General features: G+C 35.7%; 3 protein-coding genes across 3 annotated transcripts; all 3 read right to left on the minus strand.

The window, feature by feature from the left end:
* Window positions 1–13,165: 13,165 nt before the first annotated feature.
* Window positions 13,166–16,231, minus strand: LOC144438097 (uncharacterized). The gene is made up of 4 exons (XM_078127126.1): window positions 16,028–16,231; window positions 15,068–15,216; window positions 14,116–14,320; window positions 13,166–13,417 (listed from the first exon to the last, which is right to left on the minus strand). Exons 1-4 carry the CDS (start codon window positions 16,229–16,231, stop codon window positions 13,166–13,168), a joined length of 810 nt encoding a protein of 269 aa, XP_077983252.1.
* On the minus strand, window positions 16,167–28,413 carry LOC144438098 (uncharacterized). Its single transcript, XM_078127127.1, has 12 exons — window positions 28,337–28,413; window positions 26,099–26,282; window positions 24,396–24,536; window positions 23,611–23,671; window positions 22,832–22,997; window positions 22,189–22,392; window positions 21,113–21,380; window positions 20,328–20,521; window positions 19,244–19,412; window positions 18,310–18,458; window positions 17,495–17,705; window positions 16,167–16,507 (listed from the first exon to the last, which is right to left on the minus strand). Exons 2-12 carry the CDS (start codon window positions 26,217–26,219, stop codon window positions 16,305–16,307), a joined length of 1,887 nt encoding a protein of 628 aa, XP_077983253.1. The 5' UTR covers window positions 26,220–26,282; window positions 28,337–28,413; the 3' UTR covers window positions 16,167–16,304.
* A 15,113-nt stretch (window positions 28,414–43,526) lies between these two features.
* On the minus strand, window positions 43,527–60,203 carry LOC144437443 (RING finger and SPRY domain-containing protein 1-like). The gene is made up of 9 exons (XM_078126385.1): window positions 59,544–60,203; window positions 55,216–55,331; window positions 54,739–54,882; window positions 54,389–54,500; window positions 53,972–54,074; window positions 53,248–53,400; window positions 52,256–52,360; window positions 51,068–51,198; window positions 43,527–46,566 (listed from the first exon to the last, which is right to left on the minus strand). The coding sequence occupies exons 1-8, from the start codon at window positions 59,611–59,613 to the stop codon at window positions 51,126–51,128; spliced, it is 876 nt and encodes a 291-aa protein (XP_077982511.1). The 5' UTR covers window positions 59,614–60,203; the 3' UTR covers window positions 43,527–46,566; window positions 51,068–51,125.
* Window positions 60,204–72,089: the final 11,886 nt, after the last annotated feature.

Here is a 72,089-nt window from a genome sequence, read left to right on the forward strand (position 1 = left end):
GAAGGAAATTTCGAAAGCAATCAAGTCATCGCGTATGTGTACAAATCATCGCCTACTACATGTACTAAGGTCAAGGCATGCACGAGATCGGTCCCAGCCGGCCTCGGCGCGGCTGGAGTAGAAACATTGGTGAGCTGTCCTGTCCTGTCCTGTCATAAAATGAAGCAAGTGTAAGAGCTTACACTGGCTGACTTACCATTAATCTAAATAGAAATTTGTCTGGGATCCTGTCCTAGAGTATCAGTCATCAATCCGAGAGGGAAATCCTCAAACCCGAAAATCTACTGACGTAACTTCCAGTAATATAAATACATTGTAAATATAAACCTGTCGCCATGTCTCACTTCACCGAGTCGCGAATTCGGCCGGGAACGATCGAAGCACGCTGTATTCAATAAACCACTTCAAGTTTATACCTTGAGTCAAACAGGTTGTTTATTCATCACTGTGCACTTTTAATGAGCCGATCAATGTACAGATTATCCCTATAAACGACTAGCAGATAAAATAAATCCAGTCGCTGCACGACGTTCACATCATGGTTGAGGCCAAGATCAGCTGTCTTGAAAGCGGCGTTATTGTTTTGCAAATTAGTCACAGAGGCGCATATGAAACTAGAATCTTGTTTCCGATATTTTCAATATACTAGTATAATATAATAGCGATAAACCACCCCCTGGGGAAGGTATACAACTCGGTTTTGACCAGTGAACTCAATATATGCACTCGCTATCGCTCGTGCATATATTTCGTTCCTACATTGCTACAAAAGTAAGTATGAATTTCATTTCATTCAATAAAAAAAGTTATGCTGTATTAATACTGTTTTTTTTTCATTCACTTCAGGATGGCGCCACGGAAGCTGGTCCGAAGACCGGAAAAACAGATGAATGGAAAGCTGATGTGAAGACCCAAGACAGATGACTGGATAAGAAGACCGAACACGTGATTGATGCCAGATGCTACAAAAGTAAGTATGAATTTCATTTCATTCAATAAAAAAAGTTACGCTGTATTAATACTGTTTTACTTTTTAATTCACTTCAGGATGGCGCCACGGAAGCTGGTCCGAAGACCGGAAAAACAGATGAATGGATAGCTTATGTGAAGACCCAAGACAGATGACTGGATAAGAAGACCGAACACTTGATTGATGCCAGATGCTACAAAAGTAAGTATGAATTTCATTTCATTCAATAAATAAAGTTATGCTGTATTAATACTGTTTTACTTTTTAATTCACTTCAGGATGGCGCCACGGAAGCTGGTCCGAAGACCGGAAAAACAGATGAATGGATAGCTGATGTGAAGACCCAAGACAGATGACTGGATAAGAAGACCGAACACTTGATTGATGCCAGATACTACAAAAGTAAGTATGAATTTCATTTCATTCAATAAATCAAGTTATGCTGTATTAATACTGTTTTACTTTTTAATTCACTTCAGGATGGCGCCACGGAAGCTGGTCCGAAGACCGGAAAAACAGATGAATGGAAAGCTGATGTGAAGACCCAAGACAGATGACTGGATAAGAAGACCGAACACTTGATTGATGCCAGATGCTACAAAAGTAAGTATGAATTTCATTTTATTCAATTAGTAAAGTTATGCTGTATTAATACTGTTTTATTTTTTAATTCACTTCAGGATGGCGCCACGGAAGCTGGTCCGAAGACCGGAAAAACAGATGAATGGAAAGCTGATGTGAAGACCCAAGACAGATGACTGGATAAGAAGACCGAACACTTGATTGATGCCAGATGCTACAAAAGTAAGTATGAATTTCATTTTATTCAATAAAAAAAGTTATGCTGTATTAATACTGTTTTATTTTTTAATTCACTTCAGGATGGCGCCACGGAAGCTGGTCCGAAGACCGGAAAAACAGATGAATGGAAAGCTGATGTGAAGACCCAAGACAGATGACTGGATAAGAAGACTGAACACTTGATTGATGCCAGATGCTACAAAAGTAAGTATGAATTTCATTTCATTCAATAAAAAAAGTTATGCTGTATTAGTACTGTTTTATTTTTTAATTCACTTCAGGATGGCGCCACGGAAGCTGGTCCGAAGACCGGAAAAACAGATGAATGGATAGCTTATGTGAAGACCCAAGACAGATGACTGGATAAGAAGACCGAACACTTGATTGATGCCAGATGCTACAAAAGTAAGTATGAATTTCATTTCATTCAATAAATAAAGTTATGCTGTATTAATACTGTTTTATGTTTTAATTCACTTTAGGATGGCGCCACGGAAGCTGGTCCGAAGACCGGAAAAACAGATGAATGGAAAGCTGATGTGAAGACCCAAGACAGATGACTGGATAAGAAGACCGAACACTTGATTGATGCCAGATGCTACAAAAGTAAGTATGAATTTCATTTCATTCAATTAGTAAAGTTATGCTGTATTAATACTGTTTTATTTTTTAATTCACTTCAGGATGGCGCCACGGAAGCTGGTCCGAAGACCGGAAAAACAGATGAATGGATAGCTGATGTGAAGGCCCAAGACAGATGACTGGATAAGAAGACCGAACACTTGATTGATGCCAGATGCTACAAAAGTAAGTATGAATTTCATTTCATTCAATAAATAAAGTTATGCTGTATTAATACTGTTTTATTTTTTAATTCACTTCAGGATGGCGCCACGGAAGCTGGTCCGAAGACCGGAAAAACAGATGAATGGAAAGCTGATGTGAAGACCCAAGACAGATGACTGGATAAGAAGACCGAACACTTGATTGATGCCAGATGCTACAAAAGTAAGTATGAATTTCATTCAATAAATAAATAAAGTTATGCTGTATTAATACTGTTTTATTTTTTAATTCACTTCAGGATGGCGCCACGGAAGCTGGTCCGAAGACCGGAAAAACAGATGAATGGAAAGCTGATGTGAAGACCCAAGACAGATGACTGGATAAGAAGACCGAACACTTGATTGATGCCAGACGCTACAAAAGTAAGTATGAATTTCATTTCATTCAATTAGTAAAGTTATGCTGTATTAATACTGTTTTATTTTTTAATTCACTTCAGGATGGCGCCACGGAAGCTGGCCCGAAGACCGGAAAAACAGATGAATGGAAAGCTGATGTGAAGACCCAAGACAGATGACTGGATAAGAAGACCGAACACTTGATTGATGCCAGATGCTACAAAAGTAAGTATGAATTTCATTTCATTCAATAAATAAAGTTATGCTGTATTAATACTGTTTTATTTTTTAATTCACTTTAGGATGGCGCCACGGAAGCTGGTCCGAAGACCGGAAAAACAGATGAATGGAAAGCTGATGTGAAGACCCAAGACAGATGACTGGATAAGAAGACCGAACACTTGATTGATGCCAGACGCTACAAAAGTAAGTATGAATTTCATTTCATTCAATTAGTAAAGGTATGCTGTATTAATACTGTTTTATTTTTTAATTCACTTCAGGATGGTGCCACGGAAGCTGGTCCGAAGACCGGAAAAACAGATGAATGGATAGCTGATGTGAAGACCCAAGACAGATGACTGGATAAGAAGACCGAACACTTGATTGATGCCAGATGTTACAAAAGTAAGTATGAACTTCATTTCATTCAATAAATAAAGTTATGCTATATTTTAATACTGTTTTATTTTTTAATTCACTTCAGGATGGCACCACGGAAGCTGGTCCGAAGACCGGAAAAACAGATGAATGGATAGCTGATGTGAAGACCCAAGACAGATGACTGGATAAGAAGACCGAACACTTGATTGATGCCAGATGCTACAAAAGTAAGTATGAATTTCATTTCATTCAATAAATAAAGTTATGCTGTATTAATACTGTTTTATTTTTTAATTCACTTCAGGATGGCGCCACGGAAGCTGGTCCGAAGACCGGAAAAACAGATGAATGGATAGCTTATGTGAAGACCCAAGACAGATGACTGGATAAGAAGACCGAACACTTGATTGATGCCAGATGCTACAAAAGTAAGTATGAATTTCATTTCATTCAATAAATAAAGTTGTTCTGTATTAAAAATGCTATAATCCTTTTTGCCGCCACCGCCGTCAACTACCTCGCGTCGCGTCGCGTCGCAAATTTCACCATCTCCGTCAGCATCCGCGCCGTCAACTACCTCACATCGCGTCGCGTCTCAAATTTCGCTGTCTCCATTTTCACCGCGCGCGTGTCTCCGCCAGCGTCCGCGCCCAAACATACAAACTATATGTTTGTATGTTTGAGGTTATAGGGGCCCATGCCCTTATAACTTAACACTATTTGCTGTCAAGCATAGTGTGTGTGGAGTTGCCACACCCCCTACCCCACCCCACCCCTCCCCTGGTATATGGCATCTCAAAGAGGCTACATTGAGTTGCTTGGCAGCAATGACACCCCTAGCTTTGACTAGATAATATAGAAATTATACTGTTAGAATAATGTTAGTATACATTATTCTAACATCGAATTTCTAGGGGACCTTATGCCAGAGATATGCCATATCATAACCTGTTTACAGCGCTCACAGCAAATTCCATTTTATCTTCAAGGATGGGAATTTAGCTAAAATGTAATGTAAGTTCCATAAACAGTCTATACATAAATTAACCAACTGAAAGTACTGTTGTCTGGCTGTTGTGGATGTCAATCAAGGCAATGGCTATTATATCTACAGCATATTAAGTGTACATCAGCTACACCTGACGGCTAAGAGTGGTAAGTGCCATCTATAAGTTACTCACTTTATGTTATTCATCTACATTTGATATGCAATGATGATGAATGTAAAATAACTTTTAATTTATACATGCTAACATAAGTGACACATAAGGCAAGTAACGCATGTGTGAATATAAATGATGCACACATAAGACAAATGATGAAAATATGAAAATGAATTACACACGCATAAAGTAAATGGTTCATCATAAAAATAAATGACACATTTAAGGTAACTGATGCATGTGTGGAAATAAATTACACATATAAGACAAATGACATGCCATGTAAAAAGTGATATACAAAGCAAGTGATATACGTATGAAAGAAAATATAACGCTTAAACACACAACTACGACTGCTTGCTGGAGAGTTTGATGTGCCCTCTACGACAGTTTTCCAAGTAATACTGCATTATATAGTAGGAGGGTCGGACGTACAAACATTGAGTACTTTAGATGTCTGACTAAATGTTACAATACGAATACTGTGTAGGCATTTTGTCAACCGTTACCAAATTTGAAAGAAAATGTCATGGTAGGTAGGATGGAAGTGGTTGAGGGTTCATCGAGGGTTACAGACTTAGGCAGTATTTTGACAGAATCAGGTGAAATGAGTTAGGTTTCAATTGAGTCTAGTACTACCCCAGTGTCAGTAGCCGGCCCTCACTGGCTAGACTACTGCCACATTAGCTAGCCATTCCTCGCTGAAACATCTCGTGCCACTACTAAAATACCTCGAGCCACGATATATCTCATTTTCCAACTAATAAATCACACAAAACTCTTCAAGCGCATAACCACTCAAAAGAGTTTTGAGCGGTGGTGTCGTTACACATGTTGACCAGTATTATTGAGCATATGCATGACACCTGTTCACCCTGCATGCCTGTCCAAATGGCTGATGATGGAGACTTTTTGAGTGGTTGTGTGTTGCATGAGAAATGAATAATTGGTGTGCATTTGTTATTTTAAGGGAGAATGGAAGAGGTTGAGGAACTCTGCGTAATTTATTTGTTGGGAAATGCGTCACAAGAAATAGCGCGGGTGGTGGCACTAGCTGTTCCACATGATTGCCTTTGAAGACTCGTACAGAAAATCAACTCTCTAATGCTCCCACTACCAATTACACAACCATCAGATGTGCTGACTTTTAATAAAATGCCATGAACATAATTCAACCCTATGTGTAAAGAATAGTTTCTGATACATGATAGTGCTACTGTCTTGTGAAAACACCATATTGCTAATTACATGATTACTATCTTCTACAGTTTGGAAAGCATATCTTCCTGTTATAGTGGCTTTAAAAGTCAAAAAGGTCAGAGCTTCTTGGGAGAGAACCTTACCCCCCTCATCCCATGATATGCGTACATATCCCAATCTCAAGCTTTTTTCCCTAGTTTATAATGCCAAGATGCCATTAAGGTTTTCATTTGCTCATTACATGATGTGCTGTGTGATAAAGTATTACGATAGACTCTCTCACAGTCCTCGTAGCTTCACATAAATATCTAAAACTTGGGTTGTTTTGTATGTACGATATCTACTGTATATAATAGTACTTGAATATGTCTGTACTGTGTGCCCTCGTCATATAGGGCTGACCTTTTGTTAATGTGTTCACACGAACCCCTAGCCCCTCTCAGTTTGAGTATAAAAGCCCACATGGGTGTAGAGGATGCATCTATTACACTATTTAATTTAATAGAACGTAAGAATGCGTACATATGGATTCTTTTCATAGACTTCTTTTGGTACATTCAATACTATAAAGCCATACAATCTATTAAAGTATTTGATTGAGTTAAATGTTAATAATAACTTAGTTCTTTGGATCGGTGACTCTCGTAAGGATAGACCTCAGCGAGTTTGCGTTAATGGTTAAATGTCTGATGAAATTGTACTGAACGTTGGAGTCAGACAGCTTGTTAGAAATGAATGTTACAAATACAAAAGAATTAGTTGTAGCTGGATGATGTCCAATATGTTGGTACTCCATGACAATTCTCCTCGCGCCTAAAATCAGTTGTATCAGAGCTAACTAGCCTTAAGATTGGTGAGATTGATATCATTCCATCTTCTTCAGTTCGGAATCTAGTTGTGATTCTAAATAGCGATGGCGCCATGTCTAATCAAATTGGTCAGATATGTAGAAATGGTTATCATGTTGCACATAATTGGAAAGATTTGTTGACTTTTGGACAAAGCAACCACTGAAAAATTAATCTACGCATTTGTAACATCCTGCCTCGATTACTGTAATACTCTCTTGTACGGAATAACTAAAGTTCAAATTAACCGTCTACAGACTCTTCAAAATGTAGCTGCACGTCTTGTCAACTGCCCATGCAAGTTTGATTACATCACTCCAGTACTTGTCAACTTGCACTGACTTCCAGTTTAAGTAAGGATCAAATTCAAAATTCTGGTAACCACTTTTAAAATAATAGATCATGCTCAATTTCTGTATCTGATCGAACTAATTCGATTGTATGTTCCTACTACAGATCTTAGATTAACCTTAGATTGATTTTCAGATTAATAATGATGACAGCACATAATGTACATTCTAACCACTCAGTTACTTTTCACGTTGTCGCTGTCTTTCTTGTTCAGGAAAAAACAGTTTCAAAGTCAAAGTAAATGGCCGAAGTGTGTGGACATTGTGCTTGGGGTATCCCGAAAAGCGTCGAGTATCTTCAAACAGAACTCTTGGAAAACGTTGTGGTCCGCTGTCAGAAGCAAATTTCGACCCCACCCCCCTCAAGACGAAGCAGACGGAAACAAAAATGATAGTAGGGCTATTGATTGCGATATTGTTGGTGGTATGATACCTTCAGGTGATCGTGTAAAAGAATCTCATGACTGTAAAAACAAAGTTTGTTGTCAAAGAACTTCACACATATTTCTTTAACACTTTTATGTGAAATTATTCGTTTTCATCAAATGTTGCATAATACTAACCCGAGTTCCATGATGGTTACAATATTCCAATGAACTAAATGTTCAGAAAGTCATCTTTGTCTTAGAATGTCGACATCATAATTTTTTCTCCTTCAGTTTACAGATATACCCTTGTCCCTTACGACAGTTGGGAAATGGTTGATGTAATTTACAGTGGTAGTTTATATCTGTACATAAAGTTAAATATGACGTGAAAATTACGTCGATGAAACGCATCAAACTTGGTCATGAATTGAAACTTGGTGATATTCATAATGAATTGACCTGTGGATTCTTAAATCGGGTCGACAAAAAGGTCACTGAACCAAAAACAAGCTGACCCCCCTATCACTTAATTCTAAAACATGATGATCCCCCATATATAATATTTTATCATGACTCGGTGTGGTTTGCTTGACTGTCTTGCAAATACTTTATAAGATCCCAGGATAGCATTATCATAATTATAATTATTGACTACACAGGGTAAATATATTCCAAAAGGAGTTTAGTAGCACCTTTGCAGTGAAAGGTAGGGGGAAAGCTTGAGAGGGGAATATGTACATCTCTTATGGGGGAAGGGTCCTAGGGGGTCTTCCCCTTGAAGCCCAGGAGGTTTTTAGAATAGGGTGAAAGTATTTAGGGAAAGTTTAATACCATTATGACTGTAAAAAGGTTGTTGGTGCATCTGATTGTTGATTGAATGCATGAATGACCTCTGGGGTGGGGTTTTCCCCCTGGCATATCTGGAGTTTTTTGCTTCTATTTAGGCAATATTTAGATTATTCATAGCCTGTGAGGTAATATTTCCAAGCTTCGAAAAGCTAATGTAAATGTAAGTTTCACATAAAAATGGGCCCATGACATTGTTATAGGGCACCAATATTGCATGCATAGTAAAGTCATCGGTATGTTAGAGAACTTTAGGTGGTCATACCTCGTGTATAATAGAAACTGGAATCTGATGAGATGTGGTGATTTGTGGTGTCAATAACATGTAGTTTCCAAAATAGAAAGTGTATTAATCTCTTCTGACAAGTTCAGAACAATTTAGATTATTAAACTTCTTTTATAAACTGTCTATGAAAATTACCATTACGAAACCTTCAAGTTCACTTTTGCCCCAAGTTACAATACAAGTGAAGCATTGATTGTGGAACAGCCAAGCATTTACATGACATGTTCTGTAACTAGTGTGGTAGCTAGGTAATACATGTATATGTATAGGTATATATTGTTTGAACTAATAAGTAATACTATTAAAGAATTCATGTAAGAAACAGGGACAAGTTGAACAAATATTTACATGTACCACATTTCAGATAAGGCTATATGCCATTGTAGAAAAGGATTTTTTTCTTCCATCACATTCCAAAACACAATGACCCCCCCCCCCCATCCACAATTTCCAAAACAGCATGACCCCCTACTGCTAATTTCAAAAACAGGGTGACCCCCTACAAATCCACCCCACCCCCCAGGCCAAAGAAACTGACTGGTCCCCTTATAGCAACACAACCGCCGTTTATACTTCCTCAACTCCATTGCAGCGTATGCATGCAAACACATATGAATCAAACGATTCGAATTGCGAACTCTATCCTACAGGTCCCCATTTATACAACTGGGTTGACTCAGGCACAATCTAGAACTTACCCAAGGAGTTTAGCCATTCAGAAACAAACAGCAGCGATGAGGCTCAAACCTGTAACTTGTAGATTCAAAACCACTCGGCGACCCACATGACATTTTCCTGTCTTCAACTGGAAATGTGTCACGAATATCGTATCTACATGTGCGCCTAAATTTGATTAAATTTTGTACAATAACGGTTCATCATTATTCTCTCTTTAGGGATATCACTTGTGACGAAAGTGACAAGTTTACTCATTTGTACGGAGTAGCCACCAACATATTTACAGTATCCATATTTATGACATACATTTCTGGTGAGAAAACATTAGGTGATATAATCTATGACGAAAACTTACAATTGAGTTGGTGACCTGTGACCTTATGACATCATCAACATTTCATGAATATTGAATTTCATTTTCAAGATATGTGAAATGACAAATATGTATTTCGTTTCTTTTTTTGGACAAACAGGTTGACTACACTGTCAGAGTTCGGTTGGCCATACCAATTTTGAAGTCCCTTCCCAGAGAAGCCAGGTCTTTTCAAACAGTAAGTTGAGTTATACAGAGCAGTCTGCACATTGTGTTCGCGTCTTCTTCACATAATTGTGTTCAACCTCTTTCAAATTCACATCTCATCAAAGAGGGTGTTGTCACCAACAGTATCTTGTCTCTTGGCCTGAGCACAAAACAAAATTAAATGTTCACCTGACTATCCTATTTTTTGAACTCATGTTTATCGGAAACGAACTTGTGTGTTGTTTTTGCCCAATTCAGCAAACAATTAATTCGGGTTTTGTTTGTAAATTATTGGTAAAATTGAGACATTTGGTTTATAAAATATCCGAAAGCGACCTTTCTATTTAAAAATGACGCCTAAATCATGATTAGCAATTGCGTATCTGTAAGTTGAGAACTACTGTATATATCAAATATTAACAGAAAAAAAGTGGGAAATACAGAAGAAAGACACGGTACCGTTTGAAGATTTGGTTGAACAACATTTGTGTATTCACGATTTACAGGTTGATGGTGTCAAATTGACGCTATGTGATTTTGGATTTTCTGGTTGCATTGGATAAACCGATAATATTGGTAATGGAACAATGCAATACGTGGCGCCTGAAGCAGTCCTGATAATGTGTGAAACTTTACAGCCATCGCTTGACATATGGTCGATAGCAGCAACTATTATAGAAATGTTTATAGTAGACCTGCCATGGCCACAAATTAAAGATGGCGATGATATTGAAGTCATATTTGACCATTTTACTCAAGAAATATTCTAATGTACACCTCACTGGATTCAACCAAATTGATGGTTATACCTTGGTCGAGATACTAGAGTCATGTTTATATACCCCTAACATGAGAGCAGGTCTGGGAGAATTAATTCAGAAGTTTGAAAAGTTAATTGTCGAGTATGAGGATGAACAAGATTAACAGAATTATTTGTGTTTAAATTTTGAGACTTTATTGTAGTTAAAGTAATAAAGATTAATTTGTAACGTTTTTATTGTAATTTTGATGGACTGTGTATCAATTCTTGTCATGTCAAGAAACTGGTTTAATACCATTGATGATGTTTCATAAAATCACCATCTGTGTGTGTGTGTGTCTGTGTGTGTGTGTGGATGGATGGATGGATGACTGCAAGATGGATGCATGGATAAACGCATGCATGCATTGATTACGGACTAGCAGTTTTCCATAAGGACCAGCAGCATTATGCTACCTGTCGGTCTTTATGACCAGTAGTCGTTTTCCTTTAATTTCACACACTGACTGGAAATGGAGCTTGATATGTAGACTTAGATAGAAGGATAGCTGACTTAGGGATTCTCTTTTAACCTGAGATAGAATTTGACTACCTAGGCACATCATCTTGGGTTGATGCCACAACTTCTGCTTCATATATGATTCACGCATTAATCTTGGTGCCAGTGAGAATAAGTCAACGTTCTTGTTCTATTTTGACTCTCGAGTAAGATATAAAATGCTATGACAGGTACTTAGAATTGAGTAGTAGAGGGGAAGTCAAATTGTGATTATAAATAGTAGTAGTAATAATAATAATACTTTTTTATTCACCAATATAATAAAAATTACTTAAAATTAAACTAGATACATATACAGAATACATGGCAGAGTGGATCAAGAAATAGCAAAGCTAGTCAAACTTGTATCCCCTTAGTGACTAACAAGCATACTCTTACTTTTAGGTGTATATATACAACATTACAGATTGCTATAAGAACTATCACAAATAAGAAACATTTAAAAAAAGACAAAGCACAACAAACAACAATGGAACAGTAAAATTGATACACATACAATTTCCACTATCAATTTACGAAAAGTTGTACATGACATTACAGTTATACATATTCTGAGAATACATGTAACAGCTTTTTAACTGTCTTTTTTAAAAATTTATGCATGAACCAATAGACTGAATCTCAACAGGCAGATTATTCCAGGCTTTGACGCCAGAGTATGAAATGGAAGATTGACCAAATGTTGTATGATTATATTCTAGAAAAAGTTTACGACTATGTCTTTGTCTTGTATCATAGGGATGATCTATAAGAGTAAAGTAATCTGTAATAGAGTGTGCAGACTTGTGATACATCAGATTATGTATAAAAGAGCTAACTTTAAATCTGTAAAGTTTGAAAATATTAAGGATTAGTGGAATAGGTATTTTCAACATTTGCTATGGTGGCGCTCTACTTCCTGTCTGTGTGTATCTTGGGGGTATACATGGTATAGGTTACTTGTTGCTTTCCTCAATGTCTGAACAATATGAAAAATATCCCTGATTTACACTTCTATAGTCGATTTTCCGGTTCCAAGATGCATTGCACGAGAGGACGTCGCTTATGTTGTTAGATTTAGTCTTTATTACATTTGAAATAACATTTTCATCAGGAAATGATGGTAAGACATGTTGACCTCTTTAATTATGGGTGATTTTACAGAACAAAGACTGAATGCCATCGATGACAGAGTTGGATTTTACTGGAAAACCCAGGGTATGGTCAGGTGACAATCATCCCCCTCATTAGCGCGTGCAAACCCCACCTGTGCATACAGAATACATGGCATTGTATAGAGAGACGCGCAATGAATCTTGGAACTGGTAACAGGTCCATTGGATGATAACCCCAATTTGAGTGAGGGCGCTGTATTTTCAATTTCCTGTTTGCAGTCTGGAATGGCCTATTGAGATTGCATGTACCACTGATGTTAGTGAGTAGTGTGCAAAAAATCAAAGAAGTTAAAAGTACTTCTGAGAATGTCGAACCACAGCATACAAAAAATAAAACAAAAAAAGAAAACCGACATTTGTTATACAAATGAGTTTATTGAATATTTCAGTGACAAGAAACAGACAAATTTTGAAATATACACAGTATTATATCATTCAACCTTTTCATAAATTTATTACATTGTCTTTAATATATGTCTAAAAAACAGCTAAACCACCAAAAACACACAATATTTTCTTCCATAGTGTCAGTTTCATGGTATGATATATTTCGGATGAATGAGTCAGCTGATAGGATATATAGCATGTGTTGTCTATTAATAACACATAGAGTAGTAGCACATTAAAATACAAACATTTGTTCTGGTTTAAAGCCACTGAAATTATGAAACAAACAAAATAAAAAGTCCTGTTCAATTTTTTCTTCTTATATATACATACAGTCTTCAAAAAATATCCTGCACAATGGTCTTTGCATATCAATTTATGGACGATTTGATAATTTGTAAATGTGTGATTATATGGATGGACTTTTCGACAACCTGGTAATACACATTTTTTGTGATAATTCAGAAAGTACTTTTTTCTTTTCTGGTTTATGGTTTTCTCCACTCAAACTTAGCTAACGGATAAATAGCATCACAGAAAGCGATGTAATTAACGTCGTCTTTGTCGCCGATTTTAACATGGAACTGTTCATATAGAAGTTGGAATTCTCTTTCGCTGACTAAACTGTTGAGCTCCAGTTCACTGAGGACACGTCTGAATTGGGATCTAGAGACTGTACCGTTATGTACGCGGTCATAATCTTCAAACAGTGGGAACAACTGCATACTCCTTGTACGAACCTACCAAATATACAAAACAAAGGATTGATTTTAGATGCATGTAGGCTGAGCAAGATAATTAATAAAATATGCTCTGCACTTTGATATATTTTCTATTATATCATACAGGAGCCAAGATGTGGGATATATACTCTGGTCGTTCTACATCACGAGAATGCATGTCTATGTCACTAGTTCTGCTGTGTTCAAAATATGAGTCAAAAAGTTCAAAATTGCTTTCCTAATTGATTGTGTCAGATGCAGGTATCATGTGTCGACAGAACAAAAAAAGAATAAATGACAATACAAGTAGGTGGTAAATAACAAAATTTTGACCAGTTCCCTACATCAGATTTTAATGAGATTGATTTGCACCCAGACTGCAGCTGTACTAGGCAAATGAGATAACCACTCCCCAACTGATAATACGCCTTTCCAAAAATTTGCCATGGTGTGCTCTACTTCCTGTGTGTGTACCTTGGGGGTATACATGGTATAGGTTACTCGGTTAATCATAGAGCACTGCTGCTTTCCTTGATGTCTGAACAATATGAAAAAATCCCTGATTTACATTTCTACAGAATACCAAGGGATAAAGTTCTTAATAACCAGTACTATGAGGTGATGATACGCTCAATATGAGCGAGGGCGCTGTATTATCTATTTCCTGTTTGCAATCTGGAATGGCCTATTAACCATTAATTAAATTGATTACATACCCTATTAGCTAATCTTTCCAGTGTCTGCTGCAAGCACATTTTTTCTTCCGGAGGGAGAACATTCTGTTCCACTTCTACGGGTACACGGTATTGTTGTGGTGTTAACAACAGTGCCTTCTCTAAATTCTTCACGGTAAAGATGCCTTCTATCTCATCATTGAATTTCAAGTATTCCACATAGTTGGGATCTACTGGAGACTGGAAACTGAAGGAGTAGAGATGAATAGCGATTAATTGTCAGTATTGTAACTTATTGCATTAAGAATTTACCATGCTTGGGGTAATGGGTGGCTGAGTGGTTAAACCACTTGCCTCTTATCACTGCGGCCGGGGTTCGATCCCATTCAGGGTTTGATTAAATTTACCACACTGTAAGAAGAGTGTCGTTCAGTTTGACTCTACCGAACAACGCAGGCTTTCCTCAGGTACTCTGGTTTACTCCTACATTAACACTGAACCCATGAGGGATGGCCCTCACTGGACTTCTTGGGAGACAAGTGTTTATATACTTAGATGTTTATGATATCGATGGTCTATCTATTCACTACTTGAAGGTCCTTAATGATTTCAATGATGAACGTTTCAATGATGTTCGTGTTACGTACGACTGTGCATTCGTCACTATTTTAGATGTCTTAGTTTGTTGTCTTGACCAATCAGATCTCTTGATTTGCACCATCAATATACTGGTATAATATAATGCCATTTACTAGTATTTCATTTTGCCAGCCATCGACAAAATCAGAGAATGTTGAAGGTATAGTTGAAATGAAGTTGAAACGTGAATTTTTATAAAGGAGGGCACTCTGATGAGCAATATTCACATGAAGTTTGTTGTTCATAACCTCACTGGATCAACTGTAGCAATGTTAGTCTATGTATAAGGTACCCAGTGACAGAGCACCCTCACTCATCTATAGTGTAGTTGGAGTTAAACATTGAGCATACTTACGCTTGTTCAAGAATGGCGACCTCTGACCCCTTTAAACCAAGATTGGCAGGATCCAAAGCACGACGGAATGTCTCCTTCTTCATGCGTCCTGTACGAAGTTTGTCGTAATCACGTAGGAATTCCAAAATACGAATCCTCTCTTTCATCACCTGAGAAAATAAGAACAGATGTTAGAATTTTCAGAAATCATGTCAAATGATAGACTTGAATTATTTTAAATATCCAAGTTCAATCATAATGTACATAACAACTGCCGACATCAGACCGTGGACAAACGGAAACTGTTACAAACAGGGAAAGTAAACAAATGAATTGGATTAATAATACTTGGCACAGCATGTTGGAACAGCAGAGACTTGTATTACATTTCATGGTTTAATAAGAACAGTTTTATGGCCTCTTTATGTGTATGTGATTTGTTTGTGAACATAAACTATTGCCAGTTATGTGACATGGCCATAAAATTGTATTTATTGGTTAGAATTTTGAGATTGATTAACAAAGACATGATGTTAATGACTGTGTGGGTGGCTGTGAATGAATTTTAAATTTCATCTCATGCATCTCAGGACTTCTAGAGTAACAACTTTGACATACTGTGAGTGGAGGTGTAAATGGTAACGATACTGTATAGGAACTAGACTGTGAGTGGAGGTGTAAATGGTAACGATACTGTATAGGAACTAGACTGTGAGTGGAGGTGTAAATGGAAACAATACTGTATAGGAACTAGACTATATCATACTGGAAAAAAATGGTGTACATCATGTAAATTGAGCTTGTGGAAGTTTTCAAGAAAAAAAATGACAGGTTCATCTACTCTTAAATAGTAGTCCCTGTTGTATTAATACTAATACCAAAATATTAAGATATAAGTTATAACACAGACTGATATTTTTATAGTTCATGTATTAATTTGCAGGAACTTCATTTTGTCAGTTTGTTGCTGATTTCACTCACCTTGGACTTGATTTTGGTGAGAACACTGTCGACGTCTGTGCATGCATTCTTCTCTAGATTAACCACTCTACTGTTGACAGCGTGTAGTTCAACCAATCTTTCCTGATACTTCATGTCTTGTTTGACACCTGGTTGTAACTCTTCTAAGAACCTCAAATAATTAAACCCAAAATTATCTGCAAATTTCATTTCCAAAGCAATCATTTCATCTTCTGTTGCGGTGAGGCTGAGATACGTCAAACACTGACGAAATTGTGAGTTGGTCACGTGGCCGCGATTATGACGATCGAAGTCCTGGAAACAAGGCTTTGCGAGAACTCGTCGTTGCATGGCTCTCCATTACGTTGTCTACGATTGAAACCACCATTCCATCGACGTTGTTCCAGTTTGTTGTACCAGGTTTATCCATTAAGAAGGTGTCTTGTGTAGGAACTTCGTTTGTTGGGGTCTTCTCTAAGTTTGGCTCAACTTGAGTAAACACTGGTAATAGATAAAAAGATCCACAAACCATAAATCCTACTTAAGCAACACAGGAAACAGTATTTTTCTGTTTTAACCAAGTGTTGACATACATTTAGCTTTATCCAAGGAATTCAAAATAAGTTTGACAACTTCTCATTTTGATATAAACGCTGATTTCTAAATATCAAATTTGAATCAAAACACTAATGAAAAATGAAGTTACTAAGTATTAGTTCGGTATTCACAGAACATCAAATTTTTATTTTCATGTACATTAATTTGATAAAAGACAACTAATTTTGAATAAATTATGACATTTATAAGACACAAATATTTCTCTGTAATTAATGCGATCTAGCAAGTTGGTCAAATACAGTTTTAATAATAACAATAGAGTGAATTTATAATGTGCCTGTTTTTTGAAGAGCTCCAGTTGCAGACACAGAACTACTAACAGAATGAGAGGATACAGAGAGACAATTTGAAAATATGGTAAGGATGCAGAGAGAAGTGTGTAAGTGAGTGAGAGTTAAGATTGAAATGGGTAGGTTTTAAGGGCAGAGTGGAAGGAAGACTTAGAGTTAGAGTGACAAAGAGTGAAGACTTCAAAACTGAAGCAGTGTAAGAAAGGGAACGCTCACCGAGCTTCTTTAGTGACAAAAATTGCAATCTATTTTTCATCTTGATGTAAAAGCCCACATTAGATTAGGATTTTTAAGTTTTTCACTTTAGTACAGTCACTATAGAAATCTTATATCATATTATTATTACTTTTCAATATCTTAAAGGCCTATGTTTCAATCCTAGGCCATCACATCAGTGTTAATTATCTTAATGAGGATTAATTGAGATCATTCTTTTGTTCTAGACCAACTTTTTGGGGCAAAAAAAATAATTTTCAAACCTAAATTCAAATCCTACTTTGCAGTGGGCCTTTACACATCTAAACGAAAAATATATTGCAATTTTTTTTTAACATTACATGGACACTGTTGCTATAGTTACCTGTGTCGACATCTACTTTGAAGTTTGGCCAGAGTACTCTACCGGGGTGTTTAGGATCATTATAGTAAGCACACAGAGCAAGAAACTCTGCCTCGGACAAGTTACTCTGTCCCATAGTACTCAAACCCATGGCTGTTAGACCAATACGGAAACGGGTCTGTGAGATTGAACCATTGCGTAGCGGATCAAAGTCTTGGAAGTATTCATTCACCTGAAAGATAAAGAAGAATTAGTAAATAAAAAATACCACATAAATAACGTCATACTAAAGTACATATATCTATCACACATTTTGATTTTAGTATCCGGTAGGTTTTTTTCCAGTGTACAAGTGTGTATATATTTTTTATGTAAACATGTACACATTATTTTCTTGTGTACAAGTTTATACATTGTTTTCTAGTGTACAAGTATGTATATTTTTTCAAGTATACAAATGTAAACATTTTCTAATGTAAAAGTTTCACTTTGTACAGAGGCTGGTACTTGTTTTCAACCACACAGTATGTCCTCTAATGATAGCTAAAATTTGTTGTTGTGAGTCAAAATGAGAAAAACCGAGATTTCTTGTGAGTCACCACATAGTATAAAGAGATAGGGGAATGCCAAATTTTGGTGCGTCACTAGATATTGTGTGCATCAGTGGCGTGTCAAATTGGCTGAGAGGACACACTAATCACACATACGTGTATGTTTGTACCTTGAATTTTTTTCCCTTCTTTTGCAGTGAACCATCACTTAGCCCACCAGTGTACTGGTGTACCTACCGTTCCTTTTTACATCTTAGATAAAAAAAATAAAGTACATGTTCCTACCCAGATCCTATTAACTAATGAATGATGTCGTATTCTGCCTAAAACTTCTTCAAAGTTGACTTTACTGATATCAACAGGTTTCTTGGTCACAACAGAAGCATCTCCTGCATCTTTCATTTCATCACTTCCAATAGTAAAGCCAACAAACTCTGCAATAAAATAGACAATGTATAACAATCATTAACAAAAAATATGAGTGTGGCAGACAAATCTCAAATTTAAAGTTTAAAGGACTATGTTTCAATCCCAGGTCATTGCATTAGTGTTATCTTAATAAAGTTTGCATGAGTTTTTGGGTAAGGAACACAATTTGAAAATGAATTATAGAAAGAAAACAAATTAACTTATCATAGTGAAGAAATCATTTTTTTTTACCCTTTCTTCTTCAACAACAACAACAACAACAACAACAACAACAACAACAACAACAACGACGACGACGACGACGACGACGACGACGACAACAACAACAAGGTAATATTAGATATGTACCACAAATTACTTGCACTGGTGCACACACATACTAGTGGTATTTTCACTGCAGTGCAATATCAAAAACATTATTCCATACCTAGCTGTATGCAAATGATATACAAGTGAGGACGCAATCGTTCACTACACACAAAATCATGTGATTGCACTGTATGATTTTTATGGAAATTTGCCATATCAGATAAACATATATAATAACAGAACCCCATGCCACATGAGTTCCAGTGTGGGTACTCAGGGTATCTGCACTCATGCTTTCTGCTGCACTTTCACAAGTGTGGTGAGTGAAAGTGCAGGTGCAGAAAACACTGCAAGCACTCATACAAACACACTGAGTACGCCACACTACACTCGCTATGCTCGTGAGAGTACGGGCGCAGAAAGTTAACTGAAGTAAATTTCTGGATTGAATGATTGTAACTTGACAAATCAGATATATTACCTCTGTCCACAGCTTGGACAAATGCTGGATAGTTGACATCTCCACGGCGTTCTGGGTCTTCAAATTTACGACAAAGTAACTTGAAGTCTTCTGATTGCACATTGAGACTCAAGAAATGTAAGATACGACCAAACTGGGAAAATGTGATGTTTCTTGTATTTGCTTTGCTCTGTTGAAAAGACAGAAATTAACTTGTAATGAACCTCATGGTTCTTTGAACTGGGACTGAGTGTCACAGAGTTTTGAAACCTACAAGGCCTTAAAAAACAACTTGTTTGGTTCCGGTTCCCCGACCCCACCTAGTTTTTTACGCTGACCCTAAACTGTTTTTAATGTATTCGAGAAAAATAAAATAAAATCGCGAAAATTGTGAAGTCTCGCAAGAAATAGTGGATGTGGAAAATGACATCAACTTAAAAAGACAATATAAAACTGTTCTTCCAATCTGTAATGGCTGTACATCTGATGAGATGAAGCCAATAACACAGAGAGAGACCATATGGAAAACTACAGAAAACATAACTACCTGAACTAGTCACACATGAAAAAAAAAAAATCCAAAAAAACCTCCCAAAACATCTACCTACCCCACCTATTCTAAAATTGAGTGTAATCGGAACCGCACAATTTTTATTTTTAGGCCTAACACCCAAGCAAAATGATTTCACTTATATACCTGATATTCATGCTATAAATGATAGTGGTACACACTGAATTTGCTTTTCTGGGATGTAACAGATTGTATTGTCTATAGATAGACAAGTATTGAAAAGATTTTATAATAGGCCTTTCCAAAATTTGCCATGGTGGCGCTCTACTTCCTGTCTGTGTACCTTGGGGTATACATTGTATAGGTTACTCAGTTAATCATAGAACACTCCTGCTTTCCCCTATGTCGGAACAATACGAAAAAAATCCCTGATTTACACTTCTACAGAATACCAAGAAACAAAGCTCTTAAGAAACGATACTATGAGGTGATGATACCTCCAATTTGAGTGAGGGCGGTGTATTCTCAATTTCCTGTTTAAAAACTAAGCCTCCTTCAAAAGAAAAAAAAAAAAGAGTTAAAAATTGTACATACTCTGTCATAGTCTTTGAAATAGGCATACATCACGATACGTCGTTCTTGTACGGTTACTGACAAATCCATCAATACCTCAGCTACTCTGGCTTCTTCTACATCACTCAATGGATTGAGATATCTGGACAAAGCACCTAGTGGTGGTCTTTTCACTTCCATTGTTGGTTTCTTCTCCAAGTCTGGGTCATTAAATGCTGCAGATACAAACAAGTGAAATGATGACGGTATCCCATGTTATTTATCAATTATATATATAGATACATGTAGCAAGTTGATTGGTAAGAATGCACCATAAAATTAAAATATATACACCAACATTTTATGCTATGCTCCTTTATTTTCTTTAATACAATTGTCCGATTAAAATTGAATTTCAAATCTATTTTCGTCAACAACTTGCAGAATTGTAATCCCCCCCCCCCCGGATATGGGTGGGCAGGGGGCGGATGAACATTTTTTTTTTTTTTTTTAAATATTTTTTTTATTTTCCAAAAGATTTTTTATTTAGTCATCTGACAAGAAAGCAATCAATATGATCCAGTTAACTGCCTCGTCTTCACTTGTCATTGAATGGGTTTACTGTGTTTATACACTCCTACTTATCCCTTCATGAAAAGAGTGAAGAGAATTTTCATCAAAGCTTGTCCCCTTGTGCTTGGCAGATGTTACTGAGTTAGCTTATGTCTATATTCTTACATTGAAATTTTACCTCCCTCCCACATACAATCTTTTTTGTGACGTCACCTAACCATTTCACTTCATTGATCTCTTTCAACAAGACTTACCATTTTCCATTAGGTCACAGAATTCCTTGTATCGTACTCTGCCGTCTTTGATTTTGTAGTAATCCACCACTTTCTGTATATCACTGCGTGATAACTGTGCCTCCTTGCCCACAGCCAATGACAGACCACAGATGAACTGGTTCTCGGTGATAATGTAGCTACGTAGTCTGTCGTGATCACGGAAAAACTCAGTGGTACGGATACCATTTTTGTACACAGCTGTACGGATCTTGTCAAAGACATCATCAACGGACCGTGGTGCTACAGTCTGAATTAGAAAAAACAACACATTAAGACTTTTATAATCTTGATTTGATCACTGAGCAATATCAAACCTTCTGATTTTTTGATTTTTTTTTTTTTTTTTTTTTGGGGGGGGGGGGGTAATTATACCAACCCCTAATCTACACAATTCATTGAACCAATATAGAACCAAACAACAGAAATCATAGTTGATAGAAGTAGTTTGCAAATGTGATATTTTCCTATAACTAGATATTATGCCCCAATATTTTTCTTTGTTCAGCCAAGGAAAATACAAGTGACCTCAGGGCACTTGTTACTTCTCGGCAAGTGACTCATAGTGACAACCCTTAGGTCATGAGTATTTTCCAGCTGAATGAAGAAACAATATTGGGAATAATATAATTATACCATCGCCAGTGATATAAAAGTAAAATTGGGGAAAGTAATGGCACTTTTGAAAGTTTTTACTCATATTTCGAACACAGCAGAACCAGTGACATAGACAATGTGTTGTCGTGACATAGGCATGCGTTGTTGTGAGGTAGAACGACCAGAGTATATATTCCATATTTTTTTATTGAACCTGGCTTGCGCATGGTACAATACTACATTTTATCTGTCTCAACTACCCATTTCGAGTACCACAGGAAGGTCTTGTGTATTGGTAATAGCCAAACGATGTAATTTGAAAACAATCTATTGGATGACTAATTTTCTTCTTCATAACAGACATTTCCAATGCCTCATCAGCATCACTGATGAGACAATAATGATAAATTAATCCTCTGGGGAAAATACATCAAATCAGAAATTCCTACACGTTGACTTACCTTGGCTGGTATGTTATACTCAGCTTTAGCTGGGCTACCTGGATATTCTAAATCCTCAACCAAGGTGTCTTTGATAGCCTCTACATCATGGTGGAAATTCAAGTAGTTACAGAGACTAGCTTTACTTGGATCCAGGTATTTCTGAGCCAGTGTTTGCATCTCATTCTCTGTCACATCTGGTGGACCAGGAAAACTACGATAGAACTGTAACACAAATGAAAATAAAGTTCAACGTCTGACCGAAAAAATAAAGATCTACAGATAGGACGATATTCCAACAGAAAATCCTCGCATCAATAACTATACTACGCTGTTTTGATTTGTGATATGTAACTATATCAGGTATCTATGTTACACTGTGATGTAGCGTTTAAAGTCTAATTTCAAACACAGTATGTATGTCACGTGACTGTCACATGATGTCCATGTGATTTCTTCCTTACATGACTTTCTGTGACCAACCCATTGTGGTGACTCTGTCAAAATCTTCATAACACATTTGTCATGTGACTGTCACATGATGTCCATGTGATTTCTTTCTGACATGCCTTTCTGTGACCAATCCATTCTGGTGTCTGTCAACATCTACATAACACATTTGTCATGTGACTGTCACATGGTGTCCATGTGATTTCTTTCTTACCTGGCTTTCTGTGACCAATCCATTGTGGTGTCTGTCAAAGTCTTCGTAACAAGTTCTGACATTGATTCCATGGTATTTATAAAATGGTGCAATTCTCCTCAGAATATCAGTACATCTACTACGAAAGGATGGACTGAGAGGACGTTGAGAGCGATGTATCCCCAGACTAAAGGATATAAAGAAAATAACGTTTTGGAAATGTGTCACATAACAACTATATAAAATCTCGACTGAGAGCAATAAATATCAATAGCGACTTCACAATAAATGTCAGTATGTGTCAGATGATAAACACATCTAATTGCATTTTGGAAAACAACAGCCACTAGTATTGAGGGTGATAATATTGATAACGACCTTATAATAAATGTGTCTAAACGATAAACATAATTCTGAAATTGTCACTGAGGGTAATAAACATTAATAATGACTCCACAATATCCCATGGTGATTACATCAACAATATAAACTTCACCATATCCCTTCATAATTATAACAATAGCAATTTCACTATATTCCAGGGTAATAATACCAATAATGACTTTGTCATATCCCACTATGATTATATGAGTAATAACCTCATTATATCATTAATAACTTTGTGACATCACAGGTTTATAATGCTACTTATGAAATATTATCATACCAGGAGAATAATCGATATAATGACCCAAGAATTTCAAAAGGTTAACAATACAATAATGACTTTGTGATATCTGGGCAATATATTTCATTATCTCATCTGTAATAAGTATTCAATAGCAAAGTGATATACTTACTATTCTGTGACTTCTACTTTTCTTGCTTGTGGTTCAGTCTTCAAATCATTTGGTTCAAAAACTGTGAAAAATACAATTTTAGATAAAAAAGTTACCACTCACTTTTAAAATAATGTCACATACCCCCAATTGTTCTAAATTACTGTCAATCAATCAATCATTCAATCAATCAATCAATCAGTCAATCTATCAATTAATCAATCACGCAATCAATCAATCAATCAATCAATCAATCAGTCAGTCAGTCAGTCAATCAATCACTCAGTCAGTCAGTCAATCAATCAATCAATCAATCAATCAATCACTCAATCAATCACTCACTCACTCACTCAATCAGTCAATCAGTCAATCAATCAATCAATCAATCAATCAATCGAGTGCCTGTATCCAATACAAAGTAAAGTTCAGAGGCACTGTACAGTTAAATATTGAAAACCTTCGCGTTTTAAGGTTTTTCCTGAAGGCATTGACTGTGGGTGTCTGTCAGAGCTCCGGTGTCAATTTGTTTTAAAGACGAGGTGTGGCATGTGAGAAAGCATGGCCACCAAAGGAATTAATTTTAATATTGTCACTGAAAACATTTCATTTTTAGTGACTCTCATAATGTCAGTAATGCAGGTTTAATGAAAAAAAAAAATACATCGACAGGACAACATCTTTTGAACAGAAACATGTGACTACTCCAAAATTTGTGGTCAATATGTGTTATTGATTTTGATTTTACTAGTTCATAACCCTGTTACCCAATTAAACAGATATTCTGTGTACTATCCCAGAATACTCACCACAATCGATGACATCAGAGAATTTACGATAATTAATCATTCCATCGTTTTTATCTTCGTATTTATCTGTCAGTGCCTGCTCATCTTCGGGGAATAGTTGTATTCCAAAGCTTTGATCCAGAACACGCTTAAATTGTGATGCTGTGGGGAAAAAAATGCATACTTTTAATTACAAACATCTGTTCCCAATAACAGTATCAAATCTACAGAGTAATCTACCGTTATGGTTCAATCAATACCAGCTACTAACAATAATGATACAATAAATATGATAATATCTCTTAAATAAATAGTTCAATATGTACATCATTTCTTATAAAAACATTTCAATTTTAATGGTTCATACAAATATTTGTGTATGTTATGATACATTTAGATGAATAACAATAAATGTGACTCGCATTATTTCTGTATTATTCATTGCTTAGGCTTAAAAATGAAAATTATGTGGTTCCAATTATGCTCAATTTTAGAATAGGTGGGATAGATAGATTTTTTATGTTATTTTTTATATACCGGGGGTATATATTTTTTCATGTGTGAGTGTCTAGTTTAGGTAGTTATGTTTTCCACTGTTTTCCATATGGTCTCTGTGTTATTGGTTTCTTCTCATCAGATGTACAGCCAGTACAGACTGGAAGAACAGTTTTATATTGTCTTTTTAAGATGGTGCCAGTTTTTGCATCATCCACTATTTCTTGTGAGAGATATCACAATTGTCCTGATTTTTTCCCTTGAATATGTAAAATAATGTTTAGGGTCGACAGTGAAAACCTATAGGTGGGGTTCGGGTAACCAGAACCAAACAATTTTTTTGCCTTACAACAAGTCTATAGGTTTTTTGCTTTGAACTCCCTATCAGTAGAATGAATAACAGACTACGTTACTTTAAGGAGAGTTTAGCCTAGGAAATAGTCATCAGGGATTTTTGGCTCTTGTCTATGTAGGGAAGGCAAGAGCCAAAAATCCCCACATGACAGTCTAGAAAATTTATGATTATGTGTAGTTAGTGATCTGAATACATAACGTCATGCTGACCATGTTGGATTTATCTACATTTTTATTTGCCATCATGTGAGAAATATGTAATACGTAGAATAGCAATATAGATATGTTTTTTAATAATAATTTTCTGAATAAATGGGTCAATCTGTTGACAAAGACTGAAGTACGCAGTCAAAAATATCAGATAACAATTTTCAAGTTTGTGTTTGGATCAAAAGTTTAAAAATTACCAACACTGAATTACCAACACAGATGAACTTTCATTTAAAGATGTTTTTTATTGTTCAACTCAGGCAAATAATTATGATATCAACTCTTCATTTAGTTAATGACATTAACAGTAACAGCATGCACACTACTACAATTACACTAGACATGAGGTATAATTTCTTGAAGTTCAAACAAAATCCATGGTCAGCAATCAACTGAACTGTTTCTTTCATGCAGTTACTGTTCATATCATTAAGTTAACTAAATAAAGAGTCTACACTGTGTATGTGATATTTGTCTGTTATCTTTCTTGTGTCTATCTCAACATGAAACCTTGTGATCAGACTCACTGATCTTAATAGTTCATTTAACAGCTTGGGCAAGCTTTTCTGCAAAGAGCTGTAATATGTGGTATGTAGAGAGTGAAAGTCCCCACACTTCTGAAACTGTGTACTGCAATGTATGTTATGTAGATTATTTCAACTTACTTGAAATGTAACCAGATCTGAGTCTGTCATAGTCTTTGAAGAACTCGGTCACACGAGCTCGTCTGGAGAGAATCTTAGTTCGGATCTGATCCTCCAACACATTGATAGATCTTTCAGACATCTTGAATGATGTCCAGTTGTGCCCTTGTGGTCAGATTCACGTCAACGGTTTTCCCTTTTTATTCTAGTAAACATAAACAGAATAAATACATTGATAGTTCTTTCAGGCATCATGAACGATGTTCCATTGTTTTCCCTTTTATTCAAGTAAACATAAACATAAACGAATAAGTATTTGGAAATAGCTCATTAGGTGATGAATTATAAATATGCACAAATTTTTACAATAAAATTGAATAATATTATGAAATAAACTGTTGATCTTTCTGTATTACATTCAGGTCAGAACAAACAAAATATTAAATGGCTATCATAAAGCTGAACATCGTTGAGATTTGAGACTGTTTTTATGTTTTCCACTAGTAGTTTTTATCACTTTTGTAGTGTTTCAGTGCCTATGGACTTTTAGGATATATGGCGCTTTACAAGTGATATTATTATTATTGTTATTATTATTATTATAGATTAGTAATTATGCAACAATTTTAGTAAAAAAAATATCTGTGAAAAATGTGTGTTTCGATCAATCTCGCCTCGATGGTGTACGTCCTTGACCTTGTTGCGATCGGCTTTGTTTATCTTCAAGTTGTGGGTAAGGCCATGGAAGTATAACCCACGATAACACCTATATGTTTGTTTTGACATGCCTTCATTGCTTCATCATTGGCAATATATTACAATGGTCACCGTGCGTACGCGTGATTACATATGAGCAGTTCACTTACAAGGTAATGTTTACAGTGATTTTTTTACCTGTCTTGTTTCCAGAGTTTGATTACGTCTTGCCGACGCCTAACATGCTGTGGTAGTTGCAGTAAATTAGTTTTGAAAATGTTGCTTTCAGTCTAGTCATTGCTTAGTTATTTTGTAATCCAGCATATTTGTTTATGGTCAAGTTTTCCCGAATAATAGTTGTAACATTTGTTTATGAAAAGCCGGCGGAACGTAGTGCATGCCGGGACAGTGACTTTATTATATGCAAGTAAAAGTTCGTCGTGAATTTATTACAGGTTCCGGGGCCGTGCGTGAAGCAAGTAACTTTGCACTCTAGACTAGAGCCTGTTCAGAAAATGTATCGGCTGATATAAATTTACCGGTTTAACTTCACACACACACTTAGGCCATTCTCATTTTCGCGCCTTTTGCAAGTTTCCAGTCACGTAAAACACTTTGTAAATACTTGTTAGTATGTGTCAAAAGTATTAATTGTTGCATTTTTGGTGTGCAACAGTACATTCCATACATGAGGTTTATTTTCAGTGCTTCTTTTCTTTGTCATACAATAAACAGCTATAGACTAGTTAGTACTGTTTATTTCTTTTTATTTTATAAAATGCTATTTTCAGTCAATCTTGAAGAGTCAATTTTAAACAAATGTTTATGGCCCCCCCCCCCCCAAAAAAAAATAATTAAATAATTAAATAATTAAATAATAAGTATATAGTAATAATAATTTTTATAATAATCAAGTTTATTTCAATACTAACCACCCTACCTGGGGTAGTTTTGTATGCTGAGTTCAAAATAGGGGGTCATTTTATGAACATCTGTTGCCATGGTAACCAAAACCACCATAATATGTCAACCATTTTTTCCAAAATTTGACATAAAACATTGAAAAAAAAGATAATACAGTGAAAAAATGCCCTTGTATTAGACATGTATGAGTTAGTGCTACCTGGTGTAACATAAATTGTATAAAATTGGATAGCTGTTTCCATGGAAACGTATGGTAGACGTGAAAATTATGTTTTCATTATATACACATACATCTCACAAATAACATTATAAATCTGATAAATATCTTTTTATTTGCACATTGACCCTACTACCAAGGGTACTTTGTCATGCTGAGTTCAAAAAAAGCGGTCATTTAATAACATCGGTTGCCATGGTAACCAAAATAACCATTTAACGTGAATTTTTGAAAAATTAGACATAAAACACTTTAAACATTTCAAATTTAGGAAAAAAACATCATTGCTGTTGGAATGTATGGGTTGGTGATATCTGTTGTAACAAGGTTTCATGATTTTTGAAATTATCTGTATCAAACCTATGCAATTCTAAAGTAAAACTCTAAAAATCACCAGAATAAATTGTAAATTTACTAAATACCTAAATACCAGCAGTCCTTGAGAATTCGAACTACACAACTTGGTTCAGTCTTTCATCACAAAATCTCCAAATGTGTACACATACATTTGAGTACAAGTTGACATACGCGACTCCATACTGTATATCGTTTGTTTATGGATAGAAATTCAAAATCCGACAGTTTTAAAGATCGTCTGCTGCTCCAGCTGACACTGTAGTTTAGTATTGTGACAACTCGATGTGTGTACATGCGTATGTACGTATTTCTGGGTCCCAAATTCAGACGATAACAGACACCGATATCATTCATGTCATCAGGGACAAGTGACATCACGGTAGCATTCATTGTTACAGGAATACTTATAAATTATCCAGAAATTCTCGATCATAAAGGCTTGCGAAGTGTCGAGTGTGAGAAATGGCGTCCGTTACTAATACTACTGTGTGCGCGCGAGGTGAATGACGTCACTAGAATTGAATACAATGTAGCAATGTGCGTTACATTGTCGTATGTGTGCATGCGGTACCGCGGTACACACATCACATACAATATTACAAGTGAGATAGACAACGATAGAAACAAACTCACCAGCTTACAAATGTATTGTTTACATTACTTTGCCGACGATGAGGAATAATCATCATTAATTTACATTAAACTTAGTTGCTAAAATTATGGATGAGTTAAAACAGCAAGGGACATTGCAAATATTTTTTCCGACATTTCATAGGCGAATGTTAATATGCAGTGTTTTTTCGGAGTGTCTGTTGAGGTGTGGGACATTTATGACATCAATTTGAGGAGTATTTATATGAATAATAAGTACTGGTTACCTTTGATAAACGGTTGCCTAATAAAGTACACTGAATCCACTGAACTTTAATGATGTCTATATCGCGAGCAAACGTGAAACTGAGATGATGTGGGGGGAACGGTTATTTACGTATACTTTCTAGGGAATTGCATAACATACATGTATATCCATGGCCGATACATGTATTTGACCTAAAACCTGTTGTTCTGTATGTCTTTGTAACTTCGTTATTGTTGTTGTTGTTGTTGTTGTTGTTGTTGTAATGATTCAGTTTGCTTCATCGTACATTACAGTATAGCAAGTATAGTATAGTATATGACAAGTTGAGAACTACACGACACGTCTGTTTACATGTAATACAGGCTTCAACATGTGCCTTATGCAGGAGTCAATGTCACCCCCCCCCCCACCTCGGGGCATAGTGGGGGATTTGGAAATTAGTCTTATAAAATTTGTCAAATTCCCCACTCCCTGGGCATGGGGCAAGACATTCTGGAAAATCACCACCTAAAAGGAGTAATACTCCCAACATTTCCCCCACCCTAATGGGTGGGGCATTCACAAATTCTGACTGACACACAACCACTCTTTTACGTCCGTGAAAATGACTAGGGGGTGAATATGAGGCAATTGCCCCACCCCCTCGGGCATTGTTTCATGGCAAACACGGTCTAATCCCCCACATTTGTCTCGTATCGCCCGAGGTGGGGTCCCTCGGGCATTACATTGACTCGTGCATTAGTAGGAGTACGTTGTGTTAGACTGGTTAGTACCTTGCCTTTACCACGTTTCCAACCCGAATTAGCAATTACGATTTTATGTGCATTTCACCTGTTTCTATTTCAATCGTGCACAATGAACCAAGAAACACAACACTCTAAAAAATATACACACTATACTTGCCAATGGTCATCACAATAAACTTTACCGATTCAACGAACGTTTTGAAGGCCAGCAGTCACGGTAAATGTAACTGGTTCCCTGACCAATTTAGTAGTTCCCCGCTTGTGGCTCATGATCAAAGTGAAATCGAAAATTGTGTTTGAACTGATATAAAGAAGGCAAGTCAGCTTCATGATGATAGCAGACTACCGAGAGTTGATTGCTTTTATTTTGATACATAATTATAACATGTATCATTGTCGAAATCAACATAAAAAGACACAACGCTGTACTGATGTTGCAATTCAGTGTTGCCATATTGTTGTGTCTACCTGGATCATGGCAAACACAGGTTCATATAACATATACGGTCACAACACAGTACAGTCAATACGTCAAAACAAAATGATAAATAGATAAAACAAAAATAAGACATTCCTAGCCATAGTTCTCTTCAGCATATTCAAATTTTATTTTACAAGACAAAAATAGTCATAGACGATACACCATGCCACATGTACAGTGAGTCTTCAGTACACGCACGGGACGGGAAGTTTTTTGAAAGACAACGAAAATGCTTCGTGTCACTCTGTGGATGGTAATGAACGCAATCAAGAGAAAATCAAATAACGTGAGTACATAGTTTTCAAGGTGGCTGGTTATCAGACAAAACTAAAAAGCCCAAAGTGTAAAATAAGATATCTAGAAAATATTTGACGATTACGCGGCAAAACAAGACTAGCAATGTTATCACGAGCGAAAGTGTTCCAGGTGAATTTAACCCTTGACCTATTTTCATAAGGACGTCGAAGGAAACGAGGTCAGTGTGACATCTCAAGCATGATCAACAACGTTTGCATGAGTAAGTACAACTAAATGTTGTCTAAACTTTAGTGGAAGAGAAATTATGTTGATCAGACACAGACTATTTTCAAATTCTTACAACATCTTGACGATAAGAAGCAAATGTGACACTGACAGACAGGCTAGTCCGTCCGTACACCATACAGGAGGCACAAACATACCACATGTGCATCTGGTTGACTGGGATTGATTGAGATCACGTAATATTTAGCACTAACTTTATGCTGTTGCTTCCAAATATTATTGAACTGCAATCTTTTTAAACAAGTCATGGAAATTGCCAGAAATCTGATTATTTTATGACTGAATATGTTACGATCATAAATTCCCTTACTTTCAGTTAAATTTTCTGATGGGAAGCATTTAGTGTGAAATCTGATGAGCGACATTGATGGGTACAGTGACGTAATTCGTAAACAAATCTAACGTTGGTAACTTTTATTTTTGTAAATGGTCCTTAAATATCAAGTACACCTGTCTTCATAGCAAACAGAAATTTGAGGCCAAATTTTGCCACGAATGGATACATCATTTGACTCCACAATATAATAAGCACGGCAATAGCTCAAAAACCTGGCTCAAATTTTATAACACTCGCACAGCTCAGAGCGCCTGCAGGGGGTCGGAAAAAATCGATTATCTTTTCAGTAAACTTTGCAACACTGTATTATCATAATTTTGTACCTGTCAATGTACTGCTGCATACAGTGTAGAAGAAATACTACTACTAAACATTTCATGGAATATTTGTAACAGTATGTTGTGAAAGTCTACGATGATTTGAAAACAGCAGTGATTTCGGAATAATATTACAAATATTGTGAGACGCATTGCAAATATTGTTTTCAGGGAATGTCATCAGCAACTTTATAAATCATTACAGAACAATGTATTTGTCTGTACCTTGCTCGGTCGTGATGCGAGCTGTTCAGACAAATATCGGGGGGGGGGGGGCCTAGTCCCTTATATGAGTATACATTTATTTGCCACACTTTTGGGTTCGTTATTGGTAAAAGCCAAACTAGTCCGAAACATGTGAAGTCACAGTCAGTTACACTGGCATATACAAATAAATAATTTAGGTTCGAACAAACTCTATAGATTCCTGAGGATATTTCACACTGATCTATGTTTTGTCATTGCACAGAACTGCTAATAGTATATACAAACATTTAGACTTTTGTCGACAGGGCACACTCCACAGTATTATGACAGACATTAGATTTGAATTATTAAAAGTTCAGTTATTAAAGTGTGGAGTGTGCATAATTAGTAATAAATTAAATAATACTTATATATATATATATTCATATACAGAGGAGTAACCAAACTCCAAACTGTTATAACTTGAGCTTGAATGAGAAATGTCGCAAAATTAATTGAGTAGTATAGTAAACTTCAACTTCAGTGATATTCAACTAAAGTCCTCCCAGACATTTTCATTATGATATATTATATTATAGCATTACCAATTCCAGTGAATTTTGTGACGTCATCGCTGTACATTATTACTGATAATGTACTCCGTTATTGGGCATCGCGGCCCCGGAACGAGCATAACAATACAAGCTTATTTGTTCTGTTTCTTCATACGACGAGGTATTTTTTCTAAATGTATGTTGTTACTTATGATTGTCATTTCCACTGTTTAAAAATACAACGCATTCATGAAACAAATTTGTGTTCACAGCAGTTCATTGAAGTGTATATGTGTGTGTACCTGTACGTACATTTCGCTATGATTAGTATTCAGCTTCCGGGCCGAACATGGCAGACGATGTTCAGCGCTGTGTATATTATACGTTGTTTTGCGTTTCTCGGTCCACAAATTCACTGGAATTGGCAAAACTATAAAATAATAACAATAATGTATGCCCTCCCAGTCCATAATGGACTCAAGTAAACTTTGCACTCCATAATGGGCTCGGCTGTCGCCTCGCCCATTATGTCGTTCAAAGTTTGCTTTCGTCCATTATGGGCTGGGAGGGCGTACATTATTGTTTAAATATTACACCCCTTAACTTTTTCATTTTCCTAACATGTAATTTTGAAATTACTTTTACTATATTTTAGACTCTCACAAATTGAATGCAGAAGTATGTACAGATAAATTTGTGAAAGGGCGCCCTCAAACATCAATCAGCATAGCAAATATGAGCCGGCATAGCAAATATATGCTCAAACGGATGCATTTTATTGACAATAGTACCAAAAGGCACCATTCCTCTAAATTGTCTCTCACACAATGCATTATTATTATAAACTTTTTAAACCCCTTCACTTGTAATAATAATAATAATAATAATAATAATAAATAAAAACATCACATTTGGTGTAAAAATATCTAAGAATAAATCTAGGTTTTCTTGCACCTAGAAAGTTTGAAGTACTAGTGTGTGTCAATTAAGCAACATAATCCTAATTTAATCATAAATTGACAGTTTGATTTGCTGTATTTTATTTCATCGAAATAGATGAAAATAACCAACTGCCTTGCTGCATCATCCATTAAATCCCCATTTCAGCATTCTTGAGGAAACTAAATTTGTCCTGTACTCTTCTAATGGAAAGTGTGTTTGCTAAGGGTTTGGAACCCTGGTAACAATTCAAGAAGTAGTAAATCTGGTAAAACTGACAGTAACCCCATACACTATTTACAAGGATTGTGGTGGGATGGGGAATCCTGGTAAAATGAAAGGGGAACTCAGGTAGATTTTGCCTACTTACCGCCCTTAACAAAAAACACTGAAACAACACTCCCACAGCTCTGTCTCCTTCCTTTTACCTGTGCCAGAGCCTCTACATGTAGGTTATGAAGTATGTAAATGTTACCATTTTTCTCACACATTTACCATATATCTTGCTAAAATACAAGGGCAAGGTTCAATTGGTAAATCATAAATGACTGAGCATGTACAATTGCAGGTCATTCATTGAAATAAATTGACATTTGAAAAAGATTTTTTTTGTTTGTTCTGTGCCTGAAAAAAAGGGGTGGGTGCTATTTCAATGTGTCCAAGGTCTGTCTATGTAAAGCCATATATCAAACATGCAATGGCCAATTTTATTCAAAACCTTGATGATTTCACACCCAACATTTGAGAATTTTTATTTACATACCAAAACCAGTCAAATGTCTCTTGTTGAGAAAAATGTGTTGATCACTTTTGCAATTATTTGTAATTTGTGATGTAATTTTATTTGAATTGTCGATGATATTCTTCAGTGGTAAAAATATCTAATTTAGTGTCATCGCTGGCTGCATCAGAACACTACATTGTGAAATCTTTGTAAATTAACAGCTCTAGCAAAAAAAAGGTTATGTCAGTATTGATTGTGTGTGTTGATTGTATTTTTTCACTTTATTTAATCATAGCATTTTGAGTAGTGCCTGACCATTTCTTGTTTATTGTCAATTATGTTTTTTTTTGTTTCTCTTGCAGCCTGCATGTAGCAGATCCATGGAGTATTGCACACTTAGAACCTACATGTGTTTCTCTATTCATTTCCTATACCAAGCTGAACATTAGTAGGACAGGTTGAAGGGGTGAAAAAAAAGATTATGAAAACTTATCACTTGTCCAGTGAGTCCACATAGTTGATAATTTTTGTGGTCTAAATATGCACCTTTGCAATCGATTTATATTTTCATTTGCTTATTGCCATTATCAACAAATATTACTCAGCAAGTTTCTGTAGGTACAAGACAGTTCTGTCCATAATATACCGGACTATATTAATTGTCATGGCCTAATTAAAATTAAAATTATTATATTCATATATAAAAATAATATAGCATAACATGATTTTTTTGGCTCATGATCAGTTATTATAAGTAGAATCACATTATATTGTGACATGTCAATATGAAGAATTTTTGTTCTAACCTTTATATAAATATCAATATTAATTTTTTTTATTTCAACATTTATATAAAATCTTGCTAAATATTTCCTCTTGTGCATGTCCCATGTCAATATATTTCTTTTACTTCCACTTGCACATCTACTATATTTCCTCCAGTCACTAGTGTTTGTTTCTTTTTTCACAGAACTATTTTAAAATAAAATCATGGAAAAATTTGCAGTTGATTCGATGACCTAACCTAAGAAATCATGCAATTTATTATTGACCAGTGATGAATGATGTATGTTTTCTTGATAGACTAAAGCAAGATGTATCAAGGACAGCTGGTCCAAATTGTTTCTCGAAAGACGTCTCTCTAACTGCTACATTGTTTATAGTTTTCAAGACTTGTTGGCACCATACCATACAATGTAACCAAAATACCATCAGACACGTGAATAAACACATACTTGGGTCCTTACATTATTAATCTTTCTACTAAGTTTTATGTAAATTCATTGATAATTCTTTGAGATATTACTGCAAAGTAAACAAGCCAAGGTGAAATGATAATCTGTCTAGAGCTAGTCAGCATATACTTTTACTGTATTGTTCCATAAACAAGGCTTTTTCCCCCATGTCTTTCATTGTGCCGTACTCAGATTAGATGGTGTTATTGTGAGTGTAAGATTGATTGTTTCAATAGATTTCAACCGAGTGGTGTTGCTGAAGAAGTTGTTTAGAGCTCAGCACCTCCTTGTAAGTTGTACACCCATCAAGATCGCTGTCCAAGCTATGTCTCGTCTAGTCTCGCTTCACTTCTCGGGTCATTTTTGCCTTGTAAATGTTTGGCATGAAGGAAGGGTTTCGTAGCCGGCTCGCAGCAAATAATCAGACAGAGTATTTGTATCTCAAGATTTAACGAATACATTTGTACTTCTGAATCAGTAAACAATTATGGATTTTAGTAATTCCTTTATTTTTTGGCACCAACATTTAATTAGTAATAAAGACATTCCCATCAACTTTTGAGGTACATTGGAAATATTGTTGTGACGTGTTTTATGTTTGTGTGCTGGTTATATGCCAATCTGATTAAAATCCGATGTAGATGTCGGCTAATCGTTCATTGCTATTTTACATTCGTTATATTGCCTGAATTGACCGTCATGGTACATGTTTACGTTTTTATTCTGGTCGCCTCCTCTACTAGAGAAGGCGATCAGAGGAGGCGATCAGGATAAAAACGTAAACATGCGTACCACGAAGGTACGTCAATTCAGGCTAAATAACGAAGTATTATAGCAAAATGAACGATTAGCCGACATCTACATCGGATTTTAATCAGATTGGTTATAGGCAATCCTGATCACAAAAGAAAATTCGGCCGTTGTGGGCGCTCTTTTGAACCCTTTATTATAAGGATGCCACCAGTGATGTAGTCTACAGTCTAGGGAGGGATGACGACGACGCCCCCGACGACGCATTTTATAGTCTGGTACAGTCTAATCTCGGTTACCCTGACTCTCAACCTAGGCTATGAAGTGAGCCATCAGCGGTGAGGTTAGGTAACCGAGACTAAGTTAGTCGAGGGAGTGATTATAACGACGCACCCGGCGACATCTTTATTTATTTATTTATTTTATTCACATACCATCCAATAGGCATAATCCAATAACAGGATGAGAAAAAAACAATAAAAAATAGAATACAAAGAAAATAGTAAATAAAATACACAAATAAAACAATATACATACACTAATGACAAAATGTAATATTAAAACGTACACACAAAACATTCTTGGGAGGGATGATAAGCACGCCACCAGCAACGCATTTTACATTGTAGGGAGGGGTGCATTTTTACACCATAGGTAGGGGTGAAAAGGGCGCCCTCAGCGACGCATTTTACAGTCTAAGTATGTCATTGTTTAGGTTTTATTCCAAATCAACACTCTTATCACTCACCTTTACTATTACAATAAAACAGTACGTCACTGAATAAAATCTATCGGACTCGTCTGGAAAAATATTAACAAAGTCAAGGATATTTGCCGTTTGTATCACTATCTCCCTGATTTCAATGAAATCATAGTCGATAAATGTCACTGTATTCCATGATTTACACGTACCACTACATGTGGCTAATAAGCTGTAGTTGGTACATGACAATACTATCCAAGGTTAGCCAATTATCTAGACTGTAAGATACGTAGTGACGTTTCGCCCTCACCGACCTCGTCTAGGTAGGGGTTGGCCGATGTGTGAGGGCGCCCCGACGGTCACGGCGTACCTTACAGACTACCAATTATCTAAAGCTCTACAAACTGTATCACACCATTATTAGGTTCATTATATTTACATGTCATGCCATACAAAAGTAGAGTTTTTAACAAACAAAGAAACAATTACCTAACTATACATAAACAAGGCTACAATTTTTTTCAGAAACCGGAGAAAAAGTGGGACTCTGAGCAAGTGTGTCTACGAATTAAAATATAACACATCTACTAAATGCAGCAGATTTCGATGAAATGATGTAAAATTTACACCTAATCTATTTGTTATTTTGATTTCTTCCACTTTTTTGATATTTTGCAATTAAAATACAACATTTCAAAACCTTGGATAACAATTATTGTTTTGCAGTAGTTTCACCTGTAAAGTGTAATATTGAAAATTATGATGTAAAATTTATCACATTGGCTGATTTCTTGGTAGGTAACAAAAATTCAAAATATATCAGAAGTGTTAATTCAAATATTTCTGGATTACACAGATATTACTAATGCCGACTGCACCTCTAATAAGTCAAAGTTTAACCACATTGTGTTATTATATGCCAATTTTAAAGTACGCATCGTCCCAGTACTATAGTTACACCAACCATTTAAACAACGCACATTATACATGACGAACGAGTGAGTGAGTGAGTGAGTGAGTGAGTGAGTGAGTGACTGACTGAGTGGGTGAGTGAGTGAGTGAGTGAGTGAGTGAGTGAGTGCGTGCGTGCGTGCGTGCGTGCGTGCGTGCGTGCGTGAGTGCGTGAGTGAGTGAGTGAGTGAGTGCGTGCGTGCGTGAGTGAGTGCCTGCCTGCGTGAGTGCGTGCGTGCGTGCGTGCGTGAGTGAGTGAGTGAGTGAGTGCGTGCGTGCGTGCGTGAGTGATTGAGTGAGTGAGTGAGTGAGTGAGTGAGTGAGTGAGTGAGTGAGTGAGTGAGTGAGTGAGTGAGTGAGTAAGCAAATACTTTCATTGTACCCCTAAAACAAGAAAAACATAGTTCATCACTGTATTTATTCTTTGTTCCATACATATCCCTCTTTGTAAGGAAAATCTCAGCTATAAAATTCAAAATATATCAGAAGGTGCTAATTAAAATATTTCTGGATTACACAGATTGCACGATTGACATTTTTTTCAAAAATATTAATCATGGAAAGTTTTCCCCGACTATGTCAGCTTTCAAAAATGCCAATCGTGCTACTCGATTGACATTTTTGAAATGCAAGATTGACATTTTTGGTCTTGTCTTCAAAGAAAGCACCATCATTACACTTTTGATGTATTTTAGACTGTCAATACTGTCGATGTCAAATATGTCAAATAACAATCTCTTGTCCATAGTTCAGAGTGTAGCATGTACAGTTTCTTAATATTGGTTTCTGTATGCATGTTTGTATCAAATGAAAACAGTGAACACTAATGTGCAAAGCACTGTACCCATACACCTACGTATACAAATGAAGCAAGTTTATAACTAAACATATATCGCGACTTTTCCCCTCCCTCTGATAACCTTTTGTGTACGTATACATCAAATGTATCAATTTTCCTTCCACAAGCTTATCAAGATTTCTCTCTATTTTGACGGTTTATTTCTTGACCATTTGAGTCTCGTAATACACGAGATCTGTGTGATAGCTACTGTTGATGCGCACACACAAGTCAGAGAACTTAGTTGCCAAGGGCAACAAAAATACCGTACGGTCACGTGTATCATCTACTATTCGTTCGATGACGATTCCATAATTCGGTTGTGAGCGAAGACGATGAAAGCGGCGGCACAGTCCTCTCTCCATATACCACAGAAAATCGTCAATTTGTAAGTACATGGATTCAAAATACTGAAAATTTACTTTCTCTTTATGTTACGGAGGTCATGAAAGGTGCATATGTCCAGGTTAGACTCGCAGTCAACATTATTTACGACTAAAAACAACTATAGATGAGCAGATTTACCATTCGTCCCGAAAACAAGCGTTACTACCATTCTCAACACAGAGGGCGCAATCCACTACGCATATACGTACGCCATACGAATACAACTGTTTTCGAGGACCGAGTTAGTATCATCTGAAAACTCTTATGACAACTACGATTGTTTCAATTTTCTATCATTTTCGTTTAACTTCATGGTGCAAAGGTTCGTGCAGCAATTGATTAATTTAGATTACTTTCAATATCCCCATCGATTAATATCCCATACCACATTATAATGGTATCCGTCATTTTATTTGCCATCGAAAACAGATTCAGGATTATCACTGATGAGGTTATGAACTTTACACTATTCACAATATTCACATAAAACCTAGCTATAGCTTCAACTATTGTAGGATGCATACCTTTCATGACATTACACTTGTCTTCTGACATTGCAAGAACAATTGTTTGCAAAGTATATATTTTTAGAGTATATCATTTCTAAGTAAGTAAGTATTGAGTTCTGATCAGTCAATAGCAAATGGTGGTTAGAGACGCTATCCCAGTGCAGTAAGAAGTATACTACGAATACCTTTATAATATACAGCAATGTTTGAAGACAAAATGTATAAAGTCGACTTTAGCATCATTGTGCCCAAAAAGTATTTCTCATGACGTCATAACAATACGACCAACATAACTTCTTGCTTTCAGTGTGTGATATCTACTTCGTCATTGCACAGACAACTAACACATACTTGTCTGTGGTCATTGAAGCGATGCGAAAAGCCCATAGGGGGTTTCTCAAGAAATAAAGTAAAGTTCCTTCCCTTCCCTACCCTCTCTAACGAACTTCATTCATTGACGTAATTATTTCAAGTTGATGAAATCAGGATAGATGGTAAAGATCTATCCCAACGGTGGGTTACGTGCTGGTAACCTCTGACCCCATGTTATTTACGAAATCCTAGAATATTCAAATGTATCCCGTCAAAAGAAGATGAAATCTGGATAGATGGTAAAGATCTATCCCTACGGTGGGTTAAGTGCTGGTAAACTCTGACCCCATAGTATTTATGAAATCTTGGAATATGCACATTTTTTTCATTTCAAAAGAAGATGAAATCTGGATAGATGGTAAAGATCTATCCCAACGGTGGGTTAAGTGCTGGTAACCTCTGACCCCATGTTATTTACCAAATTTTGTAATGTATATATTTATCGTGTCAACAGAAGACGAAATCTGGATAGATGGTAAAGATCTACCCCAACGGTGGGTTAAGTGCTGGTAACCTCTGACCCCATAATATTTATGAAATCTTGGAATATTCAAAATTATCCTCTCAAAAGAAGATGAAATCTGGATAGATGGTAAAGATCTATCCCAACGGTGGGTTAAGTGCTGGTAACCTCTGACCCCATACTATTTACGAAATCTTGGAATATTCAAAATTATTCTCTCAAAAGAAGATGAAATCTGGATAGATGGTAAAGATCTAGCCTAACGGTGGGTTAAGTGCTGGTAACCTCTGACCCCATAATATTTATGACATGACATTCACAAGCCATTAACGGTCCAAGTGCAACAAACCCGCGGGCTTGCCTGACGAAAACGGGTGTCATAAAAGTTGTTTGCATCTCTAAAGCTGTTTGTAGTGTTACTTATAATAGCCTAATAAATTGATAACAACTGATATAAGACGGAGATAAGGTTTGCCTCAATTGACCCACTCCTTAGAAATGATCTTACGCTGTGAACTACACTGTTTACTTGTGTTATGTAAGAGCCCATCATCACATGTGTAAATATTGGTACTCTTTGATAACAAGTGGACTTGCTTCTTTAATGGCTTGTCCCAGTAATGAAATCTTGGAATATGCACATTTTTTTCATTTCAAAACGAGATGAAATCTGGATAGATGGTAAAGATCGATCCCAACGATGGGTTAAGTGCTGGTAACCTCTGACCCCATAATATTTATGAAATCTTGGAATATGCACATTTTTTTCATTTCAAAACGAGATGAAATCTGCATAGATGGTAAAGATCTATCCCAACGGTGGGTTAAGTGCTCGTAACCTCTGATCCCATATTATTCATGAAATATTGGAATATGCAATTTTTTCCTGTCAAAAGAAGATCAAATCTGGATAGATGGTAAAGATCTCAATTTATCCTCTCAAAAAAAGACGAAAGCTGGATAGATGGTAAAGATCTATCTCAACGGTGGGTTATGTGCTGGTAACCTCTGACCCCAACATTATTTACGAAATCTTGGAATATTCAAATTTGTCCTCTCAAAAGAAGATGAAATCTGGATAGATGGTAAAGATCTATCCCAACGGTGGGTTAAGTGCTGGTAACCTCTGACCCCATGTTATTCATAATACCTGTTTTATCATACCTAGTTTCTGTGATGCTATATAAGTTTTGGTTCATACATACAACAGTAGGGGGGGGGGTATGACATCGCTACCGATTTTATAAGAATATCGCCAATACCTATAATAACGTCATTGTTCTGTATTAGGACCGTCATAGACAAGAATAAAACCATTTAGGAAAGGAATAACAGTTTACAAGCGACTGTGATTTAAAGAATATATTTGTACTTCTGAATCAGTAAAGAATTTTTCATTTCATGTATTTTTCGGCATCCACATTTAATCAGTAATAAAGACATCTGTCAACTTTTGAGCTACATTAATTGTAAATATTGTTGTGATGTGTTTTATTTCATGTGTTCGCTAAGTACCCAATCGAGAACGTAAGATACTGTTGTGTCACTCTGCCCTCACCAGCCTGCTGTGTGAGGGCGCCCCATCATGGCGTATACTACAGACTATACTTACTCCTGGTCACAATAGAATAACAGGTTATGAAAGATTTGAGTTTGTTCCATAGTAAAAGTTTACATGCCATACCAACAAGATTACATCACAGGAATGGAATCTGCTGGACATCCAAGTAAAGCGTGCACACGCAGACTGACACAGACACACAGACACAGATAGATACAGACAGACAGACAGACAGACAGACAGACAGACACACACACACACACAGACAGACATGTTCAAGAAGTCCAGTTGCACTTATAAAACCATGAATATGAAGAGATGTGTTAATGTTGTAAGTTTTACAGCACATCCTAGCAACCAGATACCATGGCAACTGGTGATATACTAAAGATCTATCCCAACAAGTTCAAGATATTGAGAAATAGCATATCACACAGTATTAAAACATAATAAATGAACACAGCCATGCACATGTAATGGTAAATATGACCTTTATCGGTCCATTCTTTCACAAAAACTTCAATTTTAAGTGTTTTTAATGACATTTGGGGTTATTTTTACACAAAATAACATTTTTCAGGAGTTTTAGTGTCAATGAGATACATAGAGTGATATTTGGATTTGTACCAATAGACTATTAAATTACTGGGCTGTGAACAGATTTGACATAGAATAAATAACAGGTCTTTGAAAAGTTATTTGAAATTCCACAACAGTCAAGGACTTTCCTGGTGAGGTTCTGAGGACTTTGAAGGTCTTTCCAGGAGTAGTTTGAAATTTCAGGACTTTCAAAGGCCTTTCCCGGAATGGTCTACAATTCCAGGTCTTTCGAAGAAATTTCTACAAGATGTTTGAAATTCCAGGACTTTCCAGGATTAGTCTGCAATTCTGGGACATTCAATATTCAAGGAGTGGTTGAAATTCCAGGATTTTCAAAGACATTTCCAGGAGTGGTCTACAATTCCAGGACTTTCAAAAGGAATTTCCAGAGTGGATTAAAATTCCAGGATTTTCAAGGTATTTTCTGGCTGACATGGAACCCTGACACATATATCCCATAATTTCATACATAATTAATTTATTGAGCTATATATTACAAAATGTAAACCACCATAGAATGCTGTACTAGACAAAAGGAATAAGCATAACAAAGTTGAGTAAATTTGAAAAGTCATTTCACCAAATGGATCATTCCCTAAACAGTTCACCCCTATCTACATGTCTATTGAAACAACCCTCCATAGCCAATGTAACGGATTAGTCCATTCTACTGCAGGAAATAGGGGTGTTAATACAACTAAAGCTATACTTTCTTAAAAATGCAGATGTAAGTGTTCTTACACTTGGCAGACTGCTTGTTATATGTAAGTCATACACAGACTAATGGAAAGAAATTTGGCCACAGCTTTCATTATTTTGTTGACCTCCCTTGTAAAACTTGAGATGAAACAATTTATTTATTGAGAATCACAGATTTAGCGCATGTAGCTAGCTCATGGCTTCTCTGGGTACCCAAAATGCAATGAAATGCATTCCATTTTCATGTAACCCAAAGCTCCACAGTAATGTCATTTACAAATTACCCTGACTCAAGGTGACCAATTATGTTGTTTTACATCGTAACAACTAGTTTTCTTGCTCACTTTTCGACAGTTGCTGGTAACTTTATCTTAATCATCATAATTTTTTTTCAAATTATTAATATCATCATCCAAATGGGTTTTCTCTGGAGATTTCCATGTCTTTGAATTTGTAAAATTTGAAAAACGTAATAACTCAACAGCAGAAATACAGGATTCCAGGAATATGACATTATGATCACAACCATATTATTATATAATTATTATTATTATTATACTTTTGTAAATTTTATACTCTTCTGAATAAATATGATAATTTGAAGGAAGAATAATTTCAAAATTTGAAATTTGATGGAGTATATACTAGACTGTAAGATACATCATGTCACTGCCCTCACAGGCCAAGGTGGTTGGTCGATGTGTGAGGGCGCTCTATCACTGCATTACTCACAGACTAAAGAGACACTGGTTATGCAGAGGGTGCATGTTAAGAGTTGCAACATAGTTTGACCCTGCAAAATAACAAAGCTTTTCCCAAGGTATTCCAGTTTCCTGGTTTAACGATATAAGACACCTGCACCCTGTTCAGTGGTTACCATATCAACAAATTCCTAAATTCATTTGGACCAATAAATGACATTATCCCTATACGATTATTATTATAACGAGGAGGTGGAATGGTTGACTTTGTTGCTGGTGATGGAGTTCATGCACAAAACTGGTTTTCCAACAGTTGTGACTCAGCAAGGAGGTTGAAAACCTTGGTAGATGTAGAAAAAGGGGGGGGGGGTGTGTTTTACCTAAGCAATAATTGATCTCTTGATAACTGATGAATCTGTTGGCTAGCTTACTTTTCTCTGAATCGGTCTGTTACCATGACAACACTAATTTCACCTATATGGCTAAGTCTGAGAGAGACAAAATAAAATTTTAATTTAATATGCACAAACTCATAAAAGTAGCATTTGTACAAGACAGCAAGTATGCAAACACCATAGAAGTATCTGTGAACCACTAGAATACATCCAATTTGACTGACAATGAGACTTCTTGGGGAATGAAATAGTACAATTTTACTACATGAAGTTCGAAAATACAAAGTGTTTGCCCTAATACTTGAATTTCTTCATGAAAAAGACCACTCAAGTGCAAAACTAGTCAAAGAACCAAACTGTTTTTGTACTGGATTACTACTAATGTAATACTCAAAGTGAATGTACTACAGTGAATGTATATATTCAATATGGCAATTTACAATTGACTTTTTGGCAAGTCTTAGCAAATATCACATTAGAACATGGCTGTCTACACCTGCATGAAAACATAAAGTCCCGGTTGGGAAGAGGGGGAGGACCTAGTGTCAAATTCTGAATATTCTATATATCTTAACTGTTTGATAGAGAAACAGAGTGAAGTGGGGGAAGGGGTCTTGTGACATCTTCTGAAGTTCATGTAGTTTGTAAGGTACGCCGTGATGGGGCGCCCTCACACATCGACCAACCCCTACCACCTACTGTTAGAGGAGGCCAGTGAGGGTGAAACATCACGACGTATCTTACAGTCTAAAGTTCATGTCATATTTAAATTTCCTATACATGCGTGTTTACTAGAGAATTAGTGACAAAACTCTCTCTAAACTCTGACTAACAAACTTTCTGGTCTAAAAAAACCAAAACATTTGTATGTAAATGGTATAAACATAAACATAGAATTATTCATCTATGGGTATTAACAATCACTGAAACACTGAAAAGATTTTCCTGCATGAAAATAAGAACATTGCACGAAAGTTTTCTGAATGACGTTTTTTTTTTTCATCAGTGTACACAAAATTTCACTTACACAAAATGCCCTACATATACAAGTCTGATAAGTTCTAGCCATCTGCAATGCCAGTAATATCAACATTAAATTCTGTTTCTTTGCTTGACCACATAATTCTAAATTTGTAAAAATAACCAGCTAAGCTGTGGCATTTGGTTAGGCATAGTCATAACCAGTTATCTTGGAATAAGTCTCTGTGTTGACTATGCTTTGATTATTGAAAAACAAAAGATTGTATAGTTTGGCCACTAGAGGGTGCTATTTGGAAGCATATTGTCACCCGGGAAGGGGTTGCACAAACTGATTCAGGGGTAACAAATCCATTTGTAATCTGGTGTTCCCCAGACAGGTAACTACAAAAATTCAGTGATCCTACAGCCAATCTAGTGGTTCTGATTGTTGTCAAGGTTGTCATTATTAAAAAGAAGTGGTCTGTAGTCCAGGACCATCAACCACTGGATTAGCTCACCCCTTTTCTGATTAGTATTATAGCATACTTTTCGGAAGCAATCCCTTCCCACGTTTCATAACATAAGTTGATGGCACTCAAACATTATTATCTCCTGTTGCTGATTAACAATTAAGTTATTTTACATACCTTCGATGACAAAAATATTACCCCACATTATCCCTCTTAAAACCCTTGTCTCAAAGCTGTATGCTATGTAGTCTATATTCTATCCATGACTTTGAATCTTAAGATCTCTTCACACCATCTAGCTCAATGAGAAACTATGAATCAAAAGTTGTTCATGTAAATGAGTAAACCTCAAACTGTTACAATGATGTAAACAATGTATAAGTAGCATTCTGACCTGACAGATGTACCCTATTTGGACATTACATATCTGCCCCCAATAAACGCTAACTTATCATTGGACAGAATTCTGTGATTCATTAACAAAGACTTGATGTTAATGAATATGTGGATGGCTTCAGTTGAATACGAAATTTCACCTCAGCTCCTCATTGAGCTAGACATGAAAAGAGATTTGAAGCCACAGATAGCCTCTAGACTAAATACTACATGGGCACCAGAGTATAGCGCATTTCAACTAAATAACCCCCCGGGAAGGGGGGGCAAACACTGTGTTAAAAAACCCATGATTTTATGACCTCTGATACAAGTGAATACTGAAGAGTAATCATGTACATATTGTATTAAAACTATGGTTCAATATTGTACAACAAATATTATCTTGATGGTAAATGCATTCAAAAGAACAAAAAAAACAATATCCCTAGTAATGATATACTGTGTCCATGTAAATTACAGTTTGTACATGTACATACAAAAACATGTTGTCTGCTATGACGCTTTCTCATCTTCCTGTACTCGTACTGTTATGAAAGTTCCACTGTGTACTCGTACTGTTATGAAAGTTCGGCACAGTGGACATGTCTCAACTTGCATTGCACATTCCATGCACAGCCCCCTGTAGAAAGATCATAATATTGAGTCAAATCTTGGTACCTGTGTAACATCATTTTATATCATGCTCCTAGGGAGTAAAACAAAGTTGACATGTACAGCTATAGTACAGCTATAGTAATGCATGTGTAGAATGGACGTCAAAATGTCAACTTAGAAATCAAATATTGTTACTTTTAATGACTTGCCTAGGTGGTATTTCTGTAATAAGAATTAAACCTTTATGCAGAGGAAAAACAAAAGCTTGTATAAATTAACTGAGTCTGAACATGTACAATTTCATTTATGTGTTTTTTTTTGTTTTCCTCTTTTGAGTATTTTATTACGTTGGTGTTTTCACAAGTTTTGCTGACAGAGATGGAATGCCCCCCCCCCCCCATCTAAATCAGAGGGGTTTCTCATTACATTGGGGTATAAAAAGAAACCAGTGTACATAGTACCATCAATAACTAGTAGAGAGGTAAATCAGCTAATTAGTTTTGAAATGTTTCAAGGATTGAAGGACTTACAATATTGGCAGTGTAAGCTTACAATAAATTTATTATTAAGGCTACCCAAGATGGCTTCCCTTTGTATCCCGCTCATTAACTGTCAGATGTCTTTGGCCATCAAGGTATGTCTAGCTGGTTTACTTATCATCATCGGCAATGTCGAACAAAACCCTGGTCCTCCCAAACTGAGAAGCTCAGAGGCAGCTACAAAAGAGGATATTGCCACTCTTCACGTAAAATTGGACACCATTTTAGAAGAAACTAAAGATCTCAAAACCAACTTTACGTTGCTTCAAACGAGAATAGACAATGTGGAAGACGACCTGTCCGAATTGAGAGAACAAACTTCGGAAAACACTCAGAAACTAGCTGGCCTTGAAGCTTTTCAATCTGAACTACAGCATTTTACAGCTGAAAATTACCACGCAAAAAAAGTAGACGGCAATATGGCTGTTTCGGGAGAAATGTCTGAAAATTGGTTGACCTCGATTTTACGCGATATGAAAAAGTCTATTGATGTCATCAAAAGAGATAAGGATGAATTAGGAAATAGAAGCAGACGTAACAATCTGGTGTTTTTTGGTGTACCACAAGACAGAGAAAATGAAAAGTGGGTGGACTCGGAAGAAAAAGTGAAAAACATTATTCATGACCAGCTGAAAGTGGACGGAGATGTGGAATTTGAACGTGTACACAGAATTACCAACGCACCACATGTTAGAGGCTCTAAACCTATTGTTGCAGGTTTCAGAAGTTTCAAGATTAAAGAACAAGTTCTACACAAGGCCTTTAAATTAAAAGGTACCGGTATCTCTATTGGGGAAGATTTTTCAAGGAGAGTACGCAATATACGTGCAAGGCTACTAAGATATAGACAAACCCTGATAGAAGGCAACCCAAGCGTTAAAGCCTATCTACAGTATGATAAACTTGTTGTTGTAGAGAATTGTAAACGAGAATTTCGAGTAAACGAATTTTCCGATGAGATAGTGGAACGATTATTTAAGCACCGAGGAGTTGATGGGAGTTTGGTTTCTTCGTAGGGGTGTGGCCAAGGTCCGAACAAGCGGTGCGCGAATTCAGTGTCATTGCTAACCTGGAATGTTCGTGGTTTGAAAAGACATGAAAATAACGAAGATGTCGTAAATTTTTGTAAAGAGTATGATATAGTTTGTGTCTTGGAAACATTTTGTAAGGAAAACGAAATTAGTTTTTTACATGGCTATCGAGCCTTTTCTTTTCCAGCAATTAGAAAGTCAGATAGGGGACGTCTTAGTGGCGGTGTTACTATTTATGTTAGACAGGTTCTGGTAGATAAGATTTTGAAGGTTGATGACAAGTCGTTAGAAAATTGCGTTTTTCTCACTTTCGACAAAAGTTTATTAAATATTGACAAGGACATCATATTGGGTTGCTGCTATTTTCGGCCGCAAAACTCTACAGATGAGATTGAAAAGTTGAGTGACCATCTAACAGATGTGCTGGGTGTAAATTTAGACAAATGTATAATCTTAGCAGGAGATTTTAACGCAAGGATTGGTCAATTGAACGATTATATAATCGACGATGCAACTGATCACATTCCTGCATTAGATAATGTACAGTATGTGTCTGACGATTTTTGTCTAAAGACAAGGCTATAACACCTGCTGGTAAGGCTTTGATTGATTTATGTAAGAAATTTAATATTCATGTTTTGAACGGCAGAATTGGGAAGGATGAAAATGGAAGTTTACGTGCAGAGAAAAGAAACAAATTTATCAGAATGTTGTGAGGGAGAAACTCAGGCAAGCTACGAAAGTTGGTTCTTCAAATATTTGGGAAATTCTGAACTCTTTTATCAAACGTAAAAGTTATGCTTCAAATGATATAAGCTTATATGAGTGGTACGAGTATTTTTGTAATCTTTATCAGCAATGTGGGGATTCAGAGCGTGGTGATAAAGATTTTCTACAGTCAGTTGATGATACCTTAAAGAATTTGGATTCGTTATTTACTCCAGTTGAAGATGACAATGATCTAAATGCTCCGATCACAGAAAATGAAATATTGGCAAGTTTGACTCAAGTTTGAAATCTGGAAAGGCTCCTGGTCCTGATGGATTACCTGGTGAATTTTACAAATACTCTGTAGATATTATTATGCCTTAAAAGTTTTCTTTCTGTCTTATTCAATTCAATTTTTGAATCGGGAAATTTCCCAGATACATGGTCACGAGGGGTCATCATTCCATTGTTTAAGAAAGGAGACAAGAATGACGTAAACAACTATAGGGGCATATCACTATTGAATGTTCTTGGGAAGATTTTCACGTCTATCTTAAACTCTATGCTATCAAATTGGGCTGACAGTAACAATATTATTTCCGATTGTCAGGCTGGTTTTCGTAAGAATCATAGCACTGTAGACAACATTTTTGGTTTGCATGCCGTAACTCAAAAATATTTAAGTGTCAGAAAAGGCAAATTCTATTGTTTATTTGTTGACTTTTCTAAAGCCTTTGATAAGGAAAACCATTCTTTATTACTGTATAAGCTTTCTGTTCTTGGTGTTGATGGCAATATGTTTTCCATTTTACGTTCAATGTACTCAAGTGTAAAGTCTTGTGATAAGGCAGGTGAAATTGCGTCGAGATCTTTTGATTGTCCAGTTGGTGTTAGACAGGGCTGTATGCTCAGCCCAATTTTATTTACATTTTTTATAGAGGAACTAAATAATATGTTAATTAATTCTGATTCTATTGGCATTCAATTAACACAGGATTTGCATGACCTTTTCTCATTGTTATATGCAGATGATGTTGTTATTTTTGCGGATACAGTTGTATACTTGCAAAGACTTATCAATATTTTAGGTCAATTTTGTGAAAAATGGGAAATGAAGGTAAATATGGACAAAACGAAAATTATGATTTTCAGAAAGGGGGACATAGAGCCAAATCGGAAAAATGGGTTTTGAATGGGCAAATTATTGATGTTGTAAGCTATTACAAATATTTAGGTCTACTTCTCTCCTCCAGAAATACTTGGGGCAAGGCCGTTGCTACTTTAGCTGAGCAAGCAAACAAAGCTATGAATATTTTGTTAATTGCAAGTAAAAGAATTGGCGGTTTCCCTTTTGACATACATTTCATGCTGTTTGATACAATGATCAAACCCATTATCCTGTACGGCTCTGAAATATGGGGCTATCAGTGTTATGATATTATTGAACGTCTTCAGCGTAGATGGTGTAGGGTCTTTCCGGGCTTACCACCGAGTGCGACTAACGAGGCAGTTGTAGGAGAGTGTGGACGCGTACCAGTTTTCGTATGGTCACTTAAACGTTGTGTTAATTTTTGGCTTAAATTAATCGAGCTACCTCCCCATCGATTGCCTCGTCAAGCGTATCTTATGTTATATAATTTAGATTTAATGGGTAGACACAACTGGGTATCCTCTGTTTAAAATATTTTATATTCTTATGGGTTTGGACACGTATGGCTTTGTCAAGAAGTAGGAAATAAGGATACCTTTATTAGCGAATTTGCAGCAAGAGCACAAGACATTTCGAAACAATTATGGTGGACTCATATACAGTCTAAACCTAAATTGCGTACATATGTAAATTTTAAGAGTTTACTTGAACCCGAGAAATATTTGTTTTTGAACTGTGATTTTAAAGTACGACAGATTATGGCATGTTTTCGGTGTGCATGTTTGCCTTTAGCTATTGAAATAGGTAGACATGAGGGTATAGAAAGTACGGCTAGATTTTGTCAAATTTGTAAAAGAAATATGATTGAAGACGAGTACCATTTTTTGTTTGAATGCTTCCTTTATAATGATTTGAGATTGAAATTTATTCCAGAGAATTTCATACTGTTTCCTAACCTATGTAAATTTATTGTAAATTCAAAAGATGATGCTGTCCTTAGAAAACTATCAAGTTATATCTATAAGGCTTTTCAGAGACGTAAAGAAATTTTGTCTTCAAGTTAAGTGTTGATTCTGATTTTTTATAACTTTACCGTACCTCTGTATGTTTGTATGTAACTGTGCTTTGATTTCACTGTAATGTAGATCCCTTGATTTCACGCACTCTGTAACTGAAAGTCATGATCTGACTTTGAATTTTTGTAACCTCCTTGCAAATGGGCCGGAGGCCTGGAAATGCAATAAAAACTATATATTATTAAGGCTATATATGATATTCAAATGACCAGCATGAATGGAATAGACACAACTGTGATTTTCAAGATAAACTCCTGTATATAAACAATTACACTCTTTTGGAAAGTACAATTCAACTAAGTGTGGTATCTGATAACAGGAGGTCGTAAAATAGATGTCTTGTATTCAATCTCAGTCTAAGGTTCAATCCATTGTATTGTAAGATTGTCTATTAAAAATAGTGTTTCTAGTAAGGTCAACTTCACTCAGTCTACATATCGGTGTTATATTTTACAACCTCCTGTTATCAGATCACTTGGCGTTGATTGTTTGAATTGGACTTTCCAAAGAGTGTAATTGTTTATAAAACAGGGGTCGAATCAATTGAGTTTATCTTGAAAATCACAGTTGTGTCTATTCCTTTCATACTGGTCATTTGAATTTCATTTAAAGCAACTTAAGGTACAATATGCCTCAGAGATGAATTTCACATAAAGATTTTTAACATTTCCCCAATATTTGTCATCAGAAAACTTGCTTGTGGTATTTTTGAAATAATAAAAGAAATTTTGAGGTCTGTCTCTTGTCTTGTTTTCAATGGGATTGACAATAATAATTTCCCATATAGTTAATGCAGTATTTGGTGGCCATATTGGATTTGGTGGCCATATTGGATTTTAAAATGGCAATTTTTTACATCATTTTGACCTCTATTGTATCTACATGTACTTGTAAGGTGACCCCAACTCTTAATTTTAACTATGGGTTGGACATTTCTTGAACAGATTAACAGTAAAGGTTTATTTCTATGGCCCATTTCACGTTAAGTCTCCTTCCCCACCAGTGTTCAATTCACTTGGTATTTCATATAATACAGATATAAATAAAGTGTATGGGTAGACAACTTTTGTAATTTTCAAAGTTGACTCACAATGCTTGTTATTACAAAAGAATATTGACAATGTTTTTTTCTACGTAGGACACAAGTAAAATCTTTGAGAGTAACTGAAGTAGCAAAATTTGGAAATACGATAAAACTGATACTACTTACTTGTGCTCACATGGTTTTAACATTGTATTTGCCATTTTGTCAAAACAGAGATTGCAGGCACCTTCACTCACACTGATATGCCGTAACAAGGCTAGCTTCTTGTGCCTGTAAGGTGGTAATGATAGAGCAAACAAATATAACATAAAATCAGTACTTATACATTGTACCAAATAAACAAATGGTCAAATTGAAAGAACATACAAAACTCCCAACTCTGAAATACGACTCTGGTAGCCGAGGCTTCAGTTTACTAAGATAGATATAAACTAAAAGTAATATTGTTTGATGTGGTAGATTACACAAGTGGCTGATAGTGGTTCCTCTGTTGTGCAATTCTAATCATCCTGTGATCAAGATAGTGTAAACAGTGGAAGTCCTAAAACTGTACACTGCAGGTTTATAAAACTAGCTTTCAGAGAGCTGTCCTACCAAAACGAACAGACATTCAATAGCTTATCACTGTCGTATCAACATGTTGTGACATATAGACATCAAATCACAGCAAATCACGGCTACAGTCTAGGAGTTGTTTACTTGGCTTTTCAGTCATAACATTGTAGGAATTTTCGAAAGTGTTGTGCAGTAAATAAGAATTTCTTTTGTCAGGAATTATAATTCTTGTGTATATACTGGTAAGGATCAGGAACATTGGAATATCTATTTCTCCTCTCTGACTGTGTGCTGTGCTTGCTGACAAACAGACAAGTGACATATACTATACAAATGACAAGTTCAAGTCCATCTCACCCAAACCACTTTGCCGGGAGTTGGATTACATCGGAATTAAGTTGAGTCGATTACTGAGCAATAACAACATAACACTCAGCAAAATGTATCGAAATGGGTTCAAATTTGGTGCAGGAAGTACTTACTTTGTTAAATAGATTCAAAGTTGACCCAGGAAGTACTTACTTTGTTAAATAGATTCAAAGTTGACCCAGGAAGTACTTACTTTGCTAAATGGATTCAAAGTTGACCCAGGAAGTACTTACCTTGGTAGAATAACCCTGTCTTCATCACCTAGTAATGCATGATCATTAAAACTGTTAAATTTCTGTGATGGTGGGAATTTATACGGCATCATACCAAAATTAAATTCACACTGTTGAAAGGACATAAAACTAGCTGCTGCAAAGAAGCCAATACTGCAATCAAAACAGAAATGTCTTGTTAGCTTAGTATCTAGTATCTAAAATACACAACTCTCAGGTTTGAACACAATGCTATATATGAATAAGTAAACAAGTACTAAACAAGACAGGCTAAAGGTTCTATTCGATCGATAGTTTTTGGTAATACTTTGTTATTCTTGCTGTGTATGATTGGTTTAAGCAATTTTCAACTTTAAGTTATCCAATAGGGTCTCTTAGGGTACTGTGTTCATCACTTTGTCTTCAAGTAGAGATTTGTGAAAGACTTTTTCCATTACAGACTCCAACTTCATGCAAACATGCAAAATTGGAAACATCAGCTGGAATCTGAGATGAGTGTATATTCCTTGAAAGATACACACATGAAATATATGTAAAACAAAATCTAGTGTAAAATGTCTGGCCACTTAGTATTCATGTATGCAATGTATTCAAATGTCATGATAATGACAGAATTTCAATGGAGATCATTCACTTGCCTCTGATTGTGCACTGTGTTAATTGTTGGAATTCTATTCTGTTCTTACAGTCCTACCACTTGCAATACAAATGAAATTTCTCTTACCCAGCTGATTCAAAGACTTGATTCTCAGGTGGCAAAGTGTTGCCATTTAATGAAAATATCATTTCTTGTTTCTCTAAATCAAGAAGAAATCCAACCACATCTCCTACAACAAAAATAAATCTACAGTTGTAACTTTCTTCATTTGCAAACAAATATACATATACATGCACATGCACACACTCGTACACACATGCATGCACATGCATGCACACGCACGCACGCATGCACACACTCACATACATACATACATACATACATACATACATGCGCAAGCAAACAGACATAAAGGCACACACACACACACATATGCATACACACACACATACATACTATGCCAACAGCCGTACAAATGTAGACATGAACAGATGGACAGACGGACAGACAGACAGACAGACAGACAGACAGACATTGTCATACCTGGCTGCCACGTTGGATGTGAATGTGCTCTACTTCTAGCATTGTACCAGAACAGTTGTATACATCCATCATAGGAGAGAGAAAACTCATCATCACCTATACCATATCCTTCCTGTAGAGGGCGGTAAACGATATGAAATTATCAAGGAATTATTGAATATATCTATGACATTAAGTGCAGAGAGATATCACTGTCCACTAATTTACCATTTAGTTTAGTTAAGTTTAGTTCAGGTTAAGTTTAAGTTTAGGTATTTAGGTATGAAAAACTTGTCTGGCAGAGCTATAGAAAAAAAACTGATCAAAAGAATAATCCTATGTTACTATGGAAACAACTGTTACACACTCACATGATTAAGAAATTTGCTGTCTTTTGTTGCCCATCCAATTTGCATAACACCGGGTGTAATAATGGTTACTTCATAATACCAGACTCCAGAATCAACACAGAATGTACAGCGGACACTCTCAAATGACGAAGCATCGCATCGTGCCTGTAATATGTAAGATGTACCAAAGAAATCAACACACAATGTACAGCGAACACATCAACACAGAATGTACAGCTGATAACATCCGGTATGGTAATGTATATACAGCAAGTAGTAAGACAGCTTGAATTGTTTCCAAAAAGTTGGGTGTATTTTTCATGTGATGAAGAATAAGAGAAAGTTACAGTTATTGTGACATTACAGTATATTCATCATCATAAAACCACAGACCTATTCATTGCTGCAAAGGTACAACATGTGCCACCGTGAGACAAGTTTTCATTGAGTCACTAAGAAAATACACTCTGTCTGATGAGAATTGTTATTCTTACTTACCTCTAAACCATTGGGGGATATCTTGAGATATTCACTCACATCGTTACTATTTAACATGGCATTACAACCTGCCAAGTCAAGTGTTTCATATGTGTATGCTCTACCATCCATTACAACTGAAATTACAAGAATAACATACAGTTTAACAAAAAGAATCAAAGTAAGCACCCATCAATACTTACATATATCTATTGTCTCTGCATTTTAGTTACATGGTAAAACAAATTTTGAAATACATTTGTAGATTTCTATCTATGAATTCTAAACAAGAATTAATGTAGCAGCTATTTCTGTTGGCTTTCAGTTTCAGGAAATAATTGCTACATAACAGCCCTCAGGGTAATAAAATGAAATGGCAACACTTTATTGCCTCAGTTGCTGTTCTAGTAGCAGTAGATGGTTAGCAGCAGTTTTACTGTCTGTACACAGTGGGAGTATAATTGAGAACAAAGTCTTGTTTATGTTTGGACAGGAAGCTATTTACAAACAGGCTGTACTGAGAACAAATGTTAGTTGTATCTACCCAAACAAGTGAAGTGGACATCTTAAAATAGTACATGAAAATGATGAATAAAGCAGATGTACTGTTTTTGTATTTTGAACTAACCCTTGCTTTGTATGTGGCTAAAATAGATATTTATTTCTCTATCTCATAGACAAGGAGTATGTATTCTGGTGAAAGCTTTTTCTTTCTTTTTTCTCTCTACTTAAAACTTTCAAGTATGATGTAATTTTTTGTCTTGACACGGATGTATTAGTAATCATCCATAGTCTTGGGTTGACTTGTTCTCAGTGCAGTCTGCATAGAAAATAGCTTCCTGTCTCTACAAACACAGAGAGTTACTAAACTCATATAAGATTACAAAAACGTATTACCTATCCACTATGTTGTAAACATGGAAATTTTCACCAAAGACAAAATATGAAGGTGAAATTTCTTGACCATTGTACTGGGCTTAGTAACGTGCAAAAATTAGACTATAGGAACTGGTGAACACCTTTCAATCGCAAAAATTTCTTAAAAATATCTAACTTTAAGTTTATACTTTATAGTCAGTGTTTTTTGCTAAGGTTAGGGAACCCCAATAACAGAAATGTGGAAATTGTAAAAGTTGTAAAGTTTTCCATACAATCTACCTTAATTTTGTTTGCGATCTCTGGTAAAATGAGGGGAACCTCCGATAGATTTTACCTGCTTACCACCCTTAAAAGTCACCATATGGATGAAGATTGGGGGTATTTATTTCGGATTTTTATGGCTTCCTACTTGGAAAATCACTGTGAAATAACATTAACAAAGTCCTTGTTTGCAACTCATTAATTAATGTGTACGTACAATAATGAATATTTTTACACATTTAAAAAATAAACCTTTTTGCTCTGTATTAAGTTACAAATACAGACTTTGTCAGTGTTGATTCACATTGATTTTCAAGTAGGAAGCCATGATAAAATTGTTTTATAAATTAAAAATCCAAAATAAATACCCAATCCTCATCCATATGACCACTTTAGCAAAAATATTGATAGTAAATATTGATTAGATATCACCTTTAGTTGAATTATTCCATCATGGCATCTGTAAATAATGTAACATTCTCTTTTTTAGTGAGAGGGAAAAATTACTCTGGTTTCATAGCGAGACTTGTGTCACATTTTGGAATGTTATTTTTTTTATAAACTTACTATTATTGTAAATTATCAGTGATTTTGTCAACTTTATACTCTTCAAAGCATTTTTTTTTATCATTTACTAACATTTCATGTCGCACTGTACACTATCTTACCCACAACTCTCTCTGATTGGTATGCTTGGAAGTTCCTTATTTTATAACATCATCAATAACCCATATTTGTCAACATTTTAAGCATCGTAATTACATTTAATCAATATGCAACAAAAGTGCGTCTAGGAATCAAAAATAAAGTTCTAAATTATGCATAAAATGTGCTAACAACTAAATGAAACATGTACTGTCAATAAAACACTTTTCAATGTCAAAGTATCACTAACTTGGGTAGACAGTGTGTATGATGAGTTTTAATATGTAAAGTTCTTTTGTCATACCTATTCAAATAAATCTATATCTTTGGCAAAGTCATAACAGGTGCATATATTTTCCTTAGTTTCATAGAAAATATTTTGCATATCTTTCAAGAAAATCTGTTGACAAATTTCTAAAATTGCTACTTCTACAATAAATCATTGATACCAGAACCAATGAAAATATGTATTCAGAAACTCATCAGTGTCAATCTACGTTTTGAAAATGGCAAAAATGTTTTTACAAAATCCTGTACACAGGTGAGATTTGTATAAATCAGAGAGAGTTGTGAGTAAAATATTGTACAGTGCGTCGTTTGTGTTTGTACAACATCATTGCTAGATTGAAATATTTGTCACTGCAACCACTGTGACCTGGTTTGAATATGAATGCAGATGTACAACTACTGACATCAGACCACAGACAAACAGAACCTGTTACAAACAGGGAAAGTAAACAAATGATAACACTTGGCACAGCATGCTTGATGTACAGAGACTTGTATTACATTCCATCATTTGATAAGAACAGTTTTATGGCCACTTTACCTATTAGCTGAGTTCACAAACAAATGTACAGTTCTCATGGCATTTCATGTACACATAAAGAGGCCATTAAACTGTTCTTTTCAAACCATGGTGTGTAATACAAGTCTCTGTTATTCCAACATTCTCAACCAAGGTTATTAATCCAATTCATTTGTTTACTTTCCTTGTTTATAAGAGGTTCAGTTCGTCCACCATCTGATGTCAGTAGATGTATATGTGAAAAAGATGTAAATACAGTGGTATGATACACATCGTCAAGTTATCACCATAACAATAGCTAATACCACTGGTATTAGTAGGAAATGCAACTCAATGCTACTGTACCTTGATACTTAGGAACGATCGCACAATGTCACACAAGCTCAATAAACAAACTTTTTTCGTTTAGAGGATTCTGGCACCAATACGATTGTTGAACTTCATTTTTGCACTTCGAACCAAATTTTGAAAACAGGTTCTGTATTTACTACCGACATGTTGATATCTATATTTTTACAATTGACTTCTAATGTGAGATACATTGTTGGGTTTGAACATTTCCAGTAGTATTTTAAAGTGTTTGCCATCATGTTTTACATTGCATCGATCGTAGTAGTGTGACCGCTACAGTTGTCATTGTGGTTTACATCATATATAAACATGACAGTGTCGCACTTGTGAATGTTCTGTTAGGGGAGGGAAGAAAGGGGTTTTGTCCTAAACGAATAAAGTTCATTTATTGAGCTTGTGCAACATTGTGCAATCATCCCTTAGGCACATAATCTTTAGTGAACAAAAATGAATTTTTCAATTTTCATTGTAGCACACTTTGAAACACACGTCTTTCTACTTTCTCTACAAATATTGTCCTCTCAACAATGTTGTAGTCAGTGTTTCCAGATTCGATCACACACACTTTTAATGGTGCATTTTTGTAAATAAGTAAAGGTAAAATAAAGACAGATTTATGTTATCAGGTGTGAATCAATACATTAACTTACATATTGTGACTTTTAAAGTGGCCATATGGATGAGGATTGGATATTTATTTTGGATTTTTAATTTTTGAAACAACGTTATCATGGCTTCCTACTTGAAAAAAATCAATGTGAAACAACATATGCCAAAGCCTTGTTTGTAACTCAATAATTAAAAAGACTGATAAGTGTGTAAAAGTATTTGTTATTGTACGTACAAACTTTTTTTACACATTTTTTATAGCTATTTACATTATATTGAGTTACAAACAAGGACTTGGTGTATGTTGTTTCACATTGATTTTTCAAGTAGGATGCCATGATAAAATTGTCTTATAATTTGATAATCAAAACTGAATATCCAATCGTCAGCCATTTGCCACTACAAGTATACACAATGTACTATAATCAAATGTTTTCATCTGCTATATAAAAATGTAGCCAAACTGTAAAAGTATTGTCTTCAGCTAAAATTTTTGAGTATTAAAATATATGAAATATAAGCCGAAGTTCCTGCACAAACTCCTAGTGTATTGACAATCGTAGCCAAATGGCGTCTATGACCTTTCAACTTTGCATTATGTCAAAGGTCATGTACAAAAACTATCAAGCGTTAACCATCAGTAATTTGAATTTGTACAGATTTACTAAAAAAAGTAAACACAACAGGCAATATTACAAGATATATGACGATGTGTTAAATTTGGATTTTGTCTTCCATTTCACTGACTAATGAGGTTTCTATATGAAAAATAAAATAACATTATTGTTACCGGTACCTTGGCAGTCATTTCTTTCATTCTCACAAATCAGAGCTGTTATTTCTTCCAAGTCTGTAAGGTATGCCATGAGAGGGCGCCCTCATACATTGGTCAACCCCTTGAGAGGGCGTAACAATATGATCTATCTTACAGTCTTATTTCTTCTGTGACACTGCAAAATCATTGCCTCTTGGCGATGCGTCTTGGACGGTGTCGTAAAACAGGCTGTGGTATATGCTAATGATTTATTTGAATAGGACACATAGTTACAACCTTTCTCATTGAACTGTCAACTATTTACTGATTACCTCTGTGTATAAGTGTATCATATCCATGTGACATAGTATAGTTCAAATTTGGTAGTATGACTTACCGTTATATTACCTGTGAGCAGTGTGCCCTCTAAGCCAATTTGATGCACCACTGACGCACACAATTTCTAATGACGCACCAAAATTTAGTGTTCCCCTATCTCTTACTATGTAGTGACTCACAAGAAATGGTATTTTGACTCGCAACAACAAAATTCACCATGTCTCAGAATGCATTGTCATTTCAACTTGTGGTTATACTATCAGCATTTGGCTATACTTACAAAATAATCATATACTGTATAGAACATAGTGCACTAGTAACATTCCCTGTATTCTTCTCAAGCATATCACTGTTAAAGTGGCCATATGGACGAGGATTTGGTATTTATTTTGGATTTTTAATTAATAAAACAATTTTATCATGGTGTCCTACTCGAAAAATCAATGTGACACAACATTGACAAAGTCTTGTGTTTGTAACTCAAAACATTGCAAAAAGCTAAAAAAAAGAAATTGTAAATAGTTTGTTTTTGTACGTACAATATAAAAACAATTTAGAAATTTTGTTATGATTTTGCAATTTATTGAGTTATAAACAAGGATTTGGCATATGTTTTTTTCACATAAATGTTTCAAGTAGAAGCCGTGATAAAATTATTTTATCAAGTTATCAAAACAAATACCAAATCCTCATCCATATGGCCACTTTAACGTGTACACAATGCAAACTGTAAATCAATTTAAGCTTGACATGATAACAACTCAATTAGATCAATACACTGCAGGTAAACATTTGCTGATAAAAAAAATACCACCAATGGCGTTGTAGCACAACTGTAGTTTTTAAAAATGTTTATCCATATGCTAGTCTATGCTAACAATAGGTGTTTATTTGCTGAATAACTATCCAGTTGCCTATCCAACCATGTTGCTATCTTTACGATAAATGCTATCATTTGGCTGTTGCTATGGGCGTGGTCATGTTGTTAGATATATTTGCATACATTGTGTATGTTTTTGTTCACTTGTGTATGAATTCCTGATATTGTCTTTGCAATATACGTGATCATTTGGCTGTTGCTATGGGCGTGGTCTTGTTGCTAGGAAAATTTACATACATTTTTTGAATGTTTATTCAATTGACTATTAAACCCTGTTGTTATCTTTGTGAAATACACCACCGTTTGGCTGTTGCTATGGGCGTGGTCATGGTTACTAGGGTATTTGCATACATTTTTTGAATGTTTATTCATCTGTCTTTCTATTCCTGTTGTTATCTTTGCAATATACGTGATTATTTGGCTGTTGCTATGGGCGTGGTCATGGTTGCTAGGGTATTTGCATACATTTTTTGAATGTTTACTCACTTGCTTACCAGATGATGTTATTTGACCAAAATATACTGCCATTTGGTTGTTGCTAAAGGGCGTGGTCATGGTCGCTAGGGCCAATTTTGTCAAAATGTTTTTAAGAAAATCTGCAGAATAACAGTTTCAGAAACATCTCGCCAAGTTTCAGACTAATTGACCAAGTACCTTTTGAGATATAAGTTTTTGACCAAAAATGAACATTTTTACACCTAATTTGCATATCACTCATGGAATCATGGTATGCTTAATATTTCTTCGTCCATACATCCCTAGATACATTCCCATTAAATTTCAGCCCAATCTGCTCAGTAGTTTTAGAATTATAGATTTTTAACCAAAAAGACACATTTTTAGCCCTAATTTGCATATCACTGATGGAATCATCCCGTCATGAACAAATCTTACTTTACACCCCCTTAAGAATGTTCCCACCAAATTTCGCACCAATCTGCCCAGTAGTTTCTGAGTTTAAGTTTTTTGACCAAAAATCACATTTTTTGACCCAAATCACACACCTGTGATGCGATCATTTTGATTTGAACAATTTCCCAACTAGACACCCAAAGTAATGGACCCACCAAATATCGTGGCAATCGGTTCAACGGTTTTTGACTTTAAGTTGTTTACACACACACACACATCCACACACACACACACACACACACACACACACACACACACACAGACAGACAGACGCCGGGCGATCCCTATAGCACTACTGAACAAGTTCAGTTGTGCTAAAAAACCCTCATGGTTTTTCAACAAGATGCAGTTGATACATGTTAGGGAAACGTTATTAACATTATCTGAGATATATTGATGCTGACTCAGCCGTGTTATTAACAGTTCAGTGAAAGAGATTGTAAGGAAACGAATGTTTCATCTCATCATTATATCAACTAGAGCTTGGAATTTTTATATCTGTATCTTTCCTTCGAATGACATTTACATGTCGCACTTTTTCCATCTTAGGGCCCAGGAGGGGCCATTAGTATGTGAAATTCATGACCAACCTGGGTATATATATACCTATTGTAAATCTCACTGCATGCACTAGACTTGCTCAAGTCGCCAGGCTTTTTTCTCTCTTAATTTGAATAAAGATTTTTTTAAACACACATGTGTTTCTGTGTTAGATGGTGACCTGAATGGTGATTGCAAACAGTTGGGTGAATACCTTAATGCATGGGAGACTACTAGTAACTGAAAAAAAGTTGGACATTTTTCAAAACTGAATAACATACTCAAAACATTTGAAGAATATGAGACAAAAAAATCTCCCCAGAGACTGGTGCATGTCTGTGTATGCACATAAACCCATAGAAATGACATTAATCTGAAGTGCAATATTACACTTTCACCTCCCACACTCGGTTATCTTATTATTATTCAGATGGGGATTCACACACATACAGTGAGGTCTGCAACAGATGTATTATTAGTATTTTGTACATACATTTATTCGGCCTAACAAAAATATTGTGTGGTGTCTGTGTTATTGGTTTCTTCCCATCAGATGTACAGCCATTGCAAATTGGAAGAACAGTTTTATATTGTCTTTTTAAGTTGATGTCAGTTTCTGCATCCACTATTTCTTGCAAGACTTCACAATTTTTGCGATTTTATTTTTTTTCTCGAATACGTTAAATTTGCAGGTCGGTATTGAAAAATTAGTTGAGGTTGGGTAACCAGAACCAAACAATTTATTTTGTTAGACCATACCTAACACTCAATTATGATAATATATTTAAATCTGCATAGGTAGATACTTTTTTTATATACTGTCAACATTTCAGTACTTGTACACCAATTTTGGTTAATAATATGTGTACTGTGTAACAATATATTACATGTAGAAGTTGTTTTCATTTTCCCTGTATGGTATTCCTGTGTAGTCTGTAAGTGATTAGTCTAGAAATGGTTATAGTTGGGTATGCATATAAACAAAATGTGACGTCATGAAAATTTGTTGTTGGTCTTAAGTTTCCATCATTAATTGGAATAATCCACTGTAGTTTTATTATTAAAATACAGCGATGAAAGAGGAAATAGAAGCGATGGTAACAATATCCCTGGTAACAGCTATTGCATTCGCCGTTGGGGCGCACCACCAAACGAGAGAGCCATGATCTTCAACTACCTGGTCCTGCTTGCAGACGGTGCACGCGTTTCCCTACTTGCAGACGGTGCACGCGTTTTGCTCAGCACCAAGCAGGACTATACAATCATATCATAACCATACCTTGCACGAGTTGTGTGAGCCAGCTCGACCAAGTTAAAGTTTGCTAGTTTTAGTGTACAAATTAACAATATCAAGGAAGAATGAGTTGTCTACATGATGTCGTATATAGAGAAAACAGAATTTGAAGTGTACTGAATGAAACTCACATATATTGATATTTCAAACAAGCAAGGGAGATTATGTGCCAACTCAAGTATACATTATTGTATATATTTTCATTGTTATGATATTTATCATGAGCTGTATATACCACCTCAACTAGATAATATATTCAAATCTGCATAGGTAGATACTTTTTTACATGCTGTCAACATTTCAGTACTTGTACACCAATTTTGGTTAATAATATGTGTACTGTGTAACAATATATTACATGTAGAAGTTGTTTTCATTTTCCCTGTATGGTATTCCTGTGTAGTCTGGTAGTGATTAGTCTAGAAATGGTTATAGTTGGGTATGCATATAAACAAAATGTGACGTCATGAAAATTTGTTGTTGGTCTTAAGTTTCCATCATTAATTGGAATAATCCACTGTAGTTTTATTATTAAAATACAGCGATGAAAGAGGAAATAGAACCGATGGTAACAATATCCCTGGTAACAGCTATTGCATTCGCCGTTGGGGCGCACCACCAAACGAGAGAGCCATGATCTTCAACTACCTGGTCCTGCTTGCAGACGGTGCACGCGTTTCGCTACTTGCAGACGGTGCACGCGTTTCGCTCAGCACCAAGCAGGACTATACAATCACAGCATAACCATACCATACACGAGTTGTGTGACATTAATCCGAAGTGCAAAATTACACTATTGTTAGTATTTTGTACATACATTTATTCGGCCTAACAAAAAAATTGTGTGGTTCCGCTTATGCTCAATTTTAGAATAGGTGTTTTTTCCGTTGTTTTCCATATGGTCTCTGTGTTTTTGGTTTCTTCCCATCAGATGTACAGCCATTACAGATTGGAACAACAGTTTTATATTGTTTTTTATAAGTTGATGTCAGTTTCTGCATCCACTATTTCTTGCAAGACTTCACAATTTTTGCGATTTTATTTTTTTTCTCGAATACGTTAAATTTGCAGGTCGGTATTGAAAAATTAGTTGAGGTTGGGTAACCAGAACCAAACAATTTATTTTGTTAGGTCATACCTAACACTCAATTATGATAATATATTTAAATCTGCATAGGTAGATACTTTTTTTATATACTGTCAACATTTCAGTACTTGTACACCAATTTTGGTTAATAAAATGTGTACTGTGTAACAATATATTACATGTAGAAGTTGTTTTCATTTTCCCTGTATGGTATTCCTGTGTAGTCTGTAAGTGATTAGTCTAGAAATGGTTATAGTTGGGTATGCATATAAACGAAATGTGACGTCATGAAAATTTGTTATTGGTCTTAAGTTTCCATATTTAACTGGAATAATCCACTGTAGTTTTATTATTAAAATACAGCGATGACAGAGGAAATAGAACCGATTGTAACAATATCCCTTGCAACATCTATTGCATTCGCCGTTGGGGGCGCACCACCAAAGGAGAGTGTCATGATCTTCAACTTAGTGTTACCATACCTGGTCCTGCTTGCAGACAGTGCACGCGTTTCGCTACTTGCAGACGGTGCACGCGTTTTGCTCAGCACCAAGCAGGACTATACAGTCATAGCATAACCATACCGTGCACGAGTTGTGTGAGCCAGCTAGACCAAGTTAAAGTTTGCTAGTTTTAGTGTACAAATTAACAATATCAAGGAAGAATGAGTTGTCTACATGATGTCGTATATAGAGAAAACAGAATTTGAAGTGTACTGAATGGAACTCATAATATATATATATTGATATTTCAAACAAGCAAGGGAGATTATGTGCCAACTCAAGTATACATTATTGTATATATTTTCATTGTTATGATATTTATTATGAACTGTATATACCACCTCAACTAGATAATATATTCAAATCTGCATAGGTAGATACTTTTTTACATGCTGTCAACATTTCAGTACTTGTACACCAATTTTGGTTAATAATATGTGTACTGTGTAACAATATATTACATGTAGAAGTTGTTTTCATTTTCCCTGTATGGTATTCCTGTGTAGTCTGGTAGTGATTAGTCTAGAAATGGTTATAGTTGGGTATGCATGTAAACAAAATGTGACGTCATGAAAATTTGTTATTGGTCTTAAGTTTCCATATTTAACTGGAATAATCCACTGTAGTTTTATTATTAAAATACAGCGATGAAAGAGGAAATAGAAGCGATGGTAACAATATCCCTGGCAACAGCTATTGCATTCGCCGTTGGGGGCGCACCACCAAAGGAGAGCGTCATGATCTTCAACATATTAGCCCCATCTACACGTAGGTCGTCCTACCTGAGGCAGTCCCAAGTCCTACCTGAGGTAGAATAGGTTTGTGTCTGCACATATGAAGGTTGCGGCGTAGATGTCGCGCATTCCGTCCTGACAGTACATAGGACGAAGTCAGGAGGGTTTCAGGAAACCTCTCAAAGGTGTCCTAAGTCAGGACAGTTTCAGGACGGTTTCAGGACGCGTTTGCGTCTACACAGGCTTCAAACTATCCCGAATCCTACCTCAGGTAGGATTTTTAGTGCCGTGTAGATGGGGCTAGTGTCTGTATTTTGTATGTGTCATTCATAACAAAAAAACCATGTTGTGTGAGATGTAAAAAAACATGGTGCTTGGTCTTTCTGGTTTGGTGGCACCTGCTTAGCTGTCAAATGCAAAAAACTCTGACAAAGCTACAAACTAATAGTATCAAATTTTATCAAAAAAAGACCCTGCAACATTATGACTAGTTCATTAAAATGTTATTTCATTTGAAAACTTTTTTGTTTATCTTCAAATGAAAGACAAGGAAAACAACTTACTTTCCAAAATGTGTTTTCTTACAGCCAGGGTAGATTTCTTTGTAGTTAAAATACTGGTCAATATTGAACAACTTTAATAATGTTTTGGCTTCAGGAGGAGTTTCTGTTCTATAAAAAATATTCAAAAAGAACATACAACAATGGAAGATCAACTATCGGCATGCTAACACACATACAAAAAGTAAAACTATTGTTGTTACATGTTGATATAAGCTATTAATTTATGTAATTACACTCAAAGTAGGGTGGCATTTCTGATAGCAAGTTTTCCTCTAGTCACCACAGTCAACCTCACTCAGTGTTTGCACTATCTTGATTACAAGGTGATTGTATGCACATAGACAAGGCACTGCTGTCATCCACTTGTGTGATCTACCACTTGCAAGAATAGGTTTAGTTTGTGTCTATCTTAGCCGATAGCACATTTTCCACAGTTTGTCGATCTTGGTTAGCCAATAGCACATTTTCCAAAGTAATGTATGTGATTGTTATCAACTAGAACAGTATACATAGTTCTGATAATATCAATATATTATTACAACAGTCTCCAATTATGGGTTGTCAGTGGTCGAGTGGTTAGCTCATATGCTTCTTACCCCTACAGTCTGGGTTCGAACCCGCCAGGTGTTGGCTGGGTAAGATTAAAATTTAACCATGTCTGTATGTAAGAAGGGTGATGCTCAGTTTGACTCTGCCAAACAATGCAGGTTTTCCCCGGGTACTTCGGTTTCCTCCTGCTTTTCAATACTAGGGCATTAGGGTGCTAATCCGTGGTAACCATTCAACAAATTTCTTTATTTAATTGGATGAATAACGATTCTTCTTATTATCGTTATTATTCGCTATAATACCATAAGATAAAATACCTTGAAGCAGCAGCTATTTGAATCCCTTTAGCCTGGATTAGTTGCAGGATAGACTTCACATCTTGGTATAAAATCATTTCATCTTTCCTTCTATCAAACACTCTACCATTACTGGAATGGAAATGAAAACATATCTGGATTAAAAAATAGAGTACACAATAGAGCGCCCTCTATGGCATATTTGTCAAGTCATGTTTATTGACTTTTCTGGAGTCAAGATGGTTGGTTGGTTAGTGTGGCCAGCTGAGATTCTGCAAACTTGTCAGTTGAGCCATTTCACGAGCATTTAATTCAGTATGACTACAGCCCTTGGACAAGATGTAGACCAAGATTGTTTACAAGTTAACCCAAATGTATAAGTGGGGACCTGGTAGGATAATGGTTGCAATGTGAAGGACTCAATCCTTTACAGTACCACACAGTATCTTGTATCTTATTTTCACAACTTTGAAGATGAAATTTGTGTATTTAAGGTGAAATCAATACTTGAACTCAAAAAGATAAATCACATGCATTTTGGAAATAGTGTACTGGGCAATATGATACTCCCTAAAATTGTACATGGCTAATGAATCATTTGACCTTAGAATGTGTGCAAATTTTACACAACTTTTTTAACAGTGACTAGATAAAACCTAGTCCCCTGACATTATTTTTGAAAATATATTATAAAAAATTAATCTAAACATATATTATATATTTGTATTGCTGGTATGTATGTTTTTGTATAGCTCATAAGATTTCACAATAATGTCACACATGTGGCTATGTCACAACAGACAAATGATAATACATATTAGGGCAGCCCTATTTAATTCTATGTTACACATTAGGGCAGCCCTATTTAATTCTATGTTACACATTAGGGCAGCCCTATTTCAAGCTATGTTACACATTAGGGCAGCCCTATTTCAAGCTATGTTACATATTAGGGCACCCCTATTTAATTCTATGTTACACATTAGGGCAGCCCTATTTCAAGCTATGTTACACATTAGGGCAGCCCTATTTCATTCTATTTTACATATTAGGGCACCCCTATTTAATTCTATGTTACACATTAGGGCAGCCCTATTTCATTCTATGTTACACATTAGGGCAGCCCTATTTAATTCTATGTTACACATTAGGGCGGCCCTGTTTCATTCAATGTTACACATTAGGGCAGCCCTATGTCATTCAATGTTACACATTAGGGCAGCCCTATTTCATTCTATGTTACACATTAGGGCAGCCCTATTTCATTCAATGTTACACATTAGGGCGGCCCTATTTTATTCAATGTTACACATTAGGGCAGCCCTATTTCATTCTATGTTACACATTAGGGCAGCCCTATTTCATTCTATGATTCTGCTTCATAATACCTGAAAAAGGATGGGATGGTTGGTTGTTGTTTTTGAAAAAGTGTATTTGTACATTTTCATAATACTTTTATTTCATAATCATATTTTACCAGTCTAGATACCGTAGAAATGATAAGTAAAGTCATAAGGAATCTATAAACCATTTGTTTCCCAAATTTCAGCGATAAATGATAATTTTCACCCAGATATGCCTTAGTAGGTTCATATTCTTACCATCACTGGCATCAGTGATACTGTGAATTTTTCTTTTCCTGCCATAGAGGGCATTATTTTATTTTTATTATATTGCTAGATTGAAGAAATCTATGGTGAATTAGGTAATGAGAAAGACAGAAATAACTAGGGCTAGCATTATGTTTGTTGGAAACAAAACCAATAGAATCCAATCAACAACTTGGAAATGTAGATGAAACCCTACAACAAACAGATACATTATATTTTCTGCAACATTATTTAGTGTAAGGCCATAAAAAATTGTTTCTGGTCAGAACATTTTGTCTAAAGTGGTGTGACAATGCAACTTTTTTTTTTATTCTCAACAAACCTGTCACTCAGTCTACTATTTATGATAGTTACTGTTCTTTTTATTTAGTACTTTAGAGCAAGTGTGTATGTGCGGGCAGATGTCATTTGCTTGTTCATGATTGGCTCTGCAGTTGTCTTCACTGAAGTAGGGAGGGTTATTTTTGTTTTCCCCCTCAGATCTACAGACAGCATGAGTTGGACAAGCACACACACACAAAACAACTGACATTGGGTATTTAAGTGATGCATGCCAGAAAAAAAACAACTTAACATTTTTTTTTGCCTAAACCTGAATACTACATATAGTCCATGAGCCAGACCCTGATTTTTAGCCAATTGGTACCAAAATGAGGTACCAAATGAAACATTACTTTCTAACACTATTTTTTCTGTAGATTTCAAAAATGCTTGGTGGACATCTGTACTTGGTAGCTTTCTAGTAGTAATCTTCATTTAAATTTACATAACACATAATAACAAGCGACCTATCGGTCAGAATAGCTCCGCTGTTTTTTTTTTAATTTAATTTTTTATTTTGGTGACATGTAGAAGTGGTTCAGTTCTTCAGCTCTTTACTATGCAGTTTTGTTTTAGCGATGCAATAAAGTGGTTAGTGGTTTCATATATATGATGTCTCACTATAAAACACATTTTACACAGAAGTTGGTAATGTATTGTACTTTTATACCATAGTCACCATTTTATAACAAAAATCTACTGTTATGAAAAATTGCACAAAATCTCAGAAAAAAAATGACTGGGAAATGCACACAAAAAAAAAAAAAAAAGAAGAGGATTTTGAGGTTGGCTATAAATAATTCCAGTGTCTTATAGCTTTAACCCTGGAAAATTTTAATGATGAATGAAATAAACTAGGGATCTAAAATAATTTTGAGGCAATTTGAATTTGAATTTTCTAACAAATTTACCAAGTCAACATTCAACTTGTACTAGTTGTAGTAGATATATATATAGGGAAGAAATGTATTAATCGCCATCTTAGTTTCCGTACGGCGACAATCCCCAAGTACCCGAAAGAGAGTCATTCTCAGCCATAATGGCTGAGAGTCATTCTCAGCCACTGGCACTGGAGTAAAAAAGTCACTATCCCACAGGACTAGTAAAATTGATAACGTAGTAGTCCTGCAAAAAATTTGGTGGTCCTATCTTTTCGTGCTTTCGCTTGTTCACTTAGGCTCTTCATCTCTCTTAGTTTTTGCTCTACTTCTAATTCACTTTTCCAAACCCCATATTTATTTCAAACCCTGTGTTGTAATTGAACTGTCTATTTCTTTGTAGTTGTTTGTGCATCATCAACTCCTTACTGTAATTTTATTCTCTTTTTTATGTTTTGGAGCTTCTTCTCTTTTTTTGTTGCTTTCTGTGAGTAGTTTGTCTTAATTGGGGGGGGGGGGAGGAGTAATAAGATGTTATGTGGTCTTATTTCTAGCTTAAATACTACATAACATTTCTGGTACACATTGATCTAACTATTGCATTTTTAAAAGACAAAAAATTACCTTCCCATAGAGCAAGTCTTTATAGTGTTGTCCTTAGTGCATATTAGAATGTATTTACAACATAAAAATAAATAAATTTGAAGGTTACCAGCAGTTACAGCAAAATTTTGTTACTAATTACATGTACAAGTCACTTCGTCTATTTTCGTGTCTATGTACTTCCGGGTTGACATAAACGTTAAACGTGATAGTACAGTCGGCCCTATAATTACTAAGAAATGACAAAACCGTTCGCAAAATAAAGTTCAGGATTTTAATTTTTCAAACTGAATATCAATATCCACTACACATTCAATAACTGGTTTCGCGTATTTAGAAATGTGCCCCAAAACATGAACACGCGTACGGAACACGGAATCGTGTGCAGTGATGTATCACTAATACATCCATGCATGGTCAGTGTTACTAAGTAAGTTAGCAGTTTCATTGTAGGCTGTAAGTTGTACCGGTAAAAAAAACGATCATCACATCATGTAGGAAGTACAAAAACATAGAAGACGTTGTTTTCTTGCTGAATAAACTCACTGAAATAACAACACGGTCAAATTGCGTCTTCGATTTTGACAGCCACCATTGTTATGATTGAGCTTCACTAGTTCCGTTGAACGTGGCCGGGCGAACGCCGACATCCAATTTGTACAGCGTTTTTACAAAGGGAGCTCGTCAATAACCTACCGAATAATTAACTCAGAAACGTAGTTTAAATACTAACTGATCTAAAAATTACTGTTTAGAAAGACTACGCATCCGTACATAAATACGAATTCATGTGACTAAAGATTTCATCTTTACTATTTACTTGTTACAGTGTAGAGGCCTTATTATACACATATCATCGTACAACTAATTTTATTGGCTATAATATTAGCTACATTTGAAAGGTCTCACTTGATTGGCTCATCCTTTGCTATTCCCGTTTTCAAGAGACACCCCGCCAGAATAAAGTGCCACGTAGTACAGCAATGGCGCGAGATCGCCTGTTGGGCGACTTTCCCACCGGGTGTGCTTTTCGAAAACTACACAACGCATGCTTTTATGACACGGAATCATACAAAATCTACCCCGTTTCCAAAATAATCGTAATTTTATCGCGAATAGACAACCGGAGTTGGTCAAAATAGCAAATTAAAAATAAAATGAATTTTACTATGACCGTGAATTCATCATATAGCCGGTGGTTTGAATTCTGAGCTCCCTGATATACCTATCGAAAAGTCACTATCCCGTCGGACTACCCGCAATGGGCTTTTTAGTAACCTTTACTGGTCCTTACAGAAAGTTACTAGTCGCGGGATAGCGGACCAGCGTGTACATGTATGTCGTCGAACCCTTGCCATACGTTACAGCATACACCCTCCTGGTTACAGTGGTAACACTCGTTCATGTTCGATTACCTTTCATAAAGAAAACACAACGAAATGGTTTTTTAATTTCTTTTCATCACAACAACAAAATCTG

This window comes from Glandiceps talaboti, chromosome 7 (assembly GCF_964340395.1).
Source record: "Glandiceps talaboti chromosome 7, keGlaTala1.1, whole genome shotgun sequence".
Taxonomy (NCBI): Eukaryota; Metazoa; Hemichordata; class Enteropneusta; family Spengelidae; genus Glandiceps; species Glandiceps talaboti.

What these genes read in the sequence shown, in the direction of transcription:
- LOC144438097 (XM_078127126.1), bottom strand. Translation starts at nt 16,231, where the DNA reads ATGATTGCTTTGGAAATGAAATTTGCAGATAATTTTGGGTTTAATTAT. An exon ending in GTCGCCATTCTTGAACAAGC is followed by an intron (nt 14,321 to 15,067) that starts GTAAGTATGCTC and finishes CTACTCCTTCAG; the next exon opens with TTTCCAGTCTCCAGTAGATC. An exon ending in TGGAAAGATTAGCTAATAGG is followed by an intron (nt 13,418 to 14,115) that starts GTATGTAATCAA and finishes TATATTTGGTAG; the next exon opens with GTTCGTACAAGGAGTATGCA.
- LOC144437443 (XM_078126385.1), bottom strand. Translation starts at nt 59,613, where the DNA reads ATGGCATACCTTACAGACTTGGAAGAAATAACAGCTCTGATTTGTGAG. An exon ending in ACAGCAAATTTCTTAATCAT is followed by an intron (nt 54,501 to 54,738) that starts GTGAGTGTGTAA and finishes CGCCCTCTACAG; the next exon opens with GAAGGATATGGTATAGGTGA. An exon ending in GACAGGGTTATTCTACCAAG is followed by an intron (nt 52,361 to 53,247) that starts GTAAGTACTTCC and finishes ACCACCTTACAG; the next exon opens with GCACAAGAAGCTAGCCTTGT.
- LOC144438098 (XM_078127127.1), bottom strand. Translation starts at nt 26,219, where the DNA reads ATGTCTGAAAGATCTATCAATGTGTTGGAGGATCAGATCCGAACTAAG. An exon ending in CTGTGACCTAATGGAAAATG is followed by an intron (nt 20,522 to 21,112) that starts GTAAGTCTTGTT and finishes TTGTATCTGCAG; the next exon opens with CATTTAATGACCCAGACTTG. An exon ending in CAAAGTAGATGTCGACACAG is followed by an intron (nt 16,508 to 17,494) that starts GTAACTATAGCA and finishes ATCTATTACCAG; the next exon opens with TGTTTACTCAAGTTGAGCCA.